General features: G+C 36.5%; 1 long non-coding RNA gene across 1 annotated transcript; it reads left to right on the top strand.

Moving 5' to 3' along the window:
• Positions 1-12,112: 12,112 nt before the first annotated feature.
• Positions 12,113-18,978, top strand: LOC128821420 (uncharacterized). Its single transcript, XR_008441113.1, has 3 exons — positions 12,113-12,170; positions 18,531-18,642; positions 18,856-18,978. It is a non-coding gene; the product is annotated as an uncharacterized LOC128821420 (long non-coding RNA).
• The last annotated feature ends 53,111 nt before the right edge of the window (positions 18,979-72,089 follow it).

The following is a 72,089-nucleotide window of genomic DNA, read 5'->3' as shown; positions in this document are numbered from 1 at the left end:
TCAAAGCTGTCATATTCAATTTAGAAAAGGCTGGCAAGAGTAACATTCCTACTTACAGCTACATAAAGTGAAGCAATAGCTAACTCTTCATAATACCAAATTCTTCAGACTAGCTTTTTGTACTGAGGCTTTGCTGGCTAATTAAATTGCAGTTGGCACATTTGATAATGAAATTTTGAACTCAAAAGTGATTGAGAGCAAGAATGGAGAAACTGCCTGCGAAGGGGCATTTTCATTCTTTTCCCCTGTCTCCATCACTCTGAAGTTTGCAAAAATATTTAATTGGCAAATTTGATGCAGAAAAATCTGTCATTTACCTACTTTGGACATGACACAAAGCCACCAGGGATTCTCCCTGTACATAGTTACTATGCATCTAATTGGGTGACCCAAAGTTAAACAGTAATGTTCTGAAATAGCTGTCTAGAGCAAATGTCAAGCTGATTCACAAGTGGGTTCTGTCTGCTGCATTTGTTTCTGTTCTGAATCTCAGCCTTTTTGTCCTGCATGTTAAAAATATGTGGTGGAAAAGACAGTCTCTCGCCTAAGGAACTTGGAATTGAGTTTCTGTCAGTAACAAGCATTAGCTGTAAGCAAAATGTACCCATTAAATTAATGCTGGATTTATTACACTGTTTCATCACAGAAATAGCTCAGTGCAGCTGAGTCACAAGTGCCATTCTTTTAATATCCTAACTGGCATTGAAATCAATGTCAGGAGGGTACAGAATCCTCTTTCTTACCCTGCTGCAGGGCAACTGAACTCCTTTGTGCAAAACTAAATAAAATGGATTGGCTAGGGCATTTTTTTTTTTTTTTTAATTCCTGGTATTGTACAGTAGTCTTTGAATTGGGATGGTACTTTTGGAAACACTGGGATCAAATCCTTATTGCTAAGTAGAAAGTGTTGTGATTAACATTATAGGTTGAGTTCCTAATGCTAAAATTTGTGTAGAAAGGAGAAAAACCACTTCATTCTGAAGTATGATGACAAAATCAACTGTTGTGACTTCTGTTAAAGCAAATACATGCTTATGTGCATTAACCTAATACAAACACAGATGTGTGTTTACAGCTTGAAGTATATCTGCTGTCTTGAGAAACATTGTTAGGAAGGGTGTGTTTTGTCAGTCTCCAAGGATTTATTCTTCCCTAATAAAACAGAAGATTTTCTAGTAATGTAACAGAGCAGATCTTTTGGAGTTGTGAAATCTATCTCCTGAAATCAAATATTTGTGGGTTTGGGCAAGACTTTTAGGCTTGTGTTTCTAAATGCGAGGGAGCAATCACTGCTGGAAGGTCCTCTGTGTATCTGAATAATAACCTTCTAGGGAGATATTTTTGAAACCATCATCTTCAGGAGTTGGTGTGACTCCACCACTGGAGTTGACTTGTGTTGTTTTTTTAATTTTGTTTGTTTGGTTCTTTGTATTCTTTTGTTAAGTTTTGGTGGTGCTTTTTTCCTGAATTTGTTACAAATTTGTTTATGACACTATAAGTGGCTCTATCCCAAGTTTGAATGCATTACACCTCAAACAAAATATTAGTTTGGGTTTTGATATAGAGTGTTACATAGATCTTGTTTATTCCAGCAAACAGAATAATAACAAACCATTCAAGTTCTTTGAATTTCTTTTACCTAATAAGTCTCATGTTACCCATCCCAGGTGTGATTTCTCCTGTTCAGTTTTAAACTGTTTGAAGCCTTCCTGAGCTGCAGGTAGTCATCAATATATTGTCTGCTTTAGAAATCATTGAAATCTCTAAATTTGTAAGATTTTAAAAATAGCAGCTGCTTTTTAGATACCAAGAGCTACATCCTTTGTGGGAAGGGGTACAAATAACACAATAGTCTTCTAACCCACAGTCTTGGAGCTGTGGATGACACAAGTGGTTTTCAGCAAATGTAATGTTCTGGTTAATGTCTTTTTGCTGGTCAGGCAAGTTATTTAATTGAACCTGTTCTTTCCAGTAAAAGGAACGAACACATGAAGACATCTTTTTTGAGAGGACTAGTAAGATATAAACATAAAATATATTAAAAATTGAGAAATTCTTCCTCCTTTCTTTTATTTTTAATTTCATTTTTTATTTTTTTTTTGAAGTGGGGGTGTTAAGTCTATCTATTGCAGCTGGAGGCACAGTATGACAAATCTTATTGTTAGGATGGTAGAAGAAGAAATATATTTTGGAGAGGATTTAAAAAATATTTGTGTTACATTCTTACATCTAGTTTGGTCAATTAAAAAATAATTTTTTCATTGGGTATCTTACATAAGTGAAAAAAATCACATCCCATGATTTAAAAGACTATAAGGCTTATAGATAAGGCTTATAGATATCACCAAACCCAGGTTTGGTTATAGATATTGGGGTTTGGTGAGATATTTGGCTCTTGGGTATAAATGTTTTTTCTTTCTGATTTAGTATGCCTAAAACTCCTGCAAAAATATGCTTTAATCACCTCTGTGTAAAAGATTTTTAAGAAGATTTGTTTTTGTCCTCTTATTTTAGGATAATTTTTGTTTATATCTGTGGTTTCTACTTCATAGTGATTTTTCTGCTGTTTTTGTGATACCTTAGCCAATTATCTCTGCTTCTGTCTCTAATTATCCTGAAGTCTAAACCCTTTTGCAAATTAATATTCTATCTGCAATCACTAGTGTTGTGAGGTATGGCACATCATACACAAATGTTATATTTTAATTCTGAATCCAGTCTGCATTATTGTCTGCTTTTGTAAATTGCCATTATCTACCACCAGCTTTGTTCCCATACTAATTTACAAGTTGATACTTGCCTTCAATATGTACGTCAACACATGAAGCATATGCCTGTATATATTGCCTAATGTCCATGTTGACAGAATGCACTGCTTGGAAACAGTAGTATTCACAAATTTTATCTGCTTGTTAAGTTTTCTTCCTTCTGTAATTGTTGGATACCTTCCAGCTTCTTGTAAATTCTTCAAAAGATTTTTGTTGGATGCTGTTAGTTGACTGAACAGTAAGAATTGGATACTTGTTTAATACAGATAGCTTTTCCCTGAACCACTCTGGGAATTTAGAAAGGATCCAATTTATATGTTGCTCTGGGAAAGCCTTATTTGTATTTACAGTATAATTTGCAAAACCATGTCATCAGTTCAATTCATGTTCTTTTTTCTGCCTTTCTGCAAGTTGCTTGCAACTATATTTCTGCTGGGGTAATTGTTAAAGACACAAAAAGAAAAAAGAAAAGAAAATCCCTGAATTCCTCACACATATTTTTGTTGTTGCTTTTGGGTTTTTTTCTTTCATTTCTAACATAGAAGATCTATTGTAAAGAATAATCTTTGAAAGTTAGTGTTAGTTTCTAGACTCAACAGAAAATAACAATCCTGTTTGCAAGCACACTTGCTCTAGAGTGGCTTTTATCATGTATTAAATGGATGATTGGTGTTAGAATTGTTTGCTCTGAAAAACTAGGATATGACTTTTTTGAATGTTACTGATGTTTGTTTCTGGCATTTGCTGTGATGTACTGAACCACTTGGTTCCCCTTATTAAAAAAAAATCTTGTTTTAGCAGGTCTAACATATAGTTATTAATCTGATGACTTTTCAAGTCATAGATTTGAAATATTGCTAGATTACATAAATTTGAACAAGCTTTGCATAGCTGGATTGAAGGAACATTAGTACTACTGGCAGTTATTAACAAAAATTTTCCAAAACACAGCCTAAGCAAAATACCCCATGTGATCAGAATCTGTGAACTTCATACTTCTATTGACATTTCTGCGAGATGCATAGAACTCTCTCTCACCTTTATCACACACAAATAAATCCATATCTTTCTCCTGCAGATATCTTAATTTTACTCAGTCACTAAATTAGATTCACTATCTACAAAATTTATTTCATTTTAATCTATTAAAGATAATGTGCTGTAATGTAAATAGAAGGCTAGGCAGTAGAAACTATATATATATATATATATATTTTGTTATTGCAAATTGGCCACTTTAGATGTATTCTGACATGGGTATTCTATCTTGTTGAGGTGAAAAATGCAGACTAAGAATGCCTGATCTTCATGCCACTAAATTCTCAAATCCAAATCATTATTATTCCCTGAATAATAACAATTGCACGAGTGTCCCCAGGAAATACCTAAAATGAAACAAATACTATTTTTTTAATATTAAAATCTCAGCTGAATCTGGGAAGAGCATATTTTGGTATAGAAATGCAGGTTTTGAAATGATACAGAAATTGGTTTAGAGAACCATTTATTTGATTTTACTTTTCACATTGTGCAGAAAAGCTTGATCTTATCAGTCAGTATCTCTAGCACTCCAACCAGCAACTAAGCTGGTCATTCACTCACTTTCACTTAGAGGGATGGGGAAGAGAGTCAGAAGAGCAGCAAAAGCTGTGCATGCAAGCAAAGCAAACCAAGGAATTCACTCACCACTTCTCACAGGCAGGCAGGTCTTCAGTCATCTCAAGGAAAGCAAGCCTGCACCATGCATAACAGCCACCTGGGAAGGCAAATGCTATTATTCTGAATGTCCATAACTCTAAATGTCTTCCATCCCTTCTTCTTCCAACAGCTTTTTATTACTGAGCTGATCCTCATGTGGTGTGGAATATCCACTTGGTAAGCTGGAGTAAGCTGTCACAGACATGTCCCCTGCCCCAGCTTCTTGTTCAAGTCAGCTTGTTGGAATGGGGAGCAGAAAAGGCCTTGACCCTGTGTCAGTGCTGCTCAGCTGGAATGAAAACTGCCTTGTATTGGCAACAATATGTGCAGCACAAACTCAAAATGTAGCACCATAAATTAAAATTACTGTGGAAAATTTTAACTTTCTTTCATTCAAGACCAGCACAGAGATAAAAGCTCTTCACTGCTATCCTTCAGTCCCTTAGTGTCTTCTCATTCAGAACATTTAAGCAAGTTACACTATAATTGCTGTTGATTTGTAAATCAGCTAATGAACATCCATGTGGTAGAACAGGAGAGGACAGTGCATAGCATATTTTTAATACTTTGGTGAAAGAAAAGTTTGGGTTTTTTCCTTTCCTTCAGAGATGAAAAATTTTATTTCCAATCTGAAATGTGATTCACTTTTGTTTGCTTTAGGGCGTTCTGCATGGACAGTCAGCCAATGCTTCCTGCATTTGTAATTTTTTAGCCAGGAAACACTCAGATATTACAGCTGCATTTTTGCTTCAATTATGAATTCTGAAGGTCTTCCACTTAGGATTTTCCATAACAACTCTGTCTATATCTCTTATTATAGATTAACAGGCTATACCTACTTAACTTTTTGTGCCCCTAGTGATTTCTGTTTTTCTTCTGTTTGATTTCTGAGGTATTTTTATGCTGAACTGATATTTCTCAAAACCTTTGACATCTGCCTCCTCCCTCTTCTATACCTCTCCTTTCTTACAGAGGGATGATCTCCTCCACACTTACACCACCCAGCTGCTGCCCTCAAAATCAAGCCCAAGGAATACCAATGCATCTGTGGAAAACTACCTCTCAGTAACAAATATCCTCTTCCTTGCTGTGTGAAGACAGGTACAGAGAAAAGGTGCAAGGATAACCAGCCACCCACCCATCCAACAAACCTGCTGTCCACCTCTCAGGCCATGTTAAGAGAGGGTAATAGCCATACCATGGTGGAGGACTAAGAGAAGTACTCTATGCTTTACTTTATGCTCTGGCCTCCGTCCCAGCCAAAAATACCTGAGGGGTTTCAAAATGCAGTCATGTTTCTCTGGTGCATCCCTGTGGCTTAACACTAAGGGAAGAATAGATTTTAGGTTTAGTTTTTTATTCATTTTGTATCACAGCATGAATGAAAAAAATAATCCATCTAAATTTTCAGTTGCTTGCTCCATCAGAGCTTGCATGGTAGCAACCTTTAGGGCAACAGGTTTGATTTCACCACCAAATGTCATGGCTCATTAAACAAGAAAATAGTGCTGTCTCTTGCAGAAAATGTTATGAAACTTATATGGTAACAACTTAATCCTTCTTGTGTATGTATTCTCAAGACAATAGAGATGAAGACTGGGATTTTTCAAGAGTACTTGATGTTGGCAAAATTCTGCTGCTGTTCAGGTAAGTGGCAGATTTAACATTGTCTTCCACAGAAGAACTGTGAGGCAACTTACACTTTTTGTGGTGAAAATTGGTTTCTTTTCCTTTTATTTGAGGAGAAGAAAGGAAATATATGCATTCAAATAGAAACTATTTTTGGGAGTACTACCAGTAGTGCTATTGTAGAATATTATATTGTTGACAGCAGTGGCAAAGTTCTAGGCTGCAGAGTCTGGGGATATTTTAGCAGCCTCTGAATGTGCTGACTGACCCCTATGGAGCAGTACAGCACTTTATGAGGCACTCAGTGAGGTATCAGAAGATATGGTGCATCATCTCAGCAATTTGTCATTTCTTTACTGTGTGCCAGAATTAGTCAATTGGTTGGAATATGATGCTCTATTGTGTTTTATAAGGAAGCATCCTCAATGCCTGTGTAGATGCCCATCTGTCTTGTTGGGGAAACCTACAGAATTAAAGAGCAACTTTTCCAGCAGAGTAAGACACATGATTTCCTGAAGCTTTGCTTTTTAATGTTGCACTTCATGTATGCACTGGATGCACATACAAGTTTCTGAATACAAATGGTTAGAAAGAATTTTGAAAGCCATGGAAACAGTTCTCAGCCATTATCAAGAAAAATGAATAGTTTAATAAAATATGTGATACAATCAGATTATTTTCTAAATTTTTTATCTGTTTCCTCTGTGAAGAATGCTGCTGTCTTTCCCTCTTGAATAATATCCTTCTCCCAGAAATGTGCAGCCCCTCAGTTAATAAAGATATTAACTGAGAAGGATGGAAATATACCTTGGGGACAACTAAACCTTTTGACTAACAAATGCTGCTAAACTCATCTAAAGTGCTGCTAATTGTACTTAACCTGTCTGGGAGATTACTTGTGGATCAAGGCAATGAGCAACTTCTGAGCAGTCTGGGTGTGTGAGCTGCTGCCATAATGTAAAGTTCTGCACAAAAATATCAGTTGGTATACTTAGGTGAGTATTTACGGCCTTGATTTCATGTCAGAGTACTAACCCATTTTTCCATGTGTGCTGGAAACAATGTTATTGTGGTTACAAACTTGAATCCTGAGACAAGTTCAGATTTTGGTTTGTAGAATCGCTTTTGTTGGGATAATACAAAACTCAGCAAACCAAATTTCTAGAAGCAGAATGGAAAAGCAAAATATTTTCTGAACTCTTTAATTTCCTGGGAAAATGTCTAGAGGGTACCTTTTGACATTAGAATACAGATCCATTTTGTTCTTCACTGTTTTCCAGATTTCTGGCTTAGCTTGCTGGAAAGGTCTCACTTCTATTACTGACGGTCTGTTGCACTGTCCAGGAAAAATGCAGTCATAGGCTAGCTGAAAACTTATTTTTTTTTGAAACAAACCACAGCTTCATTAAAGTTCTTGGCATTAATTTTGTATTTAAGTCTATACAAATGAATGGATACAGGGCCAAAATTCTGCTATACTAGAACTGAATGCTTTTGCTGTGTTTTGATCTTCAGCAAAACAAGGTTTTAATATTATATTTTATATGTATTTTCTTAAAAAGTGTATGGATTTCCAGGAATTTTTCTTTTATTATTAAAGTAGTATCAAGACCCATCTATTTCAGGCAAATAAATCCACCTGAGAAGTCCATTTTCCAGTGCTATGGCCTTATTTATGTGTCTCTAGCTTTAATCTAAAATGATTGAATAGAAGAAAACTTGAAATTTTTTCAACAAAGTAATGGCCAGTATGTATTTATTTTAAAATATCTGATGGAAAAAATAAAACTTCTGAGTGTGACTTCCTGAACTATCTGAAAGGTTACTTCCCTCTTAATGAAATCCATGTTCCCTGAAACTTTTCAAGAGATAAAACTGACTATTAAAATAAGCCAATTACATTTCCTAATCAGAATTTATTTTGGAATTAAAGAAAACATTGTAAAATTAGAAGAAACCCATAAATTGACTATACAAATATAAGTCTGTATATGTAGAACTGTGACTTTATAAAAATAATTTTCAGTACTTACTGTGGATTAATCAAATATTATGTGCCCTCTTCTGATACTTAAATCTATTGCTTTCTGTAAAAGATGGTAAATTGTTCAACCAGATCGCTTTTCAGCCATGTTTTAAAATTTCTTTGTGAAGATAAGTCCCACTATAAAATAACAAAAGGAAGGCTTTTTTAACTTTTACCAGGATAATTAAAGCAGAAATGCTACAGATAAAATACTGGTGATTTTTTTAATCTATTGCCTCTTTGAACACAACTAGTCACTGAAAATGTATCTTCACAATCAGTTTTAGTTGTGTAGCATGCATACGTATATTTCAAAACTTCAAAACACAACTTATATGAGTTGTTAACGAGTAGTTACATTCAAATAGATTTTTTTTTTTTAGAATTATGGTCTCTAAGGAGAGACAAGAGAGCTACAATTCTGAAGTACAAAGCTTGGACATATGTCTAATTTTTATCCTTAAAAATAACTGTTTGTTACAGTTCAAGTGCAGCTCTGAATGTGAAAAACAGTTTGCTGACCATCTGAAGAATAGTTGTAATACTGTTAGGGTGGTATAATTCAGGGTTGTAAAATGTTCAACACTCTACTTTTAATTTTTTTTTTAACTTTTAGTCAAAGGATGTCTTTTATGTGACAATCACTTGAACCTCATTGCCTTTTAAAATGGCAGAGGAATGCATGTTTGTTTGGGTTTTAGCATCTTCCCCTTCACCTTCCCCATTCTCTTTTCCTTCCTGTTTCCCTTTCCCTTTCCACATCTAACATGAAATTTCATCAATAAACATTTGTTGCTGTGACAGAAAACCTAATTAACATATAATACTGTAATAGCTCTATGTTCATTTCTACTTTTGTGCTATGTGCAGCTCTTGGAATGTAGCTCTTTTTGCTGTATGTAGCTCTTGGGAAACATTAGAGTCAAATTTCATACCTTGCTGTAATCTGATAGATCCTAATTAACAACAGTTGTCAAAAATTGGGACAAGCAGCAAATTCGACACGTTATATTTTCTGTTATCATTAAGATGATGTATATGTATTTGACACATTTTCAGGAATGCTAGGAATGTATAATTTGTGCTCAATACCTGACCTGTGCATTTAAATGCATTATCAGTATTTTTCAAAATACAGGATTGCTTTTCTTCTGTAGAAATTTTACTTAAAGTTTAGATGATAAATTAAATATTTGAATGTGGGCAAGTTTTTGTTCTATGAAAGACTAAAGAAGTAGAAGCTGTTTTGCAATATACGCTGTCCCATTGGAAAACATATAACATAAATTTTGGTTTAAACTGTTTCCTTACTTGAAAAGTATGCAGAGCCATGGATAGATGAGATTTTTTTTTTGGTCAACAGCTGAATAAGCACAGTCATGAAGGGACTCTGTCAAATGTCTCTCACAGGAAAGGCTTGATCACTTCTGTGACTTTTGTTACAAGGATGCTGTGCATGGGCCTGTGCTTTGGAAACATCTGAAAACAGAAATTAGTTTGTACTCCATCTCTTGGGAGAGGTCAGCCTCTCCTTAGAGCCCTCACCTTGCAGGCTTAGCTGATGTTCTGCTTTGATTCTTAGGATGTCAGCAGCCATGCTGAGAAATTGGGAGCAGGGAAAAATGCAGACACAATTGAGATGATGCTAGTGAGGTGATGAAAATCCTTTTAATGATGTTTGACAGAAATGCAAGTTATTTCCTTTTCTATATGGTGCATGAGTGTAAGGTAGAAATAATGTTGTTGTAACCATTTGTTATTGTTAGCTGCTGTTTCTAGATGCCTCATGTAGGTGCAACTTGTCTGCTTTCTTGATGTTGAGGGGTTTTTTTTTTAGATATTTCTTGGTAATTTTTTTGTCACCTTACCACAGAGATGTCCAGCAGCTGCACATCTTCTAGTGCTTTTCTTCTTCATGAAAAGATGAATGAAGGCCCATTAAGAGAAAGGACCTTTGATGGAGAACTATCAATGCTAGAAGAACAATCCAGTGAATCCATGTTTGAAGGCATAATTTATGCTTATGAACTGAGGTCCTGGGGAGGATTTTGCTGTTAAATACAGCAAAGATGGATTTTGTGAAAAACACTGAGTAATTTTTTTATATGTTGGAAAGCTGCTTTGTCTACCCAGTCTCCTTAACTGAGAAGACTTGAGAAAACAATGTGTGAAAAGAGAGGCAATTATTTCAGTGTATGCTCTTCCGTGTCTGGTTTTTTTTTTTAGGAAAAAATATTATAAATTATAAATTGGGATTCCTGTAGATACTCTGGACTGTTGTACTCTTGAACAGAACACTAAGAGGGTGTCTGTGAAAGGTGATCCAATAACAACAAGAGGTTGAGCTGGGAGAACAGAAGGGTCGAAATGATGTGTCTGGCCAGTCAAGAAAAAAAAGCAACTTTGGTTTGACCACCAACACACAGGCATGTTTATAGGACTGAGAGATGTGACCTGGGAATTTAATAATGTGGGGGAAAATTGGTTTGTACAAAGCAATATGTTCATTCTCCTCTTCTGCAGAATGCTTCCTTTCTATACTGTAGCCTCTTTAACTCTGTCATTCAGCAGGGAAGTGGTACATTACATGGTCTGTGGCGCAATTTTCACACTGTGAAACATCCTGTTGGGTGGTTGTATTTTTACCCACTGTTACTTATATAATTTATTAAGAAACCCTCAAAGTTGACTAATCCTTGTTACTGCAAGCTAGTGCTTAGCAAAAGGCCTACATTTATGGCACTGGTTATTTGGGATGTTCAAATTATGTATAATCCCTTTTCATTCCTTTCATTAACACTTAAATTCTTGGCCTTTGCAACCTGATGATTCTGTCCAGGCATAGGGCAACTTAAAGACTAATGGTGATCTCCAGTTTCTCTTGCATCACTGCTGGCACTGTTGAGCTGCTGGAGAAGGCACTTAGGCAACTTGTTTTATTTTAATATAGCCAGGGAGCTTATGTCAGTCATCTGTCAAATCTAACTTTAAAAATAGAGAAGATACATTAGAGAATCTTTTAGTATTACTGCGACGTTGCATTGTTTTCCCCGGTCCTGGGCAGCTCTGGAGAGCCCAGCTAAGGCGCTGTTTCTCGGCGGGACCAGGGCTGCCTTGCGGCCCGGGCGCTGTTGCATTCCGCACACCGGGATGGGGCTGGCTGCGCTCTGTGGCCGGCGCTGGGACGAGACGAAGAGGTGAAGGAGGCACACCCTGTCCTTGCGGTCGGCCGGAGAGCTTTTATTGACGCAGGGAGCTGTGATGGAGGGCAGCAGCCACTCCCTAGCACCGCATGGACAAAATATAGATGGGACCAGGGGCACATGGGATTTTATAGAGGGAGGCAGACAGGGGCAGAAGCCCCCCCGCCCAGTGGGGACAGACAACGGGTGAGTGACGTGGACTGCAGCAACCAATGGGGACATGACAGGGGTGTGTACAGGGTTCCAGGACGAATAGGGAATGCAGGGACGGGGTAACAGACACAGAACTCTCAGGAGTGGATGGGGGGTGGTTACAGGACTGGCATGGTGATGCTCCAATGGTAAATGACCCAGAGCGGACCACCGTGGGGGGAACATGGGGGTACACAGAGGTATACAGAACTGGGCAACTAACATATATCAGAACCCCTAATCTGAACACAAACTCGGGATGCAGCATATTACTTTTTTTTTTATTTTTTTGAGCAGAAAAATAATTGCAAACTTTTTAATGCTTTAAGATTCTCAAAATTAAAACTTAGGATAATGCATTCAAGTTGTCAAAGTGTGTATGCAAAGAAACAGGCAAGTTGGTTATGCAATGTGAATTTCTAAATGCAAAAAAACCTCTGCTGAGCACACAAATGAAATCCTTCACCCATGAGGCCAGAATAGGAAATATATCCACAAATATATCAAAGGGGTGAAGAGGTGCTAAAGTGAAGTTTAAAAATATAGTGATAATTAGAGACTGTCATTTTCTGAGATGGGAATAATTCTTATTACAACAGGTCAGAGGTTATGTGCAGTCAGAAAACCCAGATTGTAGCTGGAAGCCATGAGAAGGTAATTGAAAATTGCATCCTGAATTGAGAAGGGGAAGTCTGCCTTTGTGCATGCAGAAATTTGCTGACATGCATTTGGGAAATTAAGACAGCCATTTTCCAGACAGCTGTATTTAGAAGCTGCAAGTTTTGTAACTGAAAGAAAGGTAGAAATTACTTTTTCAGTCAAGGACTGAGTAATTGTATTTGTACATCCTGAAAGCAAAAGAGATAGTAAGTAGGGTTATAAATAAACTCTTCCCTTTTTTTGTGTGGGTATGGGAATACAATGAAGTGTAGGTTGGAAGTTAATGGGAAGTCTGTGCACAGCTTTAGATATTGGGAATTTAAAGGACAATTGCCACTCTTGCCTGAAGAAAAAGTGCTCTAGAAGATTCATCTGAGAGATAGGAGCAGACCATGGCCTTATTTCTCTCAGTGGCAACATTTTCCTTTTTTAAAAATGGCTTCAGATATATCTCTTGTACACAAAACCCCCTTGTATATCTGGCACAAAGCAATGCAAAGTAGAATTGTATTAAATTTGGTGCCAGCTGGGGCTAGATGTGGGAGTATTATGTACTTCCTTGAGATTAATGTAAGAGAACATTTGTCTCTTTACAGACCTAATGAGTAATCATCTATTCAATTTGCAAGGCTGCAGTTATCCCTACTACTTTCGCTTCTCATAAAGGCTGAGTCCTTTCCAGTTCGGCCCGATCAATTAATCCAGTCAAAACATTCCAGTGCAAGTGGTGACTAATTCGGCTACTAGACAACTGCACAGAAATGGTGAACCATTAGAATAATTTTGGCATTGTTTAACATCATATAAAATGCACTCGTAAAAATTTGGAGGAGGGTGAATCTAAGGTAAATATAATAATGATTGTGGACAGAGTGCATTTTTTCTCTATTATCATCTGTGAGAATAGTTTTAATAACCAGTGCAACCTAAATGTCATATAAAGCAGATTTTAATTTATCTTAGGTAAAATTGACATTTTTTTTTAACTTGCTTTGTGAATGTAAGTCAAAACCTCAAAATAAAAATTAATGCCACAAGCAGTAATTGTGGAAATGTTTAGTTATCCCACTTTTTGGCATGTGCCAACACAGATTCCTATACAGCTCAATGCCCCATACCCATTAATTTCTTCTTTTTTAAATTATTTGCACTACACAAGCACATCCTCTTCCTTGTTTAAAAATGGAGTTAGGCAGGAAAATAGACCAACATGCCATTATTTCAGCAATTAAATCCTTTTCCCTGAGGTGGAGGTCACTAGCAGCTCCCAAAGAGTCCTTTGAATGCCAAGTCACTGAACAATTAAAAATGTTTCCATTAAGTGACTTTCAAAGCAACAGAATCCTTAACTTTTAGCATAAAATCTTTATAATATCAATCCTAAAAAGGCAAGCCACTTGTTTGCCAAAGGCATGCTTTTCAGACAGTTTGCATATATTTGGAATTTAAAAATCCCTCCACCTCCCAACAGTGCTATCCTGTACCATAATCCAGTGTATTTGATAGATATTGGGACTGGAATTAATAATGGCGATGAGAGATATACATTTGAGAAGGATACTGCCCCCCATTTCCTTAGAGGCTCTGTATCTTCTACTCATTTCAGAACACATATGTGTATTTGCGTCTTAGAAGACTGTCTCAAATCATCCAACATTTTTTGAGGCGACTCTTCTTGTCCTTCTCAAATGTTTTCTGTGTCTTAAAATATGGATTGTGATGGAAGGAAATACAAGGTCTGCTTGTACCCATTCCCTATTTTATTTACAGGCAGAATGCTCTGTTTGCACTAGTTTTTTCACTAGTGAATAGATTTGCAAGCTCTAGCAGAGACCAAATGGTAGCTGACTGTTTAGGACATTCTCCCATTTTATAGCCATGGGAAACTAAATCCCAAATCTTCTCATCATGAGATGAAGCGAATATCTTAATTCAAACCATTTTGTGATTGGGAAAGAAATCCTTTTATAGCCAGCTTTTCTGTTTTCTTCAATTGTTTTGAATTAAAATACTAGTTTTTTCATCTTAAACCTTCCTTTTCTGCTATCAAGAAAGAAGAAAAAGAAATAGTGTCAAGCTTCAAACTATTTCTTTTCCATTTTAGCTGGAGACTTGAAGAATAGGGCTGGTTACAATTTCTGACTGTTATTTCTCTTTTTGTATCTTTCTGGTTTTGAATTATTCAGTTACCTAGTAAAAGAGAAAATGTGAGGGTTTGTAGACAAATTTGCAGTGGTTACAGATGGTAAATGAAGAACTCTTATTGCCTGTAGTGATTGCAGGAGGCTTGAATTTGTAGTAATTCAGTGAACATACAACAAGTGTGACATCCCCAAGGCAATCAAGCACACCGGTTTTGGCTGAATGTACTTAGAGTAACTAAAGCTGGGTTAAAAAGTTAGCTAAACTTTCAAATCATTCACTTTAATGTCACAGTATTCAGTGGGGCAGAATGTTATACCAACAACTGTTAGATCTTGCACCTGGCAAAGAGCAGTTTGTGGCAGAGAAAATGGCACTCAGCTGAACAGAGCTGACTGGTCAGATATTCACTGCAGTGTGTGTTTGGAGTTCTTGCCTCCTTAACTTGATGCCCATGGCATAGTGTGAAAACAGAAAGGCACATTTTGCTTTCCTATGGAGTGGTCAGGGAAGGGCATGAATGTCCTGTTAAAGCAGTATATTTTTTTATGATATTCTATGGCCACCTTCCTAAATAGTTTATTTTTTCAGCTGAGTGGCCTTCATGTAATTTTTTAATGAACAAGTCCAATTAAAATGGTGTTGTTTGAAACCAGCTTAAATAAAAACCCATTTTATGTGAATTGGTTAGCCTTTCTAATTTTTTTTACACCTTTGAGTTAGTTAAACTTGTCTCCTGTATTCCTTTAGGAAAATTATAGGAGATATCAGTCAGCTTCAATTGTTGTTCAAAAATTAATTTCTACAATGACTAGTACATGTTAGAGATGAGAAAACAGATATGGAGAAATTTAGTGACTAATCCAATTTGCCAAAATATATATCATGGATTGACTGATTTCAAGTTCAGAATTGTAGGCAATACTTCCTCAAGTTTTCAAGCAGAGGAATAAGAGGATATAAATGGACCAAACAGAGCACAGATACACTAATCTGAATCCTGTGTTTCTTTAGGGTGCACTGCGACAGAAAATACATATCTATAAAAAGATCAGCTGTACCCTAAGCCCTTACGTTTTTGTGAGAATGACTGCTTTTATCACATGGGGGAAAATACAACTTTTAACTAATATGGAAATTACTTAAAAAAAAAAAAATTGCCGAAACAGTAATCTCCAGCCATTAGCACTTCAGTTATTGCCATCAGAAAATAATTTACAGATCTTCTTGCAGCTGCTCGCAGCTGCTTATCAAGAGATTGTTGTGAGACAAAAAGCTGGGCCAGAAGAGGTTTTTCTCACCGTGCAGCCAGTGTAATTAGTTTAAGAATAACCACTCCCTTGTGTATGTGAAACAATTCTATCAGGTAACAGGCCCAGCTACATAGACACCACCAATAAATGTACCACCAGATAGAGCTGGACGATCAGCAAGGTAAGGCATTTTGTTGATGAAATTGATCACTAAAAGATACTAATCAGCGTATTAAAGATATTTGTAGTAAGTCTTTGTAAAGTTAAAAAATTAAATATTTGCTTTTGTCTATTTGATGATATACAAGAAGCCACAGTGGATTTTTACTGCATAATAGTTTATATTTTTATTTTGTGGTAAGGATAAAATGTTTTCATACGCCTTTTACTTCTTTCTATGTAAAAGTGTTGTTAAAGGGAAAAGCTCTTAAACAAGCCAAATTATCTGAGTGGAAACATTACTGATTTTGAGATGAGGTTTTTATTTCAGTATGCATTTTATATGCATTTATGAGGTTTTCTGTCTTTTTTTTTTTTTTTTTCTCCCTTCAGAAACTACCACTAGATGGAGCAAGCGTTGTTTAAAATAAAAGAAAAAAAAATGAAAGAACCCCAAAACCCACAAGCCCCTAGCCCCCCCAAAACCAAAACAAAACCAATCCAACCCTCCCCCACCAAAAATTAAGAGAAAAAGAAAGAGAAAAAGAAAAAGAAAACACAAAAGAAAAAGAACAAACCAAGGATACTGAAACCTAAATGCCCTAAAACCTGAAAAGGATAAGAACACACATCATTTACAGATGCAACATCTTTGTTATTTAGTTATGTGGTAAACTATGGAAGTTTAATGTAATTTTAAGCTGTTTAATCAAGAAAATTCTTTCCACTTTTTTGTAAATATTTTAAGAGAAATTATGCTTAAATGAACTCTAATACAAGGGGCTGGTGGAGAGAAAGGATAACCACAAAAGCAATTATTCAGAATTCCTTGTAGAATCCATTCCATATCTAAGATAATTGCGATGCCATCATTAAATATTTTTAGATAATGAGGAGCAGAATGTACTTATTAGCATATTTCTCACTGTATTAAGTAAATGTTTTATCAATTGCTTTGAACTTGGGCACAGAAATTTAGGTTGACCTTGAAACCTGAGACTTGTCTGCAGGATAAGGAATGGTGGACTCATTTCAGGGGGATGTGGGTTTTGTACTGACCCACAGAGCTGGTCCACAGCAGCATCCCTCTATAGCTGGTCAATGAGACTTAACGGAGTCGTAGGAGGTAAACCTTACAGCTCTTGTTGATCAGAGGCGGGCATAATTTGGTAGTCTGTGTTGATATATCTCAAACAACATCTGATCTCACTATGACATAGAGAATTATGACATTTGCTATGCCAGATTATATTCTTCCAACTCTTTCAAACTGATTTATTTTAGTGGGCTGTATTTAATATGAGAAATTTGTTTCTTAAGATTGTTCTCTTTACCTGGGTTTAGAAGAAGATGGGGAAAAACATCCACAAAGATGCTCTGAATTAGATTAAAGCATTTTACTGATAGAATTGTGCAATCACTTGTGGGTGGCGTCATAGTGTTTGAAAAGGAATATAATTTGCATCCTTGTGGGTGATCTGTTCCATCCTAAATTGCAGTTACAGAGACTTAAAGGATAACGGGGGTTTGCAGATTATTTGACTGAATCAGACTTCACTAACTTGACTGGTATCTCCCAATCAGTGAAGAGTTTTCTTCACATGTCTCTCTGTCATCTATGATTTATTGCACCACACTAATCTACTCTTTGTCTTCTAATTTATAGCAAAGTATTTGTTTACCTTTTAGAGTATGCACAGTATTATCCGCTTCCAAATGCTGTGCTATCAAAATTCCCATTCTCTTCCTCTTTCTGTACAATCTAGGTGATTAGCTCACACCTACGTTTTCAGTGTAGTAAACAGATGCTCTTTAAGAAGCAAGGGAAAGACAGAAACATACTGAAAGTACAGATGTAAAACAGGCACTGGCCATGCCTTATAAAACAAGCCTGCCCATGCAGTTCAAATCATGTATAGCAGCACTGACCCAGAGAGACTTCCTCCAGGGTTAAGGATTAGTAGCTATGTTTGACTAAGCCATGGTCTCTTTGTTCAGGCTGCCAGTAAGGGCCCCAATTAGTGTCAGTTGCAATTGTGATTTTTTTGAGATCTCAGCCATTAGGAAAATTCTGTAGTGGCTCTACATAGTTATGCTCAGTATATTTCGCAGCATAAATATAATATTGTGGGGTCTCTTTTGATGTGTTTGGTTTGTTTAAGGAGAAAAAAATAGAGGTTTTTCGATTATTGTATGAGGGCATTAAAAATCTTGGTACTATGGTCTTTATTTTATTTAGAAAAGCAATTTATTTTGTGTCATGTCAAATTATGACCATTCTTTCCATACAGATCTTTATTTTTTGCTTAAAATTTTTTCTAATTCATATTACTTTTATAAAGAACCAAATGTAGGAAAACTTAATGAACATAACAGAACTAATAAAGGATGAGGATTTGTTTTCATACACTCTCTGGATAATAGAGAGAAACTTTTAAATTTCAAGTTATCTGGCTCTCTAAGCCCCACATGAATAATAATAAAAATAATATGTTTAGTATTTTCAGTGATCCAATTTTAGAATGAGATCAATTTTTTCTTAGAATGTATAAATAAATTAAAAACTTGGAGCCAAAAGTTAAATACAAGCTAATGTAAGAATGAGAACACGGATAAAGGAATAGATTAAAGATTGTATTTTTTAAGGTAATATTGTTCTAGTCATTAAACTTTCTAAAGACTTTGAGGGGGAGATTCTTGTGCTGGGTAGATATGACTTAAGTATAAGCTGCTGCAATGTCTCTGGGATGGTGTTTGGGTTAAAGCTAGAACAGTTGTTTTCTCCACTTTGCTCTCTTAGACATGGGGGAGCCTGTTCATAGGAGAAAACCCAACTTCTATAAAAAAAGCGACATTGCTTCAGGACTAAATTTTTTGCTCTGTCTTGATAGAAGAGGAAGAGCACATTAAGGGTAAGCTTCAAATCAAACAAGGCAGCCATTCAGTAATTGCGCTTGAATAAATTCTGTTCCTTTATGACTTACATGTATAGAAATCCTTAAGATTTCTTTTTTTCCCATTCACACAACAAAGCCCCTCAGAGACTAACAGTAAAAACTCTTACTATAATTACCTGTGATACAAAAGCATTTTAATAATGATTTTTCCTGCTATTTATTGTTTAGAAATCTCCTCCTCTGCTGGAGTGCTGATCTGCCCTTTCATCCAGGAATTATTGAAGATGTGCTACAAAATTGTGTAAGAACTCAAGCAAGTGTTACTGCCTCCCAGCAGAAATGTATACATGCTGATTTTTACATCCTTCATCCATGAGTGATTATCTGCTCTTATGCTGTTTCTAGTTTTCCAAAAGGAAAATTGTAACAATGGATATGGACCACCCATAATTAATGAGGTGGTATACATTTGAGTGATGTTTCTGGGAGCATCAGCACTTCATTATAAATGGAAAGAGAGAGGGTGTTATAAACACACATGAGGCTTTTTAAAATTCTATTCTCAGAACACAGGAGTAACCAAAATATTGACTTCCTCTCTTAGCTCTACTCATCACTTGGATGCATGTCTGGCAATGGTCATTCACATATTTTTCACCTCCATACTGGACAATTGTACCTCATCCTGCTACTTGCAGTTCACCTGGAAGGAAAGAGCAAAAGAGATGGTTCAGGATGCAATACTCTTCCTTTTTTAGGAGATCCACTGTCAGTTCAATCATGAATCCATTGAACTTTGGATCCATTGTCACCATTGGAATCTTAATGAGAAATGACAATTTCTCAAAAGTGAGATATGATATTTTTATTATTTTTCTTTAGCACAGGGATATATATGTAAATGTGATACAGCTATAGTTTATATACAGTGTGCTTTCATTTACTATGATACTCTTTCTATGCCATTTAGTGTTTCTTTGACAATAACAAGTAGGCAAGGGTTAATGTAAGGGGAATAAATTTGGCCTGTGCTAAGGCACTACCTGTATGCTAAGTATTGGAACAGGGTTATGGTAATAGTCCAAAACCAAAAAGTGATTACATACAGGTGAGTTTCAAGAGAAAACAATGGAAATAAAAAGTGAGAATGAAGCTTCATCCTAACATTAGCCATGCCTCTTGGTAGTCAGTTCCACTTGGGCATCAGTTCTGACTCTGTAGTCAGAACTTTTATAACAAATTTTCTTTCACTTTGTAAAAGCAGCAGTCAATCACGTTTGTGGCTTTCTACCTAAAAAAATTCTCAGCTCACAGAATTGCAAAATAATCTTGATGACAATATATTAATTTTAATCCTTCTTCATCTTCTTTTACTATTCAGAAACTGGAAAGCTTCTGTAAAGAGTGTATTATCAGACAGATCTGCAGTGACCCAGTAACTGTGATCTAATGATAACTTCCTTTCTGAATGCCAGATGGGAAATTGAGTGTGGAGGGATCTGTTGTTTGCATTTGTCGGAGTTGTGTTGGTGGGTTGGTGGATGTAGTTACTGTAGATCAAGATCATAGATCTTAGGAATTGAGGTGCTACAGAGGCTTAGATCTAGTACTTTCTGTTGACAGGTCAATCTACTGTTTCCTTTAATAAAGGTACGAAATTTTGACTTCCCCTCAGGAAATCCTACTGAGATATTGCTAACTTCATTCTTGCACTGCTTTTAAGTAAAGCTGAGTGAAGAAACTCTTACCCACTAAAAAAATCCCCCCAGACCAAATCAAGAATAGGTGAAAATATTATCTACTGCAAGACATATACTTAAACCATTTAGAATAGACCCAACCAAGGCCTTTAGTTTTGAAAGCTATGTCACCAGGTTTGACTCAAGGTTCAGCCTTGTGCCCTTTGTATTTGAGGAAGAAAACATGTTAGATAATTAATAACTGCAATAAAGCAATGCAAAATCTCACTGCACAATAAACCTTTGACAATAACTTCTGGTATAGTAATCTCTCCTTTTAGTATGAGAGAATCTAAACCCAGTTTTGAGTATGATGGCTAATCTTGTGTTCTCATTTATCACCAGAGGTTTTGCTTTTTACAAAACCTTCCTATTATCCATAGCACCTCATCTAGAGGTGTTTTCCCTGCTAAGTGTTTTCCCAGATTAAGTGATCTCACTGCTCTGATGATAGTGTTGTGCAGCTGCTTCAGCTGACACTGTTTTCTTTCCTTTTTCCTCTCTTATACAATCTAGTTATATGTAAGGAAAAAGTTCCATGGTATCTTTGCCTTTTTTTTTTTTTTCCTTTAAGCATGTCAAATAGATTTTGATTTCTTTAGAATTTTCTTTCTGTTCTCTTTTTACTTTCTCTAATTAAAAACTTATCTACTCTCATCTTCCTGTACTCATTGACCTCTCATTTCTGTTTATGTATATCAACAGTCCTTTTCTACTTCCCACCTTTGCCCCATGAGAGATTCTCTACTTCCCTTGACAAGAGTTCTGTGCTTTTAAGTCACTTGATGGTTCTTTTATCAACTAAAGAGATCACTTTTACAAGACTTTGCTATTTTTTCCATTAGCTTGTAGCTGGATGAACATAAACACTAGGAAAACATAAACACTAAAAAACTAACTAGTAATATTCTAGTTACTCTGAATTACTGTTATTCTCTCTGGACTAAGAAGGTAATTTGTACACTGATTCATCCATACATAATTCCCTGACCTATCTTTTGTTGTTGAAAATAGACAATTCCAGAGCTAAAGATTTTTTTTTAATTTTCTCTAAATACGCTGTTGTCTGACCATAATCTCATTAGAATCAGTGGGACTTTTTCCATTAACATCAGTGTGCTTTGGATCAGATCCCAGATGAACTTTTTTCTTGCCTTTTAATACTGTGAGTACTCAATTATGATGCTCTTAATGCTGAGCCATGCTGGGAAAGGAAGGTTTCTGTACTGCTGGAGCCCTGGCTCCTGGGAACCATATGTCTTTCAAAGGCAATGTTCCTCCATGGGGGAATGATAGAAAGATTCCCTCTGCTACACCTCTTTAATTATAAGAGCAAGTATCCTCCCACTGCAGTCCTCCCAGCATGTAGGAGCACTGCTTTAGCCTTCTCTGGTACAGTCAACATTCCCAGAAAATATTAAAAACTTCTTCTCTGACTTCCTGATTCACCTCCCATGCAGCTGTTACTTATTATTGCAATGCACACTTTAATTGAGGATGCTAAGAACAATAAAGATTCCCATATGGCACTTGCAGCAGCTCTGAGACTAGAAAGAACTTTGCTGTTTCTCTTCAGTAAAAATATCTTTGCTTAAGTAATGCTGTATTTTGCTTACTTTTTAAAATTCTGCCTTTGTTGCTATTAAATTCAGAACAAAATAACAAAGACTTGCAATTAGATAGATGGATAGATAGATAGATAGATAGATAGATAGATAGATTAATGAATATATAAATAAAACATTTTATGTGTGTTTGTGTGTGTGTGTGTGTGTGGGTATAAAGTCAATTTGTACACCTTCCAAAAAGAGTAATTTGCTTTTCTGCCTGACAAAGTTGTTCTGGCTTTCATGTGTTTTAGTCATCCTGAAGCATGATGCCCCAAATTCTGTTTTGACAACCGGTGAAAATATTTAATAAAAGCAGGCTATTGCCTGTACCAAGGCTTCTAAAATCCAAGTTTTAGATGAAACGCTAAACTGGGAACTAAGCATGGTAAACATGAGAGGAGTTATCCTACAAGTCTATCCTTTTTCTGATCACCTGAACATGCAATTTCTGCTTTTAATTTGTATTGGGGTAATGAATTTTTTTTTTTTTTTCATCTCTTAGTATTTTGATGTCATGGGAAAAAAAAATCTACATTTGCCTCTCCCCTTCCCACAGCTGGAAATTCCTAATTTCCTCAAAAGTACTTCAATATTTGCATAATGACCTTCAGATTCTAGTCTGGAAAAAATAATTAGAATTTTAATTTCAGGAAATACTAGAAAAACAGGTTACCAAATCAGAGTACAATGTTTGCAAATATTCTGCCAAGCACATGGAAACAATGTGGTAAGTGTTCAAGAAACCTGGGAAATGCTTTCCTGGAAATGCTGGAGTCATTGTTTGTAAGCATTATGCTGTCTCTGGAATGGTTACAGCGTGCTCCCCCCGGACAAGCGCAGGGTATCAGTACCCACGTTTGGTGAAGGCTCTGCAGCTCACAGCCAGTGTTTGCAGAGCACTTTGGAGAGAGGCAGTTTGTGTGCCCACATGGAAGGTGGGGTACAGTCATTGCTGCCCTGACTTCAGAGCCTGCTGAAGACAACTCAGTGAATATCCCCTGCAATGGCACAAGGACTTTCTGGGATTAATGTGTCATGTAAAATCAGAGGATTGTTTCTAGTCAGACAGTGAATCTGAAATACAGCAACAGCTGTGTATAATGCGAGAAGGAAAAGTCTGTTTTCAAACAAAGCAATAACGATGGTCTATGCTTGTCCACATGCCTCGGTCTCTGGTGGCAGACGTGTACAGGAATGCTGATGTCTTCTGTGAATCTTCAGGCACTGAAAAACCACCATGTAGCTTTAATGTGTCTGTGTTAGGGTTCTCTTCAAGTCTGCAAAATGGTCTAGTCAGGTGGTAAAGTCTGGTAATAAATCGATCTTTTAATTCCATCCTGAGGATGAAAAGAACTACTAGGTGCATTACTTTCTTGATGGATTTGTTATTGGTTGTTTTTAGATATTACCAGTATACAAAGTAGAAGAAATATGTAAGTGGAAGTAAGAAAAAAATTCTAAACAGTTTTCCATTCACAGTTGTGAGTTTGTGGGCCCCACGTTGGGCAACTCCCTGGGGAGAGGAGGGGAGACCCTCCTGGTGCAGAGGGTGTCAAGAATGAGAGACACATTGGACTTTTTGGTCTTCAGCTTCTGTTTATTGTTATCTTATCAAAACTTCAGCATGTAAACTTCAGTCTGCACCAGACTCTGCATGCAGGGATAACAGCACAAAAATGGCTAACAATCTCATGTTACAAGGCCTTTTAAGGCTAATCAAAAACTAAGCTACCCAATTAAGAAGTTACACCTAAATTATTTTCCTTTCTAACCCAATAACTGACCCCTAAAGACCCACAATGCGTATTTTTCTACCGAATTACAAGATACCACCTAAACCCAAGAAGAAGAAGGAAGAAAGAAGAAAGAAGAAAGGAACTTGAGACAACACCCTGTACCCTCCATCTTGTATCCAACTATAACATACTAAAAATCCTAAAGCCTAAATTTCTCACCCACGTGACATACTACTCTCTACATTCCCTACAATCTATTTCACACTTTTGTGGTTTATACTTTACCTTGAGGCTTTGAAAGTTTTCCCCATAAATGAGAGTCAAAATCAATGCTCCCCTGGGGGTCAGGACACTCCAGAGCAGACAGAGAAATATTCCCGGTGCCCTGGGTTTCCACGACAATCTTTGGCCCAGATTCTAAACTTCCCAGGCAAAATGCAGAATCACAAAATCACAGAATAAGATGAGTTGAAAGAGATCAGCAAGGATCATCAAGTCCAGCTCCTGGCCATACACAGCACCATCCCCAAGGGTTACACCATGTGCCTGAGAGCACTTCCCAAATGCTTCTTTAACTCTGTCAGACTTGGTGCTGTGACCTTTCCCCTGAGGAGCCTGTTCCAGTGCCCAACCACCCCCTGGGTTAAGAACCTTTTTCTAATACCTAACCTAAACCATCCCCAAGACAAATTCAGGCCATTCTCTGAGGCTCTGTCACTGGTTACCACAGAGAAGAGATCAGTGTCTGCCCCTTCTCTTCCTCATGAGGAAGTTGTAACTGCAGTGAGGTCTGTCCTCAATCTTCATGTGGAACAGACCAAGTGACCTCAGCCATGGCTTCATATGGCTTCTCCTCCAGGTTCTTCACCATCTTTTTTGACCCTCTCTAATAGCTTAATATCTATCTTATGTTGTGGTGCCCAAAACTGATCCCAGCACTGGAGGTGAGGCTGTCCCAGCTCAGAGCAGAGCAGGACAATCCCCTCCCTTGCCCGGCTGGCAATGCTGTGCCTGATGCACCCCAGGACAGGGTTGGCCCTCCTGGCTGCCAGGGCACTGCTGACCCATGTTCAACTTGCCAGGACCCCCAGGTGCCTTTCCATGGCACTGCTTACAGCATCTCATTTCCCAGTCTGTCCATACATCCAGGGTTGGCCCATCCCAGATGCAGGGTCCAGCACTTTCCCCTGTTGAACTTCATGTGGCTGGTGATTGCCCAGACCCCTGATTTGTGGAGGTCTCTCTGCAGGGCCTCTCCCTGACCCTCAAGGGAGTCAACAGCTCCTCCCAGTTTTGTATCATCTGTGAACTTGCTCACAGTTCTGTATCCAGGTAATTTATGAAGATGTTGAAGAGCAGAGGGCCGAGGATGGAGCCCTGTGGAGCCCCTCCAGTGACAGGTTCCCAGTCTGATACCACCCCATGCACTGTGACCCTTTTTGCCTGACCCATGGCCCAGCTGCTCACCCATCCCATGATGCGTTTATCCAGATGTGGGCTGCACATTAGGTCCAGAAGGATCCTGTGAGAGACAGTATCAAAATCTTTACTGGCTTCCCTTGGTCAGCTGGGTGGTTTATCCTGTCAAAAAAGGAAATTAGGTTGATAAGCTAGACTTCCCTCTCATGAAGACATGCTGGCTGTGACCAATGGCTGTGTTGTCTTTCAGGTGTTTTTCAGTACCCCTAGAATAATCTTTTCCACAACTTTATCACACACTGAAGTGCGATTGACAGGCCTGTCTTTTCTGAGCTCCTCCATCTTGCCCTTCTTGAAAATCAGAACAACATTTGCCAGCCTCGAGTCAGTTGCGACCTCTCTGGGTTCCCAAGACCACTCAAAAATCACTGAGAGAGGTTTTGCAATGACATTAGCCAACTCTTTGTGAATCCCATCAATGCCCTTAACCATATAGGGATACATCTGGAGCAGCAGATCTCACACAATTTCAGAGTCAGTTGGGGAATGGTCATTCCTGTAGTCATGGTCCTCCAGCTGAGGGCACTGATCTGTCATCTGTGTTGAAGACAGAGGCAGAGAATGCATTAAACACCTCTGCCTTGTCCCTGTATGTGAGGTGACCATTCTCATTCTGAAATGGGCTGATGTTATTTTTCCAACGCAGAGTAGGTTGACACCATTGCTTTGAGTTTAGCAAAAACAGCAGGTCTTGAGGGGCTGTGAGTGCTATGCCAGTAGCACTGAGGAAGCAGTCTAATATGAGGAATGGAAACCACACACACATCGTGGAAGGAAATTACTTCAGATCTCCCTAATGTTGGAGACATACCAGTTTGTCTACAACTAGCATTATTAGATTGGGTTTTTTTTTGTTATTTTTCCTCCCTGGGCAGCAGAAGAAGGTGAAGCAAGGTGTCAGAAACTAGCTCAGAGGTTAATTTAGAGTGCAGAATTCATCTGTGAAACCACAGGCAGGAAGTAAACCCAAGAGCATTCCTTGTGTAATCATTCATGATAAAAATGCCACAAAGGTTTTCCCTCATTTATGGTGATTTATCACTCAACAATATTCAAAAACTATAATTGATGGACCTGTTAGAGATCTACACAGTAATAAAAGTTATCTTTCTCAATGTCTTTTTGTGCTAAAATGTATTTGGCACTTTATACATTCCATAAACTTAATTGCCATTTTACTCACGTTAGCGATCATTTCTATTACAACCATTATTAGTTGCCTGAAAACTTAACTTCTAATGCTCTGTTCTGCTAAGCAAGCCATCTGACATTTAAAGAGAGGGTTTTGGCAGTGCAAAGAGCAGAATACATCTAAAATCCTCCCCAGGTGTGGGGTGGAACATAAGAAAAATATGCCAGATAACTAGAGGTAACAGAGAAAAAAGGAAAACCCTATTATTCCCCATTTTATGACCCACACAAAGTCTTTGTGCACCCAAAGACACTAAGTTTATGAGCAACTGATTTCACGTTTTCACGTTTTCACGTAGAGGGAAAAAACTATAGAGACCTTTAGATTGCCCCATCAATTTGTCCATCAATAGCTGCTGTAGATTGAAATATTTGAGAATCAGTGAAGTCTGGGCAGATCCCTGGAGCAGAGGAGGGATGTTTGGGTATCTCAGGCATCGCGTGTCCACAGCAGCCTAACAGACATGTCCTTTTCATTTTCCTTCATAGGAATATTTACTTTTCTTTGTTGAAATCTTGCAGATCAGGTATCTCCTGCAACATATTCACTACAGGTTTCCATGGTCTCAACTCAATTTCTGATTTTTTGAAAGAGGTATATGCCAAGAAATTATCTTCTCTGATCATTCTTGGACAGTGTAGTCTGCTGAGGAGTACTTTTGTGGCATGGTAGGTACTGCTTGAATTAATCCTTTATTTAATCTTTTATGAAGATGGAAGACAGATTATGTTAGAGAAGGAATAGGGGCAGAATCTATGTATAAATAGGCTTCCCTGTTCAGCTATTCCCTGACTTGTTTTTGTCTTTTTTCTGTTTTACTCCTGTTTTTTTCTAAGTTATGTGTGGACTGCAACTGGTAGAGTTAGGAATGTAGGGAGACTTTTTTTTAAATGAAGACAGAATAATTCTGTTCATTGTACCAATGTCTGTTTTTCAACCCATTATTTCAAATTTTTTTCTTGACCTGAAATTGATTTTGTAACTCACTGCTATTAGCACAATACTTTTAGTAAGAGGCTTACTTTGGTCTTGCCTTATTGCAGTTTTTTCAGTTTTAAAAAGGAATGATTAGATGTGTCAATAAAAATTCTTTTAGTGTGGAGTTTTTTGATGTATTTTATTTTACTTTGTTATATTTAATTTCATTTTTTTAAAAATAATGTTGTTCATGGTACTGAAATTGGGGAAAAGGTTTCAAAGTTTGAAAAGCAAGAATGTAACAAGTGTGTTCATGCCTCACCTTTGTTATTGCCAGGAGTTCTCTGGCCTGAAAATTTTTTATTCAGAAAACTTATTACTGACAATCTGATTGGAAAACAGTGAAAGACAACAACCTGTGTTTCAAAAACTTTTCATCCTAAATTCTTTTAAAAACAAATGCGGTAGGATTGCATCCAGAAAGGAGCAAGTCTTGATACAGAAACACTTGGGTAAGAAACTCCACAGAGACCTTTCAGAAATGAGAGAGAGCTAGTATAGTTTACATTTGTGGCTGTGGCCTTTGCTTCTGATGGCCTTTCTTTCTTCTGAAACATCTCTGCTTGAAATGGTTTTGTATTGAGCTTCTTTGGCTACACTACTCTGCACAGTCAGAAAAGAAAAATTGAGTGACTGTGCTGTTGTTTTGAGTCTTTATTTGGGCTTGCATCTAATTTTTTGTTCTCATCCTGGACTGTTCTAGCAACTTCAGTTACATTTGCCTCTAGAGGTATTGCTACTCCTTTATTGGACAGGAATACAAACGAGTAGCTGCTTCAGGCAGAGATCACTGTGCACATTTGAACTTCCATTAAAAACAAACAAGCAAAAAGCCAAACAAAAACAACACCCAATGTTTGTTCAACATGATTCTCAGTTGTGTGCAATAGGCAGGAATCAAAGGAATGCCTTGATTTCTCTGTTTTCCCCATCTACGCTTTTTTTCCTCAGGGAAATCTATAAGCATGTTTTCTGGGATTGTTTTTCCAATTTGGAAGAGATGAGCAATGCTATGGTTAGAAATCTATTTGGAGTTGCCAGTTAAATCCTCTAACATGTTAGTATGAGTGCAAGCAGATAGAGGTGAGAGCTAGTGGCTGTATAAATCCAAGTCTTTGACACTCGCTCCCCTTTTGGAAATGTGTGGAACATTAGAGAAAAGATCTTTTTCTTTTCTACAGGCTAGAAAAATGCACTTTTCTCCCTATTATTCTGCAAGACTTGGATTTGGTAAAGGTCTTGCTCCAGTTATTTAAAGTCTGTTAAAGACAATCAGTATTCTATCATTAGTACTATATTGGTCAAGACCTGAGGCTAATAGTAAATTTAAGTACATAATTTTGGATAAAATACTTCACTTACTGGCTATTTTCTTTTTTTTTTTTTTTTTTTTTTAATTGCAATGTGTATGTTCAGGACTATTTTGTGCATAGAAATATTATTTTTCCTGATTTAAATTTAATATTGATTTTTCCATATAAAGGGAAAGAGTTTAAACTGCAAGAACCAAATCTGACCTACTTAGAGTAATAGAACGTGTGCAGGAAAACCCTGATGCTTCCAAATAATATAGACACTTCATATATTGTAACACTAAATACACAACAGTAATAGACAAAGCAATAGGAAGCTGTCTTTTATAAATTTATAGGAAAAGTTTTACATTCCCTTCTCACATATCCTGAAATGCTTAATAAAAGTAGAAGAGTTACCAAGCTCCATTTTTACATAGTCATAACACTCATTCAAATTCATAATGGTAGAAACTGCTTGACGACTCTAAGTGGATGCTTTATAAGATAGCAGCTGTTTTTTATATGTGTTTTGTGTGTGAAGTAGCTCATTTTTTGTCCCCCTGATCAAGGTCATCACATTCAGGTTGGGTTAATCCAGTTACATCTATTTTTTAAGGCCTCTTAAAAAACTCAAAGAACAATTAAAAAAAAAAAAAGAAAGAATCTTAAAGGAAAATTCCTAAAAAGACTCATTGACCCCAAAATAAGTCTATTGTTGTAGGTTGAGTTGATTTAGTCAGGGATTTTATTAATGTTAGTTAGGTTTGTTCCTTGTGCCCCTACTTTTCCCTCACAGTGGTTTGCTCCAAGTTATTTACAGGAAAGTTCCTGCCATTCAGACCTGTCAATCTCCTCACCTCTCCCTGTTTTCTCCTTATTTGGTTCCATCAGCCAAGGTTTGCTCGCTCCCTGACGAGTGTCAATCTTGTAACCACCCCCAGCTTCTTCATGAAAGTTCTGTATCAGTCACCCCACCTTAGCCTTTCTATTTGTCCCATAACACTGTGCCCACCACTGTTATGTTACCATTGGTTGTTCTAATCCATGTCATTCCCCTGTCGTTTGTCCCTATAGGGCGAGCCAGGTTTCCACCCCTGTCCGCCCACCCCCTACTTAATCTGTTGTTGTTCTTTGTTCTCCGGCATTTGCTTTGCATTGCGCTGAGAGCAATTAGTTCTGACCACGCACGGGGGAATAAAAGTTCTTAGGGCTTAGAAGCAAAGTGTCCTTCTCTCGTTCCTTCACTTCCTTTCAGCGGGAAGCTACCAAAGCTGCGTTACCCACGCTGCAGAGCTCAGCACTACCAGGGAGGCAGACGCCATAGCCCTGGAGTGGCCGCACACACGTGGCGCACTCGGCCTCACAGGCAGCGCTAGCCAGTGCTTCTTGACTGCTTGAGGTCGTAGCAAGTAACTGCCGCATATTGTCTGTTTTTTTTGTGTTTTGTTTGTTTGTTTTAAGTGGCAATAAAGAGTATTGCTGTGTACAAACTTTGGTACCTTTGGTGTGTCTTCTTTTTTGCTGAGGCAATGATTATTGTTATTGCTGCAAAGATAAGGTGTTGTCATAATGTGATAACTGAATTTAAAACTCCATTTGGGAAAGATTTTGATATTCTCAGATTAATTTCAAGCATAAAGGTGACAAAAATAATTTTGAGGGATAAAATGAGATTGAGAAATACATGCAATACCTGCAAACCTGTGAGATAGCCAGAATTAAAAAAACAAATGATAAACAAGACTGGAAAATAGTCTGTGATTGTACACTTGAATCGAAGCCAAGAATTTAAAAAATTGCTTGGCATATTCATGGCGACTTTTTGGCCATTAGTTTTATATCTTATTTTCTTCCTATCTTAAGGCATTCTGTATGTTTATACATATTTGAGAGCGCATATATATTTATATACATCCAGAGCATTTGACATAGGTGGTGTAGAAGCCAGCAACGAAAGAGGTGCTGCTGAACCTTGAAATAGCACACAAAAAAGGACTGGTTGGGGATATGGAGACTGGGACAGCCTTGGCTGGAGTGATTATGACATGGTGAGTACAGGATCCTGCTCAGAGGAAATAGGATAATAAATAGGATTACATTCCTGGACTTTGAAAGAGCTTACTTTGGCCTCTTCAAGAACCTGTTTGTAAGATCCCTAGTCCTTAGGGATCTAGAGAGCAGGAAGGCCTATGACAGTGAGTATTCAAACATCATTTCCTCCGAGCTCAACCTTGTGAGCAAGAAATCAAGTGAAGAAGGCAGGAGATCTGCATGGATGAGCAAGGAGGTTCTGGCAAAATTCAAACTGGAGAAGCAATTTCACAAAATATGGAAAAAGAGATAGGCCACTTCAGAAAAATATAGGAATGTTTTCAGAGTATGCAGGGATGTGACAAAAGAGGTGAAGGTCCATTTGGAATTAAATCTGGCAAGGGATGTCAGTGACCACAAGTTTTTTTCAAGTAAATCAGTGGCAAATGAATCAATCAGGAAAATGTGGTTCAGTACTGAATGAGGTGCGTGCCCTAGTGACAAACAGAGAGTGGGTTACTAGATGCCTTCTTTGCTTCAACCTTTTCTGCTAAGTCTGGCCTTGAGGAACCTCAGCCCCTGGAGAAAAGAGAGAGTCTGAAGAAAGGAAGACTTTCCCTTGATCAAGAAGGATCAATTGGGAGATCATACAGGCAAACCTGACAGCCATAAATCCATGGGCCCTGATGGGATGCACCCACAAGTGCTGAGGGAGTTGGCAGATATTTTTCCAAGCCATTTTCCATGATTTTTTTAAAGGTCACAGAGAACAGGAGAACTGCCTGCAGATTTGAGTTATGTCATTCTAGTGTTCAAAAATGGCAAGAAGGACAACTTAGAAAACTACAGGCCAGTGGGTCTCACCTGCATCCCTGGAAATGTGATGGGACAGCTTATCCTGGATCTGATTTACTTGCAGAGAAAAAAGAGATTATCAAGAGTAGTCAACATGGATTCACCAAGGGGAAAACATACTTGACCAACCTGATAAACTTCTAGGCTAGAATGGCTGTTTAGATGGGCGAAGAGCAGTAGGATGTTGTCTACCTTAACTTCGGCAAGGCTTTGGACACTTGTCTTCCATTACATTCCATAGGTGAGCTCAGGAAATGTGGGTTAAAGGAGTGACAGAGAAGTGGTTTGAGAACTGGCTGCATGGCAATGCTCAAGGAGTTGTGATAGGTTGGAGGCCTATAGCTTTATTCCCAGGTGGTCAGTGACCTGGATAACAGGGACAGAGTGTACCCTCAGCAAACTTGCTGATGATTCAAATCTTGAAGCAGATGTCTGTGTCAGTAATCAGCATGAGCTGGACGGGCTGAAGTTCAACAAAAGCAAGTCTGCAAGTTCTGTGCTTGGGGAGGAATAATGCCCACTACAATGCACCAGCACAGGCTGGGGGTTGAACTGCTAGAAAGCAGCTCTGCAGGGAAGGACCTGGGGGTCCTGATGGACAACAAGATGTCCTTGAGGCAGCAGTGTGTCCTGGTGGTCAAAAAGGCCAATGGTGTTCTTGGCTGCATCAGGAAGAACATTGCCAGTGCAATACACAGGAAATTACCCAGTCTGGATAATAACTCAGGTCTGGTGAGGCTGTGTCTGACGTTCTGTGTCCAGTTCTGGAACCACTAGAGCAGAAGAATAATCACATTAATAAGAACTCACTGGATATCAACATAAAAGATTAAGCTTTGCTTGAGTGTAAGAGCAAATGTGAGCTTGATATTTGGTCAGAGAGTTTTCATAATTATTGTTGGCAATGGATATTCATGAAAAATCTTGGTTTCATAAAATTAAGTGCTGAATTAGCAAACTCTTTATCAGAAGCACATCTAGACAAATTGGTAGATACAAAAAGTGTTGAAATCAGGCTTGTGGACAGGAAGAGCTGAATCTCAATGACTCAGGATTTGCACTTAGATATAGTTATTTCTAGATTTAAATGCAGCTGCTGCTGCAAAGACCATTCACATTGCAACATGATGGAAAAGTCATGATGCAGTATGTTGGAAGTCAGTGAAGAAGGCAGCTGTGATATAATTGGTTGTTACAAGTGGCATGGCAATGACAATTGTTATCACCATTGTATGGAAGTAGTTTTATGGCTGTATAAATTAGCAGCAATATTCTATTAAAAGGTATTTTGCCACTGCTATTGAAATTAGCTTTCATTCCTTCAGAATTAACTTGAGCTAATATATTCAGTTCTAATGCATCAACAAAATTGCTGAAATGTAGATGACTAGGTGGGCATATGATCCAAAACCCATCTATTTTAAGCATGGGACATGCTGTTCTAGGTATATCATGTAAGGATTCTTTCAGTAGTGTGCTATACTCTTTAAACAGCTAGACATATTTCTGAATCATAGTGGTAATTGCCTAATCAACTAACCCAAAGCTTCTCAACTTTCAGTAAACACATCTTGATGTGTGTGTTATAGAGTCCTGTGGAATATAACAGCAGTTGTATGGAGATGAAGAGATGAAAAAAACAAATCATGCACTGTGACATCTGCCCAGTGAGCTCTGGATCTCAAAATCTTTATCTTGGATGTTCTGCCAATAAGAAGCTCTGTAAGTCTTCATTGTCCTTCCATTAGAAAAGAGGAACAGAAGAGTTACCTACCAAGAGAGAGGGACTACAACCATTTCTGACTATTTTGGCATTACTATTGGCACAGCAGCTGAGCAAAATGTTTATCAGAGGACTTCAAAACATGCAATGCACAGGACAAAAAAAGCAATTCAGTTCATGCTTTGATTAATTATTTATCCTATTTTTTCCTCTAGTGAATACTGCATTTTCTTTGAAAGATCTCTTATGTGATGGATTAAAAGTGCATTTGCTGTAACAATGTGCTCTAAATAATTGTATTTCATATAGTTTCCATGCTATTTTATGTTCCTATCTAGGATACTGAAAACATTTTTGACTTTGATTGTTCATTAGGATTTGCTGGCATCACTTCTCTTCCTTGACATTATCTTGGCATCATCTGGTTTGGCACAATAAAGTTGCTTTAATTGATATCAATAAATGAAATTCAAAATAGCTGCATTTCCAGCTGTGGAAATTTCCCTTGTGACCCTTCTCACTAGGCAGGACATTATTCTCAGCATAAAATTGACTATATTTATCTGTGTGATTGCAAACAATGAATTTGATTACTTATGTTATAATAGTTCTTCTACACTTGTTGAGTGCCTAAGTGAACGGATAGCGTTGCCAGTTGTTATGATGTTGTTATAAACTAGAAATAGTAATGCTAGGAACTTAGAAATAGCACACTTTTTCCCCAGGGTAAACAAGTGGAAAAATACTTTATGTTGAATAGTTCATGTAGGTATACATAAAACCACTTTGATAAAGGATAATTCATTCATTTTTGTCTGTGTTACTTTACAACTAACCTAGCTATTATGGAACAAAACCCATATATTTTTTTTAAATTTTAAACTATTCATCATGCCTTCTTGCTAATATAAGTAAGGAAAAATATTAACATTGTAAACTACTGAATTTAGTTGTTTGTTGATTTGTTCCAAAATACTTTCCTGTGGTAAGCCTATAGTAATTTTTTCTCAGCCCACCTGAATAATGAAAGAAATGAAGACAGCCTTCCTTTTGTATACAGTCCTTGTGTACTTGAAACTATTGAAACAGCTGACTCAGTTGTAAGCCATGGTGGTGGTTAATTAATGATATCTATGTTCAGTGTTAGCACATTGGGATTCTTTCCAGTGTCAGTGGCCAATATGCATGATTATCCTACAAATAATGAATACATAATTCTTTACAAATTCTACTGGAAGAAAATAGAAGCTCCTTAGAAAGCCAGTGTTAGGAACTCCTAAAACCAAGGCAAGATCTACTGAAATATGTACTTCTTGGAAATGAACATAAGTATTTGATATAAGTAATTTGAAAATCCTGTCTTAAAGATGGGGTTTGTCTCTATCAAAAATGAGCAGGGCAGGTAAAAGGATAAACTTTTCACTTTCAGTGTAGTAAATATATATTGGATGCCATTTTTCCTTGACCATTAGATAAGTTATTGGACAGTGTCACATTGCACTCGAATCGATGTCTGCTTTTCTCTCTATTGTACTTTTTACTTTTTGGAAAATACTGCTTTGAAATTTCAGGAGGAACGAAATTGAACATCTGTACATAAATACCAAATTAATCAAAAGTTTAAGGAAACCAGGTTCAAATATATACATGTATTTACTTAGTATATAGAGTTCACTTACTATTAGTTCCATTTTATACCTGCTAGAATTTTGTAGAAAGTACCTTTTTCTACTGACTGTACTTGCATGTTTTCAACTTTACTCAGAAAGATTCTTTTACAGATCTTTTACAGATTCTGTTCTTCAACATATTTAGAATTGCTAAGCAAGATTATATATTAAAATACCAGAAATATAAGGAAAAAAATGGATGGCTATTTATGTAATTTTATAAAGACTAATAAAACATATTAAAATCAATAGTCAGTTACATTATTCGTGAGTGAAACAAATAACAGAATCACAGAATCACACAGAATTACTGTGTTGGAAGAGACCTTCAAGATCATTGAGTCCAACCCATGCCCTAACACCTCAACTAGACCATGGCACCGAGTGCCACATCCAGTCTTTTTTTAAACACATCCAGGGATGGTGACTTCACCACCTCCCTGGGCAGGCCATTCCAGTACTTTTTCACCCTTTCAGTAAAAAAAATTTTCCTAATATCCAACCTATATTTCCCTTGGTGCAGCTTGAGACTATGACCTCTGGTTCTGTCAATTCCTGCCTGGAGAAAGAGGCCAACCCCCACCTGACTACAACCACCTTTCAAGGAAGTTGTAGAGAGTGATAAGGTCACCTCTGAGTCTCCTTTTCTCCAGGCTAAACACCCCCAGCTCCCTCAGTCATTCCTCATAGTGCTCATGTTCCAAGCCCCTCACCAACCTTGTTGCCCTCCTCTGGACGTGCTCAAGCATCTCGACATCCTTCCCAAACTGAGGGGTCCAGAACTGGACACAGCACTCAAGGTGTGGCCTCACCAGTGCCAAGTACAGGGGGAGAATGACCTCCCTGGGCCTGCTGGCCACACCATTCCTGATACAGGCCAGCATGCCCTTGGCCTTCTTGGCCACCAGGGCACACTGCTGGCTCACGTTCAGCCGGCTGTCAGCCACTACCCCCAGGTCCCTTTCTGCCTGGGCACTGTCCAGCCACACCGTCCCCAGCCTATAGCACAGCAGGGGTGATTGTGGCCAAAATGCAGGACTTGGCACTTGGACTTCCTAAATGTCGACTCTGCCCACCCATCCAACTGTTCCAGGTCTCTCTGCAGAGCCCTCCTACCTTCCAACAGATCAACACATGCTCCCAGCTTAGTGTTTGTGTATTTGCTATGAAAGACTCAACACCCTCATCCATGTTGTCAATAAAAATATTGAACAGAACTGGCACAGAGACCTGAGGGACACCACTGGTGACTGGCCACCGGCTGGATGCAGCACCACTCACCACCACTCTCTGGGCCCAGCCATCCAGCCAGTTCCTAACCCAGCAAAGAGTGCTCCTGTCCAAGCCGTGGGCTGCCAGCTTTTCCAGCAGTGTGCTGCGGGAGGCAGTGTCAAAGGCCTTGCTGAAGTCCAGGTACACAACATCCACAGCCCTTCCTGCATCCACCAGGGAGGTCACCTGGTCATAAAAGGAGACCAGGTTGGTCAGGCAGGACCTGCCCCTCCTAAACCCATGCTGGCTGGGTCTGATACCCTGGCCATCCTGTAAGTGCTGTGTGTTCACTCTAAAGAATATAAGAAAATTATTGCCTTGTATCATGTATAGCTTCCATATCAGGATTTGCAAAGAGTCCTTACAGTAAATACTAATAACCAGTATGGAGTATATGGAGAATCTGCTGGTATAGGCAAAGTTCTATGTTATATGGAATATATCAGTACCTATATATCAATATATATATTACTATATAGGGAAACTCCTGAATTACTCTATTTTTCATCAGTAAAAGATTTACCAGAATAAAATTCACAAATGAAGAATGTTTTTTCAGATTGGTGGCTGAAGCAGAAAATCTGCATGACCATACAACATAACAATTTCTGAACTAAAAGTGTGAAATATCTTAAGAATTTGACTTAACAGCAACTCATGGCATGGATGGTGCTGTCTTTTAAAGAACAAATTGATTATCATCTATTTATTTAAATATACAAGTTGTTTTGATTTTATTGGTTATTACTGTAAGGAGGATTGGGCTGCTGAGCTGTTGGAAACATTCCTGAAGAAAACCTTTCTTCCAAGTGCCTCAGACCTGACTTTAGACACCTGGGATGTTGGGCTGACAAATCCTGAGATACAGTATGATAGATTTGCTTCCATACTTGTGATAGGAGTACAAGCAGTTGTTGACTTCCTAGAAGAAGCAAAAAGACAGTATGTGCGCTGCTATGAACTGTAAATTGTAGAAGTTAAGTAGCTGAAGAAATCAGAAATAATGGATATATGTCTACAGAGATGCTACCACTCAGGCCAGCTGTAGTTGACAGTGACATAGGAAGCAGAACTAATGTATACAAAAATGATGGCAGGAACACTAAGGTAGGCAGGCATTTGCCAGGAAATACAGCACTAAGATCAGTATCAGAAAAACAGGACTCACTGGAAATTTGTGCTGTGATAGACTGTATTAAAATGAAGATAGATGGAACAGAGGAAACAACCACTTTTGGTCATGATTGTGGAAGGATGACAAGATTATTTTTGGTGAATGGTGTTTTGAAATGCTGTAGATCTTGGAAGGAGATATTCATCATTATATGCACTATCACCAGGAATAAATGCTACCGATTGTTATGTTTATGCTATTTTTTTTTCCCAGAAAGAGGTTTGAAAGAACATACTACTTTGATATGGATAGTTTGAGATTCCTGGATGAAATTGTTAGCAACTTTCTTCACCAAATATTTGCAAATATCAGCAAATCAGCAATATCAGCAAAAAAATGTTATTACTCCAGGTTTAGTTTTTGGTATGAAATTAGAATATTAGAAAAGAATGAGCTTTGGCTAACATATTCTAGATAAAGTCATCAAAAACAGATTCAATTTAAGTGAAATGGTAAGGACCAGTGAAAAACTATCATTAAAACGGATCACTCAGGTAAAGGAACTAGCTGGAAGAAGTGCTCTAGACTAGGAGTTGGGGAATTGGAAGGCATAAACAGTGGAGTTTCTGTACAAATCAGTGCTGAAGCTCTAAGGAATCTATACCCTAAAAGAGGCAAAAACCATGTAGGAAAGGATTTGCTAAAATATGAGAAAACCACCTTCTCAAGAAGCATATAAAATGCTGAACTAGAAAAAAACCCTCTCAGTTTTAGTTTAGTTCTAAAGTTTTTTTACTTACTTTGAGTTTTTCTTAAAGATAATATTCACCAAAAAAGCATTTTTTAGAGATCTCCAACTTAGGGATAAGTCTTCACATGGGAACGTATTACAGGTCACTGCAATTAGACCTTAAAATTTGTTATAACTAGTAGCAGAGAGTAACTTAGCTATAGAAACTAAATTATGAGGAAGAGTGCTGTAAATAGATAGGGCACAAAATGCAACAGTGCAAAATTATGTGCTGACAATCTAATCACAGTCATTTCAGCTGTAATCTGATGAGTTAGAAATGATGTCTGTAGAGAACAACCTGATGACTAACCTAGTTCAGACTTATCTCTGACTGGGATCAGTAATGGGACTGTAAAACCTGTAATGCACCCTTAGAATGACTCAGGAAAGGTACTTCTGGAACAGATTAAATAAAGTCAATGTTTTTGAAAAGGATATTGATAAGACTTAAATCTGGAGTACTGCATATAGTTCAGGTCATATTCAGGAAAAATGGAACATTACTTGAGAAGAACTACAGAAAATATAAAGTGAATAGAGAGCTTGTTCATGACAGGAGATTTAAAGAGCTCAGTTTGTATTGTATTATAAATTAAAGATTGGGAGGCACATGACAGATACAAATAAGTATGTCCAAAGATAAGGACAAAGATAATGTTACCCTTTCACTACAAAAAAGGAAGAAAAACTTTAGTGGTGAAAGGGTAACATTAGCAGAAATCTGAAATAAATGTTTCTTGGAAATTTATGATTGTTAGGAAAACGCAAACAAACAAACCAAGCAATGGAATGATTGGGGGAAAAGACAAAAAAGACAAAAGACATCTTAAAGCTGTAGATCATTTAGTCTGAAAATCTCTGATATGGCGATCCATGTTCAGTACACCAACAGTGTCTTTAAGGTAAAACGAGGATGACCCTGGATGGCTGTGTAAGAATAAAATTTTCTTAGTAATTTTCATATCATCATTTATTCAAATAGAAAAGGTGTGTTTCCTTAACCCCCAAAAGATTAAAATACCAGATATTTTGACCCTATTCCTAACCTTTTTTACTTTTAGTAGTGTTGCACATTTGGGATACATTCCCAAAACTGCTCCTTATTCTGTTAATTCTGTACTGCTTTTGCTGCTATTTCTTCTCTCAGATACACTATCACACTAACCAGCAGTGTAATTCACTTCAGGCTTTTCCCCTCTGCTTATCACTTTTCAAAATATTTGACCTGACTCCAGTATCTAAATGGTGGAGAACAGTTCTAGACAAACTTAGAGACAAAACAGCCCACTCTTTCCTGTCAAGCTGTAACAAATTACCTAACCACACACTGTAGAACCTATGTGTATAAACAGTATGTTTCTAGCTTGTATATACCTCCTTCACTTTGATTTAAGTAGAAATGGTGCACTGACATGCTAAAGGGATCCCTTGTGTTTCACAGGAGATATTTATTTTCCAGTCATAATATCCTCTCATATTCATCAAACACAAAAGAAACATGGAGGGGAAAAGCAATTTGTTGTGCTGCTGTGTTAGTATATTGGCTGCTGTGTGATGTTTGAGCAACTGCATTTAGCATATCAAAGGGTTCCAGTTCTAACTAAAAGAACCCAAGCAAAAATGATAGCCTAATTATTTCTCTTTAGGAGAAACTGAGACACTCAATCTGTACAATGGAATTTTTACCAAATAAGGACCAATGGGAGGAAATCCTTGAGACTGCAGTTCTCCCTGGATATCAGAGCAATTTTAGGCATGGATGAGACTTCAGTAAAAATCTGGGCTACTGTCATGTTCAGGATGTTTGTAGAAGCTTATAACTGTACAATACAATTTGTTAGCTAATGCCTGTCATAAAGACTTCATACCAAAAATGACAAAATTCCCATCTTAGGAGATACGTTCTTTTGTTACATAGTTTATTGTCTTGTAAAACTGTTTTTGCAGTGCTCAAGAAATCTGGATGTCTTCTCCTTTTACTGGTTCCATAGGAGCTCAAATGAAATATTCCATGGGATCAAGCCTGTGGTTTCAATCAGCCAATTCACTTTTATGAAAATTGTTGCCTTATCCTGGACCTTTCTCAGCAGTGGTGATTAATCAACATTTAAGAAAATGGACACTTAAAATTTTGTATTTACAGTTTATTTCTCTCCAAAATAAAGCTCAAAATCACTGGCCAAATCTTTTTAAGTGTAAGTACCACTAAACTGAAAAGAAAAGTTTTATCTGGCATCTAGGCAACGAGCCACCTCTTGTTTCTGGACTACAACAGCACAAAGCTTAGGAGATTGGGCAAACCCTATGTACTTTTTCCCCAGGAAGCTCATGAAAAAAGATAAAATTACAAATAATTTGGAAATTATTAAGTATGAGTACTTCCCTTACTGACACAGATGGTGAAAGCCTAAATAACAGAAGGAGGTTTTATGTGCAGTTTTGTTAAAGTCTTTATAATGCAAAATCCTGATTTTCTCTAATTTTTGTGCTCAGTGACATGGCTGGTTCACTGTCTGCAGTTTTAAAGATTGCATGATGCAGGATTAGAGAGTTAGGCAGATCAACTCCATGTGAAGAAAAGTAGGAGTTGTTTTGCTGCAGAATTGCTGCAAATTGCTCCTGTTTGGCTTTTAAGCTTGGTGTGTCAGATGCTGAAAACCACCTGCGTTCTGATTCATAAAGAAAAGCAGAGAGTTTGAAATGTTAATCCATGGTACATAAATAAGTTGTCATTGCTGGCAAACAATGCCAGAGTCCTCTCTGCTTTTCAGTGGGACTAATTATGGCATAAACATGGAAAAACAGAGAATGTCTGCCTGAATGCCAAGTGAATTTGCTGTGAATACTGGTTTCATAAAGGAGAACCTGTCAATTCAGAATGCCAGAAAGCTGTACTACCCAGACATTGCAGTGCAAGGTCTAGGACATGCTACTGTCTTTCCAATATGGATTTTGAAGCTAGGATGGGATTGCCTTTACTATGTAAATATTGCTTTTTCTCAGAATGTTTCTTTGATGTTACTGAACTAAGAAAAGGTAAGAAACTCTTAATTAATTTATGAGCATTCAAATAATTATAGCAGGATCATAATTAAATAATTGATATGGATTCCTTAAATCAGAAAGACATTAAGTAATTAAACACAATCCTTTTGCAGTGCATATTACCTGTTAGCAGTTGTGATTCTGTATCAGCCTTGTGATGCAGTAAACAAAGAAATAAAATAAACAAACAAAAGGTAAAAATATATCTTTGCAACATCTCTGAGACTGTGTGGGCATCCTGCTTGAAAAAATATCAGCAGATTAATGTGAATGTTTTTCAAGCTAATTAAATGGAAGCATGTCATTTCTCACCATGAGTGGTTAATTACAGAACAGAAGAGTTGGATAGATAAGAAGTACTCAGTACTGTAAGGACAATCAATACAACTAAAACAGTTTCAGTACAATTCCTGAATCCTAAGATATGTTTAAATAAATAATAGGATTCCCTATAAGAAAACATAAATCTCTGCCACTACATTCAAACTGGTATTTACTTATAACCACACCATTCAAAGTACTGAAGCTGACTCAGTGTAGGAATCTCTATGTACAGATGAGTGGTGGGCAGCTTTTGACTTTTAATATTTTTGAGATCTGATAAATATTTCAGCAATATCAGTTTGTCTTTTGGAAGACCACGATACTACAATTCTTAAGAAAATAAGCTCTAGTCTTCATTTAAAGGGATTGTTCTGCAGTACAAAGACACAGTTCTGAGGTGACTTTATTAAATATCTGGGACCCATGGGACATTTTAGTGACATGGATATTTTAGGTGGAGTATAAGCATCATACATTTTCAAATCTAATCAAGAATCCACAAATATCCATGTTTCTTCATGAATCTCATGGGAGTTTACTCACAAAAGAACAGATTTAGGTCCAGCAGAAATCCATTACTTTTTAGATGATGGTTTTTCTTTCATATTCCAGTCAATAGATCATATTCTTTCTACAACTGTCACATGAATACAGCAGATTTCATGTCTGTGTGGGAAGATGTGTAGCTGTTCAAGCAGATGGGTATGCCATGTCAGGAAAAAGTCTCCCTCCCCTGAAGAGCAAGGGATTTAAAGCCCTCTCACTATGTTAAATACAGTCTACTCTGCAGAAAAAAAGCACCTCTAACTAGGTGAATCCAATATTGATAGCTTTGCCTACAGGAATTTCAGCTGCAGTCTTTACTGATATTTAGAGAAAAAACTGATAAAAAACCAATGCTAACCTATGGCATCGATGTTGTTCATATACTAGCGATATCGTATATTATTATTAAAATGTACTGAGCTACAGAGATGTTTGGGGAACACTGAACATGTTCAAAAATCAATGCATCATACTACCATGTTGAAATAGTGAATAAAAATGCAACCAATAGTAATTCTACAGAGACACTTTGTAGATGATCATTCCACTGTGATAATGGATCCCAATTTTCCTTCCAGTCCTTCTAACTTTAATGCAGTCTGGACCATATGCTCAAGTGTAGCCTTTTAAGAACATCCAAGAGTGTATTGTATTCCTCGATACATCTTCTTGCACATATGAAAAGCCATGCTAGCAGTTCAGTATTAATACTGAGTCTTCCAAAGCATGCACAATATTTTATATATTATTTTTGCGGAGCTCTGCTCTTATTAGCAATCTGTCAAACAGCTGCTTTTGAAAACGTGACAGATCGTGTAAAGAGTACAGAAACTTTTCATAAAGAAATGTGTTATGGGGAGGCGTACCCACATCAGCTATTTCCTTTCTGGCACAGTAAACATCTGTCTACTCTGTCTTCTATCAACAAAACTTACATGTCTGAATGTGTCAAGGCTTTGCCTGTGAAGAGACTTTCCTTCATCTTGTAACTCATGTATTGATATTTCACCAGTTGAGAGTAAACAGAGTATAGGAACACAAGCATCCCTTAAGCTTTCACTTAAAAAGGAGACTTTCAAAGTTCAATTTTCCTTTATTTATTAAAAGCCAAACACTCAGCAATACAGATACAGTCCAATAGCAGGTCACAATTCATTCTGAAGGAGGTAATCAAATATAAAGTCAAAATGGAGGCAGAAACATAGCACACTTCTTACAAAATAAGACTAGACTGCTAGTCCAATCTACATCTCATTTTATTTTCAGGTGCTTTAGAAGTATTTAATGATATACAGATAAACAGCTGTTGGTAGTCATTTGCTGCATTTGAAGTGATATCAGTTCTTGTGGCCTCATTTTAAAACAATGCGATTGTACTTTCTTGTTATAGTTCTTTAGGTATTGTATTGGAAGAAAATGAAGGAGACTGAAAGATACCTACCTACTGAGTTGTTAGCTGCATCTGAGAGTCTGTACAAATTGCTTTCTCACAATGAAGAGTCTTAAATTAGGCTGCAGTAGTAATGATCTCAAAAATAATAGCTCATGTGTCTTGGCTAATGACGTCAGACCTCAGAGACTCTGTTGTTTACAATTACTGATCCAGAGCTTCATTTATAATTTCTGCTCATAGGAGCTCAAAAATGTTGATGTGAAATAGATACTGGCCACAGACACAACTTTTAATACATGGAAAACCCCAAGGTAAACACTAAGGTACTATAGTTCGTCTGTTCTTTAGAGAGCTGGAGCTGTCTGGAAGTGAAGATGTCACTGCCCAAATTAAGGTACAAATTCTACAGTCAATAGCACAGATTTTTCTTCAACAGTACATTGAGGTAGAGAGAGAGAGAGCGAGAGGGAAAATAGATAGGGGTGGGGGAGGTCTTAACATCCTGTGCTGCATCAAAAGACGTGTGACCAGCAGGTCAAGGGAGGGGATTAAGGCCCTCTACTCTCTTGAGACCCTACCTGGAGTGCTGCCTCCAGCTCTGGTGTCCCCAATATAGGAAGGACATGGAATTCTTGGAACAAGTCAAGAGGAGGCCAGGAAATTGATGAGGACTGGAGCATCTCCCCTACAGAAATAGGCTGAGAAAACTGAGACCATACATCCTTCAGCCTGTGTGGAGAGTTCAAAGGAACCTCACAGTATATGAAGGGGTCCACAGGGAAGCCAAAGTGGGACACTTTGTAAGGAACAGTAGTGATAGGACAAGGAGTAATGGGTACAAACTGAAAGAGGAGAAATTTGTGTTGGATACTAATAAGAACTTTACTATGAGGGTTGCCCAGGGAGGCTGTGGGTGTCTCATCCGTGGCAATGTCTAAGACAGAGTGGATGAGACTCTGAGATGGGATGCTGGAACTAGATGATCTTTAAGGCCCATTCCAACCCCTTAACATTCCATGATTCTATGTTACACATATATTTTAAGCAAATTTGCTTCATATACGACCTTCACACATCATCAAGACAATTAAGCTATATAACTTCCCCATAACTTCCCCTAATAGTGCTTGTCCTTCATGCCTTATAAGCCTTCTCTTTCATGTTAGATGATAATCACATGTAGCCTCCAAAACAAAAAAATATCTAAGAATTTGTCAATGGTCGTGCTTAGTTGGGAAATACATTAAACTTTGCAATGATGCTACGAAAAAGCACATCAAATGAAAGCATTTGATAAGAAAGAAGGAAACACTTTAATGAGGAAATAAGTTACAAATTAAATCACCTAACTGATACTTAAATAAATAAGCATTTTGATCCATTTGCCATTTCTTCCTTTACTTTCATATTTTACTTTTCCCTGCATGCAAAATTCAAGTCTCTAGGTCAGTTTGATTTTATTTTATGCCTTTTCTGCTAAATAAAAAGGATAGAGAAAAATAAAATGTGAAAAATATAGTACCAGAGAAATCAAAGTAGATTTGCTGTCTGTTTACCAATTGCATGGTCTGTTTTGTAGCATATTGCCTTATGAGCCATAGATGCAAGTTGCCTGCTTTTAGTAAAGAGGTATCCTGAATTTTTTCTACATAAGTTTGACCTTAGTCAGTTACAAAATTGAATGTCATAAAAGCTTCTTGGGAAGTTGCTAGAAGTACATCATATTCATGTTGCCTAACATTAAGAGCAGAGAATAGCTATTAACATTAACAAATATCTTCTGGAGAAATTTATTCTCCTTGATTGACATATAGGGAAACTAACCATTAATATTGGCTGCAAAGTTTGATACCAATTTTTCACCAAAATGAAAAGATAGGATGATATATATAAAAATTCAGGTATGGGTAACATGACACACATTATGTCATGCATGTTTTTTTTTTTCTATTGCATCTACAGTGCAATATCACATATTTGTTTAAATATCTAGCTATGTAAAACATATGGATATGTTTTACAAACCCTTTATAATCACTTGCCTTATGGTGTTGTAAACTGGTTTGCTTAGCAAATAGAATAGAGCCAAATGTTGAATAATTAATTAGCCCATGTCTAATGTGACCTTTTATTAAAGGCAATAATTAGAAATAAGAGAGCTAATATATATATATGTTATAAAGTTCTATTGTACAAAACAAATACAGGTATGTATAGAAATTATATAGATATGTATGTATGTATATAATTTTATTTATGCTAAAAATAATTTTATTTTATAATAATAATATCTAATTTTTATAACTAGCTCTTTGTCTTTTTAAACTACAAAAATAGTATAACAAAACATTAAGAGGTATAAACCACTTGATTGCATTCAAACTTTAATTGTACCTGGCTCCACAAAATAATTACACATACAGCTTTCAACTGTTTTTACACATAAAAGATGTATGATCTTTTTAAGATGCCTTGGCATACAGAAACTTGGAGAACAGCTGTTATTCCCATTAGCAAAGTCTCCATAAGGGGAAAATGCTTGTTTCCTCTTGTGTCACAATAAGTAAATAGAATTAAATTAAACTTGTATCTATGAATTTCTGAATTAAATTAGATAGATTTTGAAATATGAGATTACATTCTGAGTTTATGGTACAATTCTGTATTCAGTCACATGCAGCATTCCTATTGTTTTTACAGAGATTTTGCAGACTTGTGGTTGTTAATTGTAATGTCACATTTACTTATCTTTTTTTTTTTAATTTTCCTTTTTCTTTTCTTAAGCCAGTCTGTCTGTCTGTCTATCTATCTATCTATCTATCTATCTATCTATCTATCTATCTATCTACTGTGTTTTCTGAGTGTATCGTTAACTCATTTAAAGTGAAGATTCATCATATTTAAGCTGTTCCCTTCTTATCCTATAGAAGGTGCAATTTTGATTGTCAGATTAAGAAGCTGGAGGAAGCAAAAAGAAGAGAAATACAGTACAAAAAACCAGCAACTATCTTTTGGAACTGACAGAGAGTCAAGAAAAATAACTATGGGTGCATCCACATTTATAAGATTATAAGAAGCCTGTAAAACTGCAATGATGGAACAGTACAGTAATTTCTAGCTAGAGAAAACAAATTAAGGTCTAGTTCCACATAGTATAATGCACCTGAAAAAATTTCAGTCATGTACCCTTAAATTTCATGCAATCCTACCATATTTTTCAGCAACAATTACTTACTGCTAGAAGTCTTTTTTGTGTGTGGTCTCCTTAAAAAAATGTATAGAAAATGCATAGACCTTCCCTTACTTCAAATGTGGGCCTATTTTTCTCAATGAACTCAATTTTTTAATCTGTATGGTACTTTAAGTAATGTAAGCAGCCTCACAGACTATGTTTCCTAGATCTCTGGCAGAGGAATTGGCTCTGCGGATCTACTGCAGAAAAGTATGGGGCACTAGGTCAAGTTTCAGGGCTGAACTTCTGGATTAATATGTTGGGGTGTTTTTCTGCTTGGAGAAATGCTTATCACAAGATGCTATTGTTCCTAAAAATAATTTAAGGCCATGTATAGCTATCCAAGAAACCTGGATAAAGGTATGTGTGAGCTGTACCTTTGGAAACTTAAAGTACCTTGCTTATTGGTTGACTTTGTGTGATAGGGAACCAAATAATCATCTCCTATCATAAAGTCTCATAATTCAAGGCCAAACCATAGTTTCAACTTCCTTTTTTTTTTGCATTTGTATTTGTTACATCCTGTTATTTGCAAGGCTTTGACTTCCGATGAATTCTGTGTTAGTGAAACACAGAATGGATTTAGTTACTAAATCATTATTGTATGTCTTTCACTTGTAACATTCATCCTTTCAATATAGGTAACTGGAGGCTGTAACACTAGTCTACTATTTTTGATGTTTCAGAAATGTTTTAAATTGGTAATGATTTCTGTTATACATTATTCTAAGGATTATAGTAGCTTTGTTTGTTTTTTTTAAATAATGCCCACAAGAATTACCAAATTATCTTTCTTTGCTTATCAGTATCTTTTGGAATACTGCTATGTACATTCAGTGCACAGGTTACTCTTACTATGAAACACAGGTAAACAAAACCAAAGTTGTTGAAGGCTATGAATCTCTGGATAGCAATAATTTGTTTGTTCCCCTGCGCAAACCCAATACTGTTTTCTATATTCCATAATGTACTTTCAAGCCCAATCTCCAAATATGAATGTTGTTGCTGTTTAGGAAACACAAACTTGAATGAAAAGAAATAAGTATATTTTATCTCACACCTATGACAGTAATTAAGAAAACAACTGATGCAAACTCTGTATTTTAAAATAAAGATGGAACAGTGATTACATGAAAACTGATGAAGTGGCATAATTATTTCATGCAGTTACTGAAAAAGAATGTAAAATGTGAAGAAGGCCAAAGCAGACAGAGCAGAGAGATGGAAAATCAGAGACAAAAATAGAACAGTACTTCAGTCTAAGTGAACTTTGGCATGACTTGATTTGTAAAGGGCACAAATTGTTGACTAAGTTTTCCACTTTCTTCAGTGCAATATACTGATTCTATGATTTGGTACAATCTTGGCCCCCAGTGGAGTCACCTTCCACTGAGGACATTTCTTATGACAGGCTGGACCAATCAAGCCTTGGAGGACCCCTTGTCAGTCAGCCTGGGCTTCTGAGCCAGAGGAATTTACAAAGAAAAAGGACAGGTCATTTCAGGCTGTCTCTTTACAATTTATATTTTGTCCAGGATTTAGTATTAGCATCTAATTTTCCTATAAAAGTTTTAAACAGTATTTTCCCTTTTACATCTCTGCACAGTGTACTGCATTATGACAATCCTATCCAGAAGGTTCACAATTTGTATTGCAGAGAAAACAACATATAGCAATACAGGGGCAGAGCTTAAGGATGCAGCTTAAAATTTTTTTTTCTGACCTATTTTTTTAGATTACCTGCTTGAGTGTTTTATTATTTTGATTAACTCTAACTTAATTTTTTTTTGTGGATTTCTTATGGGATTGCAGAAGAAAAAGGTGACTCAAGAGAGCCCACACTGATAAATACTTTCTCTATGTATTTATGTAGGCAAAGCTTCTGTCCAGAACTTCAGAGCTGCTTAAGAAAAAATTGCTTTCAATAGCTTTACAACAGCACTTAATGAGACTAAGCTGGTTTTCTTTTTTTTTTTTCTTTTTTTTTTGAGGCACTTGAATTGCAAATCACTGATCCAAGGTCTATAGCCTTGAAGTTCAAGTCAGATTATCAGAGAATATTAGAACACGCACATGTGAGACGGCCTTTACAAGCTCTAAGATCAAAGAGTCACTGTGCAACCTTCAGAATAATATCATTCTGTCACTCAAGCAAGCATTAGAAGGCTGGAAAAGTTCAAGCTTTCAAGCAAACTTTAGAACTCCTTTTTCATAAAGTGATTTTGACCATAGAGATCTTGTATGGAAAAAATCAAGTTCCTACCTTAAAAAAAAAATTACTATACTTCTTTCTAATAAAGAAAAAATATCCCCAAATTTACCATTATATCTGCTGCATTTATTCTAAAATTAAAATAGCTTTTGATATGTCTGATTTAAGCTTGCCTTTCCAAGCCTAAGTTCCATAGCCTTCAGGGTCTTAGCAGGTGTGCTTTGCATTATCTCTTGTCTAATGTTGAAATGTAGTATACCATACTAAAAAAAACCCAAACCAAAAAGTTCAGAGTTAAAGTGTTAGTAGGTCCTGTAGAACCCATGAGATCACTTGTTTGTTCAGTATACAGCAGGTACAGAAATGCTTTACTAGGTCAGGATTGTAAAGTTCAATGTATTTTGATTGAGTCTGCTGTCAACATTGTACTGAACTTTTTTTTGTGTCCAGACTCATCGTATTTTTTCTATAGAGTTGTGAAAGAAAAGAACATTGGACTACTCATTTTTTATGGCATCATTACAAATATATTAAACTTACATATATATCACACCAGATGGAGGAAAATATTTTCCTTGGTAGAGGAATACTAATGCATATGGACAGTACCTTTAGGAATACAGGGGAGTACATTGTAAATTAGGCTTTTGACATCTTTTTACCTTCAATTTTCTCTGAAAGCTCATGGTACTGAATATGATTGCACATAAACTAGTGCAGGATTAGAGTTTAAATTGACTCTAGACAGTGTAGATAAATTACCATACACTCTTATCTCAAATGTCAAAGTGTAGGAATTGAATGACTTGGGAATTAATTTAATAAAATCATAACCTAATGGACTCATAGAACCATAGAATGGTTTAGGTTGGAAGGGACCTTAAAGACCACCTAATTCCAAGCCCCCTGCCATAGACAGGGATGGCACTCACCAGATCATTTCATTAGGGCCACATTCTAGCTTTGAATACTTCTAAATGCTAACACTTTGATGTTATGGACTCAATATTTGGGGTGTTAAGTCACTCAATTTCCATATAAATTATAACACCAAAGACTTCTTCTAAGACAGTCTGTTTTGAATTCTTTTATCATATGAAAAAAGAAGCTCAGATATTTGTGGTTTCTCTTAAAACAAATGGAAACCACAGCAAGGGATAACTAAATGTAATAAAGCAGGAGCAAGCCTGTAATTTCTATTGACAAAGCAATTATTCTATCCCCTATTTTATTAATTGCTGACCTATGGTCTCTAGGACTATCTAATGGCTAATAAGTACTCAGAATTAGTTCCAGTGGCTGGCTGAGACTCCAATAACAATTACTTAATTAGAAGATATTCCTGGATCTATTTCTACCAGTAATAATATTCAAAGAGACTTACTGGAATCATTATCCTCATCCACTGATTTTTATGTCTTTCCTTCAGAGTATGGAGGAATAGGCTTCCTTTCTGGAGTATAAAACTCCATTGCACTAGTCATGCAAATGCATTCATGGTAATTTCATCCTCTTCCCTTTGTTATCTTTGAGAATAGCAGTAAAACAAATTACAGCCTTTGTAAGGTCAAAAATTTTTTAAAAAACTTTGAATCAAACAATGAAAGATGTAATTTTCTACTGAGTTACTTATGCTGCTTATACTACACTGTTCTACCATTAGCTGAATACCTATATTTTATAAACTTCCAAAAAAAAGTAAAGTAATGTTGGTTGTGCCAATTTCACAAGCAAAAACTTTAAAAACTCTATTTTCAACAATTCTAGACTAAATACTTCCCTTCATTTGATAACTGCCTCTTTATTAGGAGGTAGACAGGGCTGTTGATAGAGAAAAGCTCTCCTTTCTACCAGGAGGAGGAGGAATGACATTCCCAACTTTTATTTTTACCTTTTTCCTTGCCCATGAAAAGTTCTTTTTCTGTTACATCTCTGGAAAACTAAATAGATCGAGAGGGATTTTAAAGTTGAAAATGTAGCTTATCTCTGTTTAAGTGTTCTTATCTGATGCACTTTCATTTCATTCTCTTGGCATTATTCCAAAGAAACATAAAGTCGTGGAGGCAGCAGCAGCTTGAGTTGCTACTGCTGCAGAGAGTGCTTGAAATCTTTGTCAGGCAGAGGCTGCATTCAGTGTAAAGCAGAGCTACACAAGTAACCACCCTTTAAGTTTCAGTGGTTGAATGGAAGAAAGGGCAATCTCCTTTTTCCATCTCCAAAACCCAGTTTCATCCTAATCGCTCTATTACTTCTTGTTCCATTTGGAATGACAAAGAAACATTTTATAATTTTTTTTTGTATTTTGTACCAAAGGTAGTTACATGCTATAGGAAGATGGTCACTTGGCCCAAAAATTTCCTTAACTTAGTATATCCCAACAAGTGTAAATAAATTGAACAGAGTTATTTTATTATTTTTCATATACATGAAGAGAAAATGAGTATTCACATGATGTTTAAATGCTTTAGAATCCATTATTTTTTCCTGACTATGGAAATGTAGATATTTCTGTTATGATTTGTATTTATAGTTTTGTATCTATAATTTTGGGTTTGGATGATGCTAAAGACTTCTGGTCTCAGAGCTTTGGTGTGATTCTGTGAGATAAGGACCCACTTTTTCTCATTACATCAGAGTGCATACACATATTTCAGCAACTTTTAATCTAAGTACTGTGAAATGCAACAGTAAGAAAAATTTATATGTATCCATGCAATAATACATTGACCTTTTAATGTGTATGGAAATAAATGTAACTTCTGTTTGTACAGCAAGGGTATTTTTCATTTAGCTGAATTTGCTCTTTTAGTTTTGGCTTTCAAAGACAGCTGGACAGAAAATGCAGAATGGCTCCATAAGCAAAATTCATATCAGTAAAAATGCTGGTAAGGTGTCTGCAAGGAATAAATTACATTCAAGCACTCAGGTGCTGATATATGGACCAAACGGTAAAATGGACTTGAGATCTTTGAGGAAAAGATCCACTGCTGACGTGGCTGTGAAACTCTACTGTGCTTGGATACAAAATCTTGACAAAATTTATATCAACTTTTAAAAAACAGTTTTAGAAGGAGGAAGGGTAAAATAGCATGGTGGACTTGGAGAACTTTTTCTCTCTTGGCTTTTTTTTTTTTTTTAATTTTGGAAAGAAGACACTTTATGAAGATTTGCAACTCTGCTTCTCTCTATACGTGTAAGATCAGCATCTCCTGTTTTGCCCTTGTAAACTGATTGAACAAATGGTATAAAACTGTCATTCTGTGTTTTTCCTCTGATTTCATAATAGTTATGATTTGATAAGATCTGTAGTTCTGAGCTGGTACATGGATCTTTTTTGCCAAAACACTGACATATATTTTGGGACTCAAGTTATACTTCTGGTCCAAGAATATTTGATAACATGTGGAACTATATTTTCCAGGTATTCTTACAAAAGATACAGAACAACAAGTAGAGCAACAAGAAATCCATGCAAGATATAGCAAAATAAAAAAGGGAAGAAAAATTGATTAGTTTTACCTAGCAGGGGAAATTCTAGTGAATTACTTCTTTTTCTATGGTAGTTCTGTTTTTTTTTTTTCTTATTTCACTTGGTTTTGCATTCTGTTGAAATAATAACATGCTGAAGTATTGAGATATGTTTTGAATTTTGAAATTATTTAAATATCTTGTCATTTATGATTGACCAGTCTAGTGCTGGAAAACAGAGTGGTAAGTAGGAGGAAATACAGTAGAAGTTGTATGTTTTTATCTATATTCTTGCTTGAAATTAGAACAGCTATCAGAAAAGCTTTGGCTTAGTTTTGGAAGTAGTCAGGAAAAGGTTCTAATTTCTAACAGTCATATCTATCCTTTATATTACACACGATGAAAAAGATGCTTAAATGTCAGTTTAGACAAAATGGAATAAAATTCAGACAGTTTATGGTTGCAGACATTTTATTTTTTGTTAGTTGTGGTCTGAAACAGAGCCAGCTCAGAACAAATTGATCGAAGTTGAAGAAATAAAAGAGTGACCCATTAGAATATCAAGGGGAAGGCCAAGGAAGTATAATAATGCTATATTTTGCAACACTGAAAAATAAAGCCTCTCTCTTAATACAGGAAAAGTTCACTTCAGTTGCATATAACAACTTATTTTTAAGAAAGGAAGTTCTTGTGAGACCCCATCCAGAATATTGTGTCCAGCTCTGGGGCACCTAACAAAAGAAAGACATAGAGCTGTAGAAACAAGTCCAGAGGAGGGCCAAAAAAGTGATCAGAGGGCTCAGAGGAATATTCCTCCTTTAAAGACAGGCTGAGAGCTTGGGCTCTTCAGCCTGGAGAAGAGAGGCTCTTCTCTGAGAAGAGAAAGCTCTGAGGAGACCTTACAGTACCTTTCACTACTTAGAGAGGGAGAGAGATTTCTTACAAAGGTAAGTATTAAATTGCATTAATTGCACTATTATATTGCACTTAATTGCATATTAAGTTTAAGGGGTCATGGCTTTTAGCTGAAGGATAGTAGGTTTAGTTTTGATATTAGGAAGAAATTCATTACTGTGAAGGTGGTGAGGCATGGAAGAGGTTGCCCAGTGATATTGTGGACTCCCCATCCCTGGAAGTGTTCAAGACCAGGCTGGATGGGGCTTTTCCTGCTTTAGTGGATGTTGTCTCTGTCCATGGTAGTGGGGTTGGAACAACAAGTTTTGTAAAGTCCCTCCCAACCCAAACCATTTCATGATTCTATGATTTTGAGATACTCTAGTACATTTTAGCCTTGTTTCCTATTTGAATTTTAAAGTCCTGCAGAAGTTCAACAGGTGAGATATGTACTTTTTACAGCATGTTTTTTAAAGGCACCGTATTAACACTTCTGGGTGCCTTGGAAAGATTGACCTGAAACCTTCCTTACATATTTGTGATCTAGTGGCAATGAAACTGCAAGACTTGGATACCATATTTTAAAGATTGTGAGTAGGTAAAAATCTGTGCAACAGAAACCATATTGTGAATGCAGACAACTGTGCTATCCTCTTTTAATTCTATAATTAATTTTTCTTTATATGGTTTAAATTCAAGACTGTTTTGCCTTTAATGTTTTCTCCTAATCCTTATCCCAGCTTGTATTCCCTTCAGCATCTTTTTCTGCCTCCTCTGCTAAACTATAGAGGAGGAGTGAATTTTTTTTTTTTTTTTTTTTTTTTTTTTGGGTGCTTGGCTTTTAGCCAGCGTCAAATCCCAACAACAGCCCTTGCCACTGCACAATTTCAGGTTCTTAAGCAAAAATTAGTTATTTCATTTGGGTTTGTGATGTGGAAGGAACAAACTCTGAAATGCAATGTAGCCAGCATATTGGATAGGAACATTGAATGGCTTTTTTGATTACGTTAATTTTACAAATGTGTTGATGCTATCAAAGAAGTCAGCTGTTGGCAAGCTGTGAAGCAACGTGAATGTGTTGATTCCTACATGCCTATATATTTATATTTTACTTTGTTAAGTACAGTGTTAAGATATAAGGTGTCTTTTTGTTTTAATTCCCAGTCACACCAGCAGAGGCTGCTTGGTCTTATTTTTATGCAGCTTTTGATGGAATTTTTTTCAAGTGCTAAGCACACTATTTCTGCTGCTCTAAAAGCAGTATGTAAATTTTAACAGCTGAAAGTACCGGCATGCCTCTGTGCAATAACCTAAGTTGAAGATGGACAAAAATAATCACTTTGGTCTAAGCAGAAGAAGAAACCCATCATACATTCACATTGCAAATATGCACAAAAGTTGCTAGTCCATGCACAAAAATGACTTATTGCCACTCCATCATTCTGACTGTAGACAACAAAACCAGTAATATTTTACTTGCTTCAGTCTCCTCCTCGATGAAATTGATGAATACATTATTTCATATATTACACTCTACTTAATTTGCCCCATAGGTTTCTGTTATCAAAGGAAGAATGAAGGGTTAAGTTTTTCTTTTAGTCATGGGAGCCTCCAGAGGGTGATATATGCTTTAATTTTCACCTGGCATGACTAAAACGGATGTGCATCCACAGCTCTGCAATTTTTGCATATATGGTCACTGCAGGAAAACCAAAATGCAGAAAATATCTAGTTCTGCAGTCATTGCCCTGAATACTATTGCTCGTAATTGTGATATCTCGTATTCAGTATATAAAAGAGAATATTTAAATGACAGTCATCTTCATGGCATAGTGGTAATGAGGATTAGTGAATGAATTGTCCATATACATGTGTTGCAGGGATGACTATATTTAAGTTTGTGACAAAAACATTGCAACCTTTTAAACTGTCAAAAGCCTCTCTCTGCCTGTCAGTCTGCTTATCTATGCATTGGTACCCTTCACTTCTGTATAATCTGAGCATCTTTGCAGCCAAGCTATAAACTGGGGTCAAGTGACAAAAGTCATGATATAAAACTCTGGGGTTTTATTCTCTGTTTTTTTGAGCTGCCTGTTTTTCAGGATTATCTTTTGCACTCTGTAGATATTTTAATACCCTGACAGGCAGCTATGGCTAATACTGTGTTATACATTATTCATAATTGCTTTTTCCATTCCTATTTTGAATATGGCAAGCAGACATCAATATGCAGGATCCAGCTGAAAAGGGGATGCAGCAGGATGATGTTGCATCCTCTCAGTGGGGGCAAAATCTCTGCTGGATCTGTCAAGAGGTTACAGCTGCTTGGTATCTACAAGCAGAGAACTGCCTAAAATATCTGGTTCTTCCAGCTTTTCCAGACACCTCTCTATATCAGAAACAGAGCTGGTATATGACCTGATTATTTAAATTTAAAAAAAAGGAAATCAAGAACTTTTAGAAAAAGCTGCTTTAAAAAATATTTTTCTCAGAAAGCTACATTAAAATTACTTAATTTTGGTGAAAAATGATTAAAACTTAGTAAAAGTCAGTGTTAAATGTAGTTTTAAGAAGCTTAATCTAACTCCACAACATGTATGCTATGACACGGTATTTCATTTCCTGCTATATTTTTCCAATGCAGCTTCTACCGAGTGACTGCAATGAACAGTTATTCAAAATGCTACCTCAACAATGTTTGCTCTGTTTAGTAACCTTAGAATGCTTTTAATTTCTGTGGGTTCTTCCCTTTTGAGCTCATTATTATACTAGACAAAGGTCACCAAATGTAAGGTCAGCCATGTTGTGGGTAAGTGCACATTTTTTTAATATATGCTCACATACACTGGTTATCAATGTCACTGGATCTGTTGCACTGGAGTGTAGCTTTGGAGCTGATACAGCAGCAGTGGTCAGTTTGTCAATGGTTAGTGGGTTTTTTTTTTGTATTTGATGATCAACAGAATTATAACAAAAATTTTAAAAGTTTCCACTTCAATTCCTGTATCTAATCTAATCCTGTATCTGGCAATGTGCAGCCATAAGCACACACTATTACTGTTTTCTCTTCTTGTCTTCCAATCATCTTCCGTCCCACACAACTTTCTTCTCTCATTTTGCTTTTGTCTTCTTTCTTCCAGTTTCTATTCTTCAGGCAAAATCTCTGCTGCAGCTATACTTGTCTTATCTGCTGTTAAAGGTTCAGTCTTTTCTCTTACTCTATATATTCTTTTTCTTTCCATTTTCATCCCTGTATTCTTGTTAAGCCAACACAGTGCCCCTCAGCTATATCTGCTCCTTTTCCTTAGTCTGCATGTTCATTCAAATGGGCTTCTTAGTGCTGGGTTTTTAATATACCTTTCTTTACAGTGGAGATTTGAAATTCTCCATGCCAGAATCCATTCCTTCTCTAACCATCACACATGCAACATCACTGCATGCTCTTTGCCTAACCAGTCACAGTCTTACCAGACTTCTTGTCAAATAAGTGCTGGATGCTAGGCCTGAACCTAGGCTCTCAGCAACCACTGCTTCTTTATGTCCAGACCAACCCCTTCACTTTGAAACTAGTTCCAACTTTTTGTGCTCAGAGCTCCCAGTTCTGGAATCTCAAACAGCTCTGTAGCCACCAGACTTTGCTTCCTTACATTCTCCCATCCCTTCAGTCCCAGGCTGGACCAGCTGGGTTTCGGAGTACCAGAACTGTTCCCAGTCTTTTGTTCTTTGTGCTCATCTGTCACTCAGCTAAATGTCACAATTGCTTTACTTCTCTTTCTGCTTTCCGTCTTGCCAGATGTTTTTCCGAAAGCAACTTCTGTGTTACCAAAGGATGGGGATCTCCCATTCATACTCCTTAAGGCCAGTTCTACTGGATTTTGTGAAAGGATCCTAAGAAGGAAGTTTCATTTGGATTTGCACTACACCATGTTCAGTGGTCCATTTCTGTTGTGAACAGAACCTAAGTGACAGTAAGAAAGGAAAAGAAAGCACACATAGAAAGAGAGAAATTGAAGGATTCCACTACAGAATATGATGAAAAGGTTTGAAAAGCTGTTTTAAGGTAACTTATCCACTTTTCTAAATTCCTTTTCCTAAGCATGATTAAAAGCATAATTCCTTCCACGATGACCAATGCACTGCCAAATTCCACATCCATCTTTCAAAGTCCTAGAGTGATTGAGAGTCACCATGACTCCTAACAGGAGTATAGTACTTATTTACAGAATTTTTTTCCTGAATTTGTCTAGAAGAAAAGATAAGAAGTGAACTGCTACTCCACATTTCATCTCAATTCATTTCAATTTGCCAAGGATAAGTTGTTATAAACAACTAATTAGATGTATATTATGAAATCTGCTTTATCCATTACTTTCTCTACACTCTGTTTCTTGCTTGCTGTCTTTATAGGAAGAGCATCCTTCCTTATTTTGCTACCATGCTAGCTGAAAATATAGACTATTGCTGGAAGCAAAGGGATATGACTCCCAAAATCAGACAAAGCAAATGTCACATGAGAGCATACTTTACACCATAAAAAATACTTTAAGAAAAGCCAAATGAATTTAACCATGTTGGATAAATAATTGCTTTCAACTCTAATCCTGTAATTTGTCTTAAAAGTCATTGTTATCATATCTGAGAACCATGACAGTTTTCATCACTGCACCTTCCTGAAGGTCAAGGCTTAAAACAACTGTCCTACCTTTCTAACCCGGTAATCAGTTTCTGCCTTGAGGTAGTTTCTTCTGCAATCAATGCCACAAAATGTACAATTTAAAATGTTTGACATTGGATAATTTTCTCTTTTGTGTTACCTAAGAGGCTGGTTATATCAAAAAGTTCATTTTTATACAGAAAGGGTACAGTTGTGCAGTATATTAAGTTGAACTGAAATACATGCATAAATTGCAGATGTTGCCTTTTAAAGAAACAACCAAGTACAGTGTATCACATAAAATAGGTTATGAATTTTTGTCCTGCATTCTAAGACAAATATTTTTTAATTCAGTTTGGAGTAAATAGCTTCTCCTTAAAACACTGGAAGTGCCACTGGAACTTTCATGTCACAGCAAAAACACAGATAAGGAGCTTTGAAATATTATTTTAAGAGAATCAGTAAAATCTCTTTAGTAGATAAATATTTTACAGTGGAACAGAAAAAGCCCAAATGACCCAATTTTCTCTTTGTATCTTATATGGTAGGTTTTTTATCCATTTGTTTTCCTGTTATTGATATTGTTGTATCAATAGTGATAGTAGAAAGAGCAGCTACTTTACAACACCTATGCTATTGAAAACAACATAATAGATGCTGTTTACACAGTCACATACATGGGTTCAAGGCACAGTACAAGCAGAGTTAATTTTTCTAGTCTCCAAAAGAAAAAAAAGAAGAAGGGGAAAGAGTGGGGGAGAAGGGGAGAGAGGAGAGGAAAGACATAAACTAAGAGACAGGTCTGGAAAAAAGATTTAGATATTTAAATATCCCATCAGAAAACAAAGTCCTCCTTCTGAAACCCTGATTAGATGTCTAATCCTATCTAACACAGTATTCCTTATGCCACATGTGGAGGATTTAAGTTTGTTATTAGTCTTGGAAACTCAGAAATACGAGCAGAAATGTCTTGAAGAATGAATGCAGTCTATATATATTACTCAAGTTGTATTTCTGTCCAAAAGATTTCAGCTATCCTGCATGCAGCCAGGGTTGGAGGGAAGGAAAAAAAATTGCTTTACAGAAAAGAAACATGGGTATAGAATGAAACTTCCAAAGTACAAAGGCAGCTTTCAGGGAACTGTGAGAGCATCAACAGGTTCTTAGCCTGCTTGCTCCCAGATGAAGGGAAAGCTGGTGGAATCACAGAAGGCATAAATTAATCTACTTGGAATAAATAGAAGTCCATGAGTCCAGGATTCACATTGGTTTAGGGAATTCTAGATTTGTTACCATCTCCCAAAACTCGGCTTTTGGAAAGGGGCCTTAATTTAGGTTGCACTGGCAAACTTTGCTAGTGATATGCTTTTGTACCTCTACTGCTGAGCACTTATTTTTTTTCCCTCAGGCTACAGTTATGATACCTGAAGTCCCATTTAGGTTAAGTTTGTGGTACTACTCTGTGTCTGCATCTGTATCTCTACTAAGTAGACTTTAACAAACTAAATATTTTCAGTCCTTCACAAGGAATAAGATCCATAGAAGAGAAGACAGAAGAAAGCTGATGTTTTATAGCCAGTCATGTGAAACTTGTTAGATACATTTTTAAGTTCTTGATTAAATCATGGCTATGAGTTGGAAATTTGAGTTTGAGCAGAGGTTTTAATTTTTAGAAATCATTTGCTGAAATGTTTACTTCTTTTGGAAAGCCTGCTGGTTTTAATGTGATCCATTCTTTCATAAATCAGAGATGATAAAAACACACAAAACTGTGCTGTGTTCAGTAAATGGAAAGTTTTGTTTTGCTTGTGTTGCAGAAGGCATTTATGCTAATGGAAACAATTGCACAACTCTATTAAAGCCATGCATTTCAGCCTGTTTTGATCTAGGTTGTGTCAGGAATTCTGCTTAGAACACACATAAGATGTTCTAATTTATCAGAAGGTAAAAGTCAGCTCTAGCTTCAAATCTGGCTCTAAGCCTGGGAGCAGTATTTTAAACCAAATTCATAGAAATGCCTTTTTTTTTTTTTTTTTTTTTTTTTTTTTTTTTTTTTTTTTTTTTGTGGAACCACATTAGTCTGCATCAATTCATGCAGGAAGCTTAGTAATCCAGTAGACCTAGAATATCGTAAGACAGTTCACTAAATTCTCAATGTAAATTCACTTCTACTTTCCAACTAGCCATAGTGCTACTTGTGCATGTGTCTGTTTCAGTCAAAAAGCATTTTGCAATTATTTTGAAGGAGAAGGAGCAGAACCCTGTCTTTTATGAAATGTGTGGTTACTTAGGTATTCTTAGCCATTCTTATTATATTAAGTACTGGGAATAAGAAAAATAAATGCTCATTGCAGTTCTCTCAACCTTGAAAAGATATATTTGAAAATATTTTATTAAATTTGGAAAGTAGTAATAGTTTTACATGTGGAACAGATTTCTGTGGTTTTCTCATGCATTTTGAAATCTGTACTTAGTAGAGGCAAAGGCCAGTGTTTTCACATGATGCAGAGTATTGAAACAGCAAAAATTCACTCTCCTGACTGAAATTTATTAAAAATTTTTCAAGTGATAACTTTGTCCCAGAGCACTTTATATGGGATCCCATACTGTTTATTCTTCTCTAACATAAAGAAGCACAAATATTAAGTTTTGTGCCTTGGCTAATTTGAGGAAGAAAACTCATTATGTTCTATCATCTCACACAGATAAAAGTTGTGCTTCAAATCAATGAGGTATATACAAATCTACATTTATCAATAGAGAATTACAGTCATATCTCTGGATAAGGCATTTTGTAGCTTTCATTATTCTTTGCTTTCTGTTACATATGAAATATACTCCATGATTAAGCCTTTAATATTCTTTGGCAACAATAATCATCAGCTTTGTGATTGAAGCTGTGTGCATGTTTAAATCAGTGAAAATTCAGAGGTTAAGAGTCTATTAGCTTTCTCCAACTTTTGGTGCATTCCTATCACACCTTTGGAAGTGATAAAGTAATAAAAAATTAGATTAGATAGTAGAAATATCTTAAATCATTCTGTGAGGTAGCATGGATTAAAGAAGGATCCTCTGGTTTTGAAGAGCACAGGAAAGATTGTGTTATATAGAATGCTATTTTGTTTATAAATAAAATTTGTGTGTGCTATATGAAGACAGAAATATTAACAAAACTTAGCAAGTCCATTTTTTAATCACAGAGGGCAACAAAAGTAATACTTAGTTTTGCTGCATTCCTTTAGTTTCCTTGGTGAAAAGAAATCAGGGATCAACTGTTCTGAATCTGAAGGAAAGCTAAACCACAATTTTATCTAGGATCCAATTAATGACAAAAGGGAAAAATATCTGTCTCTCACAGTTTCTTTTTCAGTACTTGTACTGCATGAGAGAAACAAATGAATAGGATGTTAAGTGTCATGATGCATTGACCTGTTCAATTTCATGGTTAGCTGGCACTGCAGCCCTTTACCTGTTTACAGCTTCACTCAAATATTAGGAAGGAGTATAATGACAAGCCAATCAAATTGCAAAGAAGTGAAAAGGCCAAGATACTTTCCTATTACAACATTCAGATTTACTTGACAAGATACTTTTTGAAATTGTATTTTTAATGATTCCTCTACTGGACAAAGACAGTGAAGAGAATAGAAAATTACACTTGACTCCTCTATTGTTCTGGCAAAGTCTGTAACAAACATAGGTTAGAGTATAACCATTCTTCTTACAATTTCAGGACTGTAATCTACTGATCTTCCCTGCTTGTCACATCCAATTTGTTGCAAGGCATGTTTTACACCAGACCACATTTCTATTCAGTGGTAGCCTGAAGTTGACTGAGATTGTAGTTAAATTTTCTTTCTAATGACTGTGTAGAGCTAGAAAGATGCTGTCATATCGTCAATCTAGAGGCTATACAATTACCTAAGTGGAGAAAAGAAAATAGGTTTATAAAACAATTATGTATTTCTCACTTTCAAGAGCATTCAGATTAAAACAAGACTATTATTTGGAATTATATAAAGAAGTAAGAACAAGAAAATAATAGAGATTCAATTAAGCAATTGAACCTAGAGCTGCTATTTTATTTCAGTCACAGGTGTAGGAAGAATATGTGCATTATAAAGATGTAGTCAGAAAAGCTTTGTTGGAAAGTTAGCCACTGCAAAACTCTTCTACTGAAATCATAGCACTTTACAGGAGCCATATCTACTTACAGAGAAAAAGAGAAAACAGAAGCTAACAATATTTGAAAAACTGAAATTTATTTTCAAATCCAAATATGGCATTTCTATCTTGATCTTTTGTATTTTTGTAATTTAACCAGAACAAAAATAAAGGGTAACAGGAGAAAAACCAAGGCAAAAAAAAGCTTTAACAAAAATCTGACTTCCCCTTCTTCTTTCACTCTGAATTGTTTAATTCTTTTTTTTAATTAAATTGGATTTTATAAATCTGCTTATCAGTAAAATTACTCAGGAAGCAGTTGGGAGAGCTGTAGGAAAAAGTAGGTAAGTAAAGAACAATCTGGATCATGCTGAGTCATGCATAAAAAAAATTTAACTGCTCAGATAAATCATCAGGAATTTGAATAAAATTCTCACCAGTTTTTCCAGTTCATGGTCAAGACTGAGGCACTGTCTGATGTACCCTGGGAAAAAAACACATAGCTTGAGAAGAAGAATGGACCTCTTCAACTGTACAGTAGGTCTTAGAGTAGCTGGTGCATTGTAAAATAGAAGTGGTTTTGGATACTGGCTGCATAACCTATTGAGGACAGCTTGAAAGCTGATAAAAAGGAGCACACAAAGGGTAAATCAAGTTGTCCACAAAAGTGTCAGAAATCAGAGAGATGAGAGAATGAGAGAGACAGTGTCTCTTTATGTATTTAAGTAAAGGTTACTTAGAGAAGATACTTGATGAAATATGTTGCTCTATTTATTGGCTCTTACAGGGAAAAACTGGTTGACAGAAGTAATAAACTGGCATTTAAAATTTTCTAGATAAGGCTGGAAACAGCAGCAATATAACAACTTGCTTTTACTTATGTGATTCCTAAGCAGGATAAACATGGATTAAAAAACAAGTCTGTTATTTTCTCTTTTAGTTCAATAATAACTCAGGGCTGCACCCATGAGCATGTACCCTGTTTGTACAGGAATTAACTTCTTTTCTGCACTCTAGTACCTGAAGCTGTCATATCTGAACAATGGACTTGTTGCAAACCAGTGATCAAATCTCCTTGTCTGCTGCTTAACCTGAAAGTGAGTGCAAACATAATAGGGTATTATTGGGAAAGGATAGAAATAGCTATTTAACCCCTGATATGGGGTTATACAGTAACCACTTTCATAATCATCTTTTCTTATGTTATTCTAAATACTAACGGATTGAGATTCACTCCTTTTCATATATGCAGTGCCAGATTGGGAAGTTTAAAAGCCACCATTGCCTGCCTCAGTGTAAAGCAAACGGAACAATGTTAGCTGGGAATTAAAATGAAGCTTAGTTTGGAGACTGTTCACACCTACTCTTGTGCTTCCCCTTTTCCTTGATTATATGGCAGCCAAATCTACCAGTAGCAATTATCTGAGAAGAATTAGTAAGTGCCTCTACTTCATGCCTTGATTTTTAGCTTCAGTCGGGACTGACATAATCTATCCATACAAATGGGTAAGAGAAAATGAAGAGCTTAAGGCCTCACAGAGATTCCCTAAAGAAAACTCATCAAAAAACATTCACAGATGCAACAACTGCTTTATCATAGAGCCAGAAATTGTGAGGGAGAATCAGAGCCACTGTTGCAAGCTGTGTGTCACCATAGCAACTGCTACTACAACAACTTGGATAAAAGCCCAGATTTTCTGTTCAATGATGAAAATTTGGTCTTCCCACAAGGTGCCATCCCCTAGCATGAATCTTTCTGCTCAATAGGATAAAGAGGGTGGAAATTAATCACAGAGAAGGAATGAGGTACATTGAGAGAAGGGAAAGTAAAAGCAGAAAATAAAGTAACAGGACCAAAATGTCAGTCTTGTCACTGGTCCCCAGTAACCCAATTGTAAAACTGTGTGTCTCCTTCTCATTCCCATTCTGTTATACTAGGGTGCAGGACAGTATCATTTGAGTCATCTCTTCAACACAGGCTGCATATTCTGACATTTTCATCTACAATGCCATAGGTGCATACCACCAGGAAATAACTAGTGAAAATGGGGGTGGTGGGTGAGGGCCGTGTGTGTCAAGTTGACCCTCCCAACTCCTTTACTGTAATAACTAGCCTTTTGATATTACTCATTACACTTTGTCAGTTTAGATGGAAAAGACTGTTGGCTGAAAGTTCATGCATCAATTACCATCACGGGCAAAATAATTTCAATTTGCAGCAATTAATTTAATATATTGCCAATGAAAAATTGAGACGAATGCCAAGAAAAAAAGAACAAAAACTAAAACGCCCTTGCTATATCCCTGGTTCTTCTTCTCTGGTTCTGTTTCATTTCCATATTCTCCTGTGCTCTATTTCCCTGGCTCAGGGAAATGGGAATGGAATCTTAACAGTGCCTCTCTGTTTCACTTTCCTCCTTTTCACCTGCTCCAGCATGGGTCTTCCAAGGGCCAGAGTTTCTATCAGAAAACCTGTGCTGGTGAGGGTTTTCCACAGGTACTGTCCCTCAGGGCATGCCCACCAGCTTTGGCATAGGGTTCTCCATAGGTTGCAGGTGGATACTACAGATGGATACCTGCCACCTCGCAGAACTCCCTGGTCTGCCTCACCGTGGTCTTCACCAGGGGTTGCAGGGGGAATCTCTGCTCCAATGTCTGGAGCATCTCCTCTCCTTCCTTCAATGACCTTGGTGTCTGCAGAGTAGTCTCTCACACTTCCCCCCTCACACCTCTCTCTCACAGCTGCTGTGAAGTGTTTTTATCCTTTCTTAAATATGCTTTCCCACAGGTGCCAGCAGCTTGTCTGAGGGCTCAGCTGTGTGCTGCAGTGGGTCTGACAGAGCTGTCTGCACTGGCTGGCAGGTTGTGGCTCCAGCCTCTCCTCACTGAGGCTGGCCCTGCAGCCCCCAGCTTCCAGCACATGTCCAAGGACATACGATGCACCATCTTACTGGTTCTGAATTAATAACTGCATGTCATCACTTTACAGGATAAATTCTCCTGAGGTGCTGAATGAAAAGATTTACTTGTATCTAGCTAGATGTTTACTGTATTCTTATTGATTAAGAGGTAAATTATCTTATGAAAAAGAGATGTTAGGTTAGTCTGACATCATAAACTCTAACCTCTGATAAAAATAGTGTTTTATTTTATACCATTTTCTTTCTCCATGCCCTTGATTACTATCTTCACAAATTCTTGCAAAACTGCATAGATTTGCATTCAACCAAAGATCTATAGTTGCCTACCCCTTTTTCTAGTTGTGAATAAATACCATGTTTGCTGTTTCACAGTTCTGGATGCTCCAGAAGAAACTGTTGCATAGCTTTTTTAAATTTCATAACAGAGACTGGGATTTTTTAGCAACCATTATTTTGGAATAGTGGTTGTCTGATCCTCTTTCCCTCTCCCCTGCCTCATTCCCTCAAGAGCGAGGTATAAATTACTTCCAATTCAGCTGTGGACAATTTTGTTTTCATAGTTCCTACTAGGGAACCTACTTAATGAAAATTTACATTAATTTTTGAGCTTGTTTTAGTCTGTCACTATGGACCAGTTTCAGTTTTTCCCTTTGGTTTATTTTTTTTTTTTTTTTACCATTTCTGACATTAAAAAAATGTTATTGGACAGACATAGTTGGAAAGGCTTTTTTTTAATACATAGTTTCATTGCTGTCAGACACTGTCTCCTAAAGCATCTATCTCTTCTTTCTATTGTTTACAGAGGGATGATTCATCTAGGTAGCCCCTCTTTGCTCAGTGCTCCCCTTCCTTCCTTAGGACACAAGCTTCAATACTGTATATAATTTTGTTCTTCTTTACCTTTAAATCTCTAGAACTCTTCAGTTCAAGATTAAACTTTTCAGTGTAGTCTGAAATTCTGAAAAGACCATTTACTTATTTTAATAAAATACATGATTTTACATACTTTTATGGGAATAAGAATAATGAAACCATATGTTTAACTCCAATTTTGTCTATCTTGTTACCTAAAATGAATTCAATCAGTTCAAGGTATCTTGATCTGAGAGGCTTTCTCAAGCTGAACTTTTGTGAGTCTTTTTGCTAGTTACTGTAATGTATCCAAAATATCATCTAGGTGACTATTTGGTGGAGAAATCTAACAGCTGTCATTCCAGAGACTTCTGCAGTGGAGGGTGTTTGCATTACATTATCAGTTACACCACTACAATTTTCTATCAGTTAAGAGAATTCTGAATCCCTATCCTAACCTGAATGTCATGATGGATGTGACTACTTTTACAAAATGCATTGAAGTACTGTGTCATGGTTATATAGATCAGTTTTCGGACTGTCAGAGAAGGGAAATTCTAAAACAGCCATTAAAATAAAATAATACAGATCCTAATCTATTTTAAGATAAAGACAATAAATTCACAGAAAAACTGTAGGAACAAATAAGCAAGATACTGTGACCAATAATAAAATTTGGGAAGTTATTTTTGCCAAATTCGATACAATTTTTTACACTGAAAACTACCTTGAAATATTTAAAATGTCTGAAAGTAACCCTGATCACAACCTGTGGTTACTTGCATGCAATGAAACTTGTATTTTAGTATTCTCTCTCCTTCTATAGACACTAATTCTTTAATTAATAAATCTTTTTAATCATGAAAACATTTTTTATTTTATTCTTAGATTTTCATTTATTGCAACAATTCTCTTTTCTAAGATAATACTACTATTTGCTTGGTTAAATAAAGCTATTCCTCATCTTCCAAATTTGACTATTTACTAAAATAATGCAAGGGGCTACTAAATTTTAACATAGGAAAAAAAATCCCGTGTCTGAGAGAACATTTCTGCAACATTTTAGTAAGCTTGTCCACAGGTACAGTGATGACAGCACACAGTGAAAAATTCTTATGGGAAGTTTATAGTGATCTCTGCTTATCTAATATAAACAGTTTAGTTTTGATTTTGATCAGTCTAAGCCTAAAAAATGACTAATACTATGGAAAGAAAGAATGAAAATTGCCAGAAGGGATTCTAGGCCAAAGGCTACTGATTATTCAAGTGAAGTGTCTTCTTAACTCCACAGAGAGTAAATAAAACACTCTTCTCTGTCTCTCCAGTGTTATTTTAAAAAAATGAAAAAACCTCCACCAACCAAAGAAGTGAAAATAGATAATATAGGAGGTAAATGGCCAATAGCAAAAAAATTAAACAGGTTGAATTAAACTATAAAATTTCAATAAAGCAAAGAAAAAAGTAGGATCAGTTGTAGATATAGGAAAATGTGAAAAGATAAGTGACAGGAAGAAATTTTATTAGCAAAGCTTATGATATCTTGAGCATATAAATGTCTTTCTAAACCTTAACTAAGAACCTTAGCTTCCATGCAGATAAGATCTGTTAAACTGAATACCATTTATAGCAAAGTCCTGTTTAAAATAATTATTTCTGTACATGGAAATCCACAGAAAATGAAAAGCATTTTTTACCCCTCTCCTAATTAAACTAACCAAGAATGTGACCTATGTCCTCATAGAATAACCATAAAGAGTTCAAGGATAAAAATGTGGGTGACTAAGTTTATCTTGACTTCCTCATAAAGATATATTTTTGCCATATTAAAGATAGTTTTATGATCTTAGTATTTTTTTACCATTACAGCTGTATTATTAAGAATGTATACCAATTACTCAGAGTTTTCTGTAACTGCTCTACAGAGATGACTCAACATTCACTCCTTACACATCAAACTCAAAAGGGGATGTACTGGAAAGATGGGGAGGAATTTTTATAAGGAACACTAGTGATAGGAAAAGGGGTAACAATTTTGAACTGGAAGGAAGAAATTCTTTACTGGTAAGGTTGTAAAATACTGGAACAGGTTGTCCAGAGTAGTTGTGGATGTCCAGTTCCTGGAAATGTCCCAGGGAAGGTTTGATGGGGCTTTGAGCAACATGATCTACTGAAAGGCATCCCTGCCCATGGCAGGTGCTAGATGATCTTTGAAGGTTCCTTCCAACACAAACCATTCTACAATTTTATGGTTCTAATACCCTTTTATTCCATTTCATCCCTTCCCCAGGTAATGGGTCTCTCTTGCAATAATAATAATCCATTCAAGTTTAATTTTATCCATATGATTTGTAAGAAATAGCCTTTCATTTAAAAAAAGTTCTGTGAAGAAGGAAAGTAAAAAACAGGGTGTTAGAGAACTACTGAGACTTCCTCAGAAAAATAACAAGGGATTTACATTGAATTTAATAGGAGCTGGGAAAAGCTGTGCTTTCACTGTCTTCACCCTTCAGTGGACAGCAATAGTAATTTATTTCTGTTTGCCTGAAGATGTGAAATAGAGTTGAAAAGCAAACCCACTGATTTAATTTCTCCAGCTCAGGAACTATAATTTTTTTTTGGTTGTATTTTTTTAAGCTTTATTTCTTCAGTGCACATGAATATGAATGATTGAAGAATCTTCATACAGGTGGATGTGCAAAATAACGGAAATGTAAATGTCTGCATCAGACACGGATTTATAAAGACTGATTGAAATTGCTGTTGCATAAGCAAGTCATATTAACAGTTATTACTGTAAGGTGCCATTTGTGCTTTCTCTGTTCATGAGGAACATTTCTTTTTTGAATGGATCTACTGCCTTGCTAAACAATTAGCATTTGTCAGATGGTGAGATTAGACTCCTAACAACTTGCAGATGACATTCAGCTAGAGCAAACACTTTTCAATTGTTGACAGTTTGTTTAATAAGTGTGCATACCACTGACATTTAGGCAAGAAAATGTCTGTGAAATGTGAATTCTTACAGAGTGTAGCTGAAGCTGATGTTAAGCTTTCCAGGCTGGGGCTTTGGTAGGATCTTTGTGTGTACATGGAAATTCTTTGTTTGATTGTAAATGTTCACAAACAAAAAGGATATGTTCCACTCAGCCTCTCAAAAATATAGGAAGTCTTGATGTTTCAGTTTATTTTTAAAACTGAATTTTCAATTGAATGTAATGAAATATTCATACTGAATGTCTTGCCTCATTTTTTTGCAAATTTTATTTCCAAAGATATTGTTCTAATGATATTATTCAGCTTTCTTCTCCAATGTAATTTCTGCAAATAACTCTTTCTTGTAAACAATTCCTTTGAAACTTCTTAAGTATAAGAAATTTAAGCCTATTTGATTTGAAAGATTACACATATTTTTGCTTTCAGATTGGGATTGTTCTAAATCAATCATCTACAGCATTTGCTTTAAATCCATTGGTTTGAAATATATTTCAACTAGCAACATCTTGCTTGTCCATTTGAGTGGAAAAATGTCTGTAAGTAAATCAGACTCAATTAAAAAGTCCAAATAATTGCATGAAATATTTTCTCAAAACTTGCACTGACATTTACTGCAAGAAAATATCTGCCACTTCAAAAATGAAATAGAAAATATTAGGAAAATGGATATATTTTCCTCAATTTTCAGACATTTAATTTTTTCAAAGAGTAATATTAGTAATTTCTATTGTTCTTTAAAATCCATAAGAATGCTTTCCTTAGGGTCCATTTTTATAAAGTGCAAATTTCTGCAAAAAAGAAAAAAAAGCATTTTTTTTTTTTGTCCACAAAATGTTGATGTGCACATAAAGCAATTGACTACATAGGCAGAGATTTATTAACTGGCAATGATCAGACCATAGACTCATTGTCTATCCCAAGCTGGAAGGAACCATCAGGAATTGTCAAAGTACAGCTCCTGACCAGGCACATGACAGACCCAAGAATCATACTGGTTACTTGTTTTGTCACTTTATCTCAAGATGCTCTGTAAATTGTTCATTTGACATTTGACAGTAAAGATTTTACCTTATTAATTAATTAATTAAAATTATTTATTTACTTATTTATTTATTGTTATGCTTAAGACTTACTTAACTTTACAGAATCTTGTTTTTTTCTTCTTAGGTCTACTCTGAACTAATAATTCTAAATATCATCTTTATCTGGTTGTATGAATGCTCAACCTGTCATTAATATCTTTTTTTCTAGTCAGTCATAATTTTTTTTTTAATTTTAACAATATATAACTTTTTAAACTCAGAAATCCTAAAGCATAAGCTAGGAAACTAACTTAAAAATATCAGTTTAGTGTTAAAGAACCTTCTAAGCTGAAGAAAAAGAGAGTAATTGACAGAGAATTTCCGTTGCTCATGTTTCTCAACAAAATTTTAGAATTCCTCTTCATGCTTTGTGAAATCATTACTACAAGAAAGGAACAAAGGAAATCCTGATCTTTTATACCTTCGCAGTCTAAACACATGAAAGTCTGTCGCCCTTGGCTCCTTCTCTGTGTCTCAGTGTTCTGTCATCTATACAGCACAACAGGTCCCCATGTCCTTTGTTATGTAAAGGATTGGAGCCAGTTCACAGCCACCCAGGGCTCAATCTGTAGCTGGCACTGCAGCTGCTCACCGAGCCACCTTCACTGGATGTATTCCTCAACAATGCTCAATTCGTCAATTGCCTCTTGAGTAATTCCAGAGACCATACACCTCTGCCCTGGGCAACTTATTCCAATGTCCAGTGTCTTTCAGTGAAATTTTTTTTTTTTTTTCCTAATAACTAATCTAAACCTCCCGTGGAACAACTTAAGGCCATTTCTTTTTGTCCTTTCACTTGATACATGGTAGAAGAGACTGACCCCCACCTTCCTACAACCTCCTTTCAGGTAGCTGCAGAGAGCAATGATGAGTCCAAAGCTAATTTGCAATGAGGATTTACAAACAGGATTTGAGGAGCAGCCTAACCAGCACCAATCACTGCTCTGGTCCTGATGGACACACTCTTGCTGATACAGGCCACGATGCAATTGGTCTTCTTGGCCACCTGGACACATTGCTGGCTCATATCCAGTCATCTGTGACCCAGTACTCCAAATCCCTTTCTGCTGAGCAGCTCTCAGACACTCTTTATCAAGCCTGCAGCGATGCCTGGGGTTGTTGCTTTCCAAGTGCAGGACCCAACATTTCTCCCCATTTGAACCTCATGCAGTTGTTCTCATCCCATTGATCCAGCCTGTCCAGATCCCTCAGCAGAGCCCTCTTGCAGGTTTTTATTGAAAGAAAACACAAGGTGGATAAAAATAAAGGATAAATAAACAGCTAACAGTAAACAAACACTTGTGAATTATCAAATGAATTGATACAAATTATTTGTAGTAGCTAGGGGCTTATCATTCTAAAAACTGGAGATTAAATCTCCTTGTGTGTCATTCCATAGATTTTTCTGAGCTGATGTTTGCTGTCATCTCTAGACATAAGCCAAAACACATATTGTATATAAATATACAGGAACTTACCCTGAAGGCTGATGCTGCTTTTGTGTCCCATTTCACCATCATGGCAGCTACAGTCTTCTGGGGCTCCATAGCACACAATTAAATATTTAAATCAAAGACTTTGCAGTTAAAAAGAAATGGGTAAGTACTTTTTAAAACATTCTTTTGTGTCAGAAATTAAACTGGAAAAATTAAGCTGGTTAATAGAGCTCTCTGTGATAGTAGATAAAACTGCAACTGTACATAGTTCAAGAACATTTCATAGAAATTCATATCCCACCTCCATTTACACAATAGTTAGGTGAAAACTCCTTTCCAAAGAGAAAGTTTATTAGCAAATTAAGTAGACTGTATACTTGCTAATTGAGCTTTCCTATCCTTCTTTTTCCATCCCAGGTGAGGAAAATAATCCTAATTTTTTTTCTTCCCAGTTTCAGTCTTGGAGAAAAGGTTACTATTCATTTTTCTGTTCTTTTCTTTCTCTCTGTGGCACCACAGAGAGAAACTATTTACGAAATATTTACGAAACTATTGTGTAAAATGATCTCTTTCTGTTATGTACAGGTCAGAGGAGCCGTGTTACTTCAGCAAGAGGAAAGAATTTAAAAGAAATTGGAGATACAACCCTATCTATAATGTGATGCTTTCTTGTTTGAGTTGAGACAAAATTATTCTGCATGTGGGACATAATTGCTTGTCATCCTTCTGAGGCAGTGAGTCTTGTACTTATTATTAAA

This window comes from Vidua macroura, chromosome Z (genome assembly GCF_024509145.1).
Source record: "Vidua macroura isolate BioBank_ID:100142 chromosome Z, ASM2450914v1, whole genome shotgun sequence".
NCBI lineage: Eukaryota > Metazoa > Chordata > Aves > Passeriformes > Viduidae > Vidua > Vidua macroura.
Note: the sequence above shows the minus strand (reverse complement) of the source record. Positions and strands in the feature narration are given on the sequence as shown.